This window comes from Vicugna pacos, chromosome 34 (genome assembly GCF_048564905.1).
Source record: "Vicugna pacos chromosome 34, VicPac4, whole genome shotgun sequence".
In the NCBI taxonomy this organism is placed as follows: Eukaryota; Metazoa; Chordata; class Mammalia; order Artiodactyla; family Camelidae; genus Vicugna; species Vicugna pacos.
The window spans coordinates 2,346,501-2,418,589 of NC_133020.1; the positions used below are offsets into that span (position 1 = coordinate 2,346,501).

The 72,089-nt window shown below is 39.8% G+C and overlaps 1 protein-coding gene and 1 long non-coding RNA gene across 9 annotated transcripts; one reads left to right on the plus strand and one right to left on the minus strand.

The window, feature by feature from the left end:
* Nucleotides 1-16,907: 16,907 nt before the first annotated feature.
* Nucleotides 16,908-44,159, minus strand: RESF1 (retroelement silencing factor 1). 8 transcript variants are annotated; one of them, XM_072954717.1, is made up of 8 exons: nt 44,062-44,157; nt 42,728-42,819; nt 34,579-34,627; nt 31,188-31,253; nt 29,304-29,386; nt 21,551-26,576; nt 20,256-20,339; nt 16,908-17,641 (listed from the first exon to the last, which is right to left on the minus strand). In XM_072954717.1, exons 6-8 carry the CDS (start codon nt 26,517-26,519, stop codon nt 17,475-17,477), a joined length of 5,220 nt encoding a protein of 1,739 aa, XP_072810818.1. In that variant the 5' UTR covers nt 26,520-26,576; nt 29,304-29,386; nt 31,188-31,253; nt 34,579-34,627; nt 42,728-42,819; nt 44,062-44,157; the 3' UTR covers nt 16,908-17,474. The 8 variants fall into 8 exon arrangements, with proteins under 8 accessions (XP_072810818.1, XP_072810816.1, XP_072810819.1 ...); XM_072954715.1 differs by having other exon boundaries at nt 34,518-34,627; XM_072954718.1 differs by lacking the exon at nt 34,579-34,627.
* Nucleotides 43,973-58,793, plus strand: LOC140691341 (uncharacterized). Its single transcript, XR_012066960.1, has 2 exons — nt 43,973-44,415; nt 58,528-58,793. It is a non-coding gene; the product is annotated as an uncharacterized lncRNA (long non-coding RNA).
* The last annotated feature ends 13,296 nt before the right edge of the window (nt 58,794-72,089 follow it).

The window sequence follows — 72,089 nt, forward strand, 5'->3', positions numbered from 1 at the left end:
GTTTATGCTAATGTGTTTGAATGACAGTGACTTTGTAAGAGTCACAAGATACAGGACAATTTCAAAAGGGAAAACTGATTTTTAATAAAGACGAAGAAAGACATAATGTTCACAGATTTACTAAAAAGTGGGGGTACACTCTGATTTAACTTAGCATGTTGGCAGTGACCTAAGAGTGACCAGGATCTCCTGAAATTCTTTTTCTTTTTCTTTTTTTTTTTGGAGGAGGGGAGGTAATCAGGTTTATTTATGTATTTTTTTTAATGGATGTACTGGGGTTTGAATCCAGGACCTCATGCATGCTAAGCACGTGCTCTACCACTCAGCTCTACCCTCCCCCTTGAAATTCTTTAAATCCCTATTGCAACAGTGTCTGCTCCTGCTCTTCCTTCCTCTTCCTCATCCTCCCTGCTCCTCCCTGGCGAGACACCTTCCTTTAATCACTTGTGATGCAATACATTTGTCTGTGCTTTTGTGGTGCTTTATCCTGAGCCAGACAGAGTGGAGGGCCAGGTAGGCAGAGCCCCAGAGCATGAATCTGTGAGTAGGCAGGGTTACCATGTATTTACATTTTCCTCCAAACAGTGCAATTTTGAGATTAAAAGGAGCTGCTAAAAAGAATCTATGATTATTTCTCTGATTTTTGAAATATTTTGTTTATTGACCAACAAATTGGTTTTATTATTTTGGTGGATCTACTCAAAAATTCAATTCCAAACCACTTTTGAAATAATATTCTTCCTAAGAAAAGAAAAACACAACATCTTCTGCATATAATACAGTAAAAATTAAAACCTTTGTGTTGATTATACAAATAATAAAAAATAGCATAAACAAAATCATTATTCACATACCTTAATCCATTTCTTTTATTTTTCAGCTTTATTGAGGTATAATAGACAAATAAAATTGTTTACATTTAAAGTGTACAACATGATGATTTGACATGTACTTTGTGAAATGATTACCACCATCAGGCTAATTAACACAGCCATCACCTCACATAGCTCTCTTTGGGAGGTGGGAGAGGGGTGAAAATGCTTCAGGTCTACTCTCAGCAAATTTCAAGCACACAACAAGGTATTATTTATACAGTCACCATGTGGAGCAGATTAGATGCCCAAAGCTTATTTATCTTCTAACTGAACCCTTTGACCAGCATCTCCCCGTCTCCGTCCCTCCCTCCACCTCCCCCCTCAACCCTCCAGCCCTGGTAACTACCATTCTATCCTATTTCTATAAAATCAACCTTTAAAAAACAATTTTTTTTAAAAAGATTCCACATATAAGTGAGACCATGTGGTAATTGTCTTTATCTGGCTAATTTCCCTTAGCATAATGCTCTCTAGTTTCATTCATATTGTTGCAAATGGTAGGATTTCCTTCTTTCAAATATCTGAATAATATTTCATAAATTTCCTTATCCATCTTTCTGTTGAAAAACACTTAGGTTAATTCTGTATCTTGACTACTGTGAACAATGTTGCAGTGAACATGGGCGTGCAGCTCTGTCTTTGAGATAAGGACTTGGTTTCCTTCAGATACAGGCGTACCTCAGAGATATTGTGAGCGCCACTCCGGACCACGAAAATAAAACTAATATTGCAGTAAAGCGAGTCACACAAATTTTTTGGTTTCCCAGTGCATATAAAAGTTATGTTAACATTATATATGTGACATACAGCATATGTCTAAAAAAATGTACATACCTTCCTTAAGAAATACTTTTTACTAAAAAAATGCCAACCACCATCTGAGCCTTCAAGAAGTCGTAACCTTTTGGCTGGTAGAGGGTCTTGCCTTGATGATCATGGCTGCCGACTGATCGTGGTGGTGGTTGCTGAAGGGTGGCTGTGGCAATTTCTTAAAATAAGATGACAATGAAGTTTGCCACATCAATTGACTCTTCCTTTCATTAATGATTTCTCTGTAGCGTGTAATGTTATTTGACAGCATTTTGCCTACAGTGGAAACTCTTTCAAAATTGGAGTCCATCCTCTCAAACCCTGCCACTGCTTTATCGACTAAGTGTATGTAATATTTTAAGCCCTTTGTTGTCAATTCAACAATCTTCACAACATTTTCACCAGGGATAGGTCCCATCTCAAGAAACCACTTTTTTTGCTCATCCATAAGGAACAACTCCTCATCCATTTGAGTTGTGTCACGAGATTGCAGCAATTCAGTCATACCTTCAGTTTCCACTCCTAATTCTAGAATCTAGAATGGTGAGTCCTTAAGGTTTCATTTTACTTTACCTAGATTCATCAGAGGAATTGCCATCTCTGACAGCTGTAGCCTTACAAAATGTGTTTCTTAAGTAGTAAGATTTGAAAGTTGAAATGACTCCTTGATCCGTGGGCTGCAGAATGGATGCTGTGTTAGCAGACATGAAAACAACATTAATCTCATGGTACAGCTCCATTAGAGCCCTTGGGTGACCAGGTCCACTCGACATGCCAGGAAGAAATTTGTGATTCATGAGAAGCAGTCAAAATATCAACATTAATAGGAGCTTGGAAGAAATTGATTCCAATCCTCATGAGGGGTTCAAGACTCCAACAGAAGAGGTAATTGCAGATGTGGTGGAAATAGCAAAGGAATTAGAATTAGAAGCATTTTTTAATTGAGGTATGTATTTTTTTAGATATAATGCTGTTGTGTACTTAATAGACTACAGTGTAGTACAACCATAACTTTTATATGCACTGGGCAACAAAAAAATTCATGTGCCTTGCTTTACTGCAATATTAGCTTGATTTCAGTGGTCTACAACCAAACCTGCACTCTCTCTAAGGTACGCCTGTACTGTTTAACCAGTTGAAAGAAGGTGCTCCCTTAAAAGACGATTCTTAGAAGTTGAGATATTTTAAATCAAAATCATAGGATCTCAAAACAAAAACAGACAAACAAACAAAACATAAATACAAAACAGAAACAGACTCATAGACAGAATACAAACTTGTGGTTGCCAAGGGGATGGGGGGTGGGAAGGGATAGATGGGATTTCAAAATGTAGAATAGATAAACAAGATTATGCTGTACAGCACAGGGAAATATATACAACATCTTGTGGTAGCTCACAGAGAAAAAAACGTGACAATGAATATATATATGTTCATGTATAACTGAAAAATTGTATTCAACACTGGAATTTGACACAACATTGTAAAATTATTGTAAATCAATAAAAAATGTTAAAAAAAATCATAGGATCTCAAAATTAAGTAGTTTAGCCCTCATTGTTAAAATCTTTCAGTTTTTCCTTGCTTTGGTAAAGATACATTTCAATAGCTTCTTTTTTTTTTTTTGCAAGTTTATTATTCAATAATTAAATTTGCCAAAAGCTTTGGAACTGGTTTTGCTTTTGGCACTCCATTTCTTATATATTTTGTTTAAAAGTTTCTATCTCATTTTAAACACAATGCACTTGAACAGGACTCCCTAACCAAAAGGTTCAATGCCTTTATAGGACATTTGGTTTTACTTAAAAAAGAGTTCTTGTGAAAAAGAATATATGTATGCATACGTAAGACTGAAACATTATGCTGCACACCAGAAACTGACACAAAACTGACACTGACTATACTTCAATAAAAAAAGAAAAAAAAAAGCGTTCTTGTGAGGCTCAGATATTTAATGTATTTTTTAAATTCAAGTATAGTTGACTTAAATGTTAGGTTAGTTTCAAGTGTATAGCAAAGTGATTCAGTTATATATATGTATATATATATTTTTATATATTCTTTTTCAGATTTTTTCCATTATAGGTTATTACAAGATACTGAATATAGTTCCCTGTGCTATACTGTAAGTAGGTCCTTACTGGTTACTTATTTTATATAGTAGTGTGTATCTGTTAATCCCAAACTCCTAATTTATCCCTCCCCCAATACATTTTTAAGTTAATAATAGTTCTTATTTGAATTCAAATTAGCTTCACCAAAATTTTGTACTTTAATTAATCTATGTATATAAAATTTTTATAAATTTTTTTACAATTATAGCTTCTATTGCTACTGGTAGATTACTAGTTTTTAAACCAATGATATGTGCATCTCAGTCACTTCCAAGAACATTTCTGATCCATGGGTTTCTTAATATAATGAGAGTATTGTTTTACCATAAAGCTGTACTTCCTCACAATTTACATTCCTATTATCAGTGAAAATGACTTTACTTCAGCGCTGAACTTTTTAACTAAAATAATAGTATTCATAATGAAGTTAAGTGCTTTAGCTTTGCCAAAATGAGCTTCTAAAAATTTGACTTGGCTCCGTGAATTGGGTAGAAGAACAAAAAAAGATTATTGGAATAATATAAGTATCTAGTGACACCAACATAAAATGGACATTATTGAATTGGCTGCAAAGTTCTCTTTCCACTAAGAGCACCAATACATTAACATAACACAAGATAAACATCAGTTTACTTTTCACATGTGCACAAGAAAACTTAAGACTTGAAACTGAGCAAAATTACTTGAAGAGCTGTCATTTGCTCTAAATGAGGTCATGCTTCAGAAATTGGTAAGTAAATACATCTCTGAGTCTGCATGTGTTACATAGTCACCTTCAGACACAATCTTCTTAAAATATATGCTAACGTCAGAAGAAGACGCTGACTTTTTTATTGTAATCATTTTCTTTATTAATATATTTTGATATTGATATTGATATCAACATTAATAAATATTGCCATCTCAATGATTTTAAAGGTTTTGATAAGGAGGTTAGATATATTGAGCCTCACATTCCGCAAGTAACTAATTCAGCAGGTAAACTGAACAGATTGTTAGGGCTTTGGTGAAGCACAGTTTATGTCCATTCATAACCCCAGCTTCACTAAATTGAATGAATCTGAAAAGAAACATATTTTCAACGACTAGGATAAATTGAAGCTTTTAGATAAAGTTGAATTGCATTGAAAAAGCCCATAAACCATTGTGGCTTTTTGGGCAGGGAGGAGGGTGGCAAATGTTTTTGCTTTATTTTAAAGGTAGACTTACATGCATTAAATAGGTCAATGCAATATTCATATCATGAATAATGAGTACTATCCCTCCATTGTTGAACTACTGAACATTATTTTTTAGATGTAAGTTTTAATATATTTTTTTTAAAAATCGAAGTATAGTTGATTTACAATGTTGTGTTAGCTTCAAGTGTACAGTAAAATGATTCAGTTCTTTTTCAGATTCTTTCCCATTATAGGTTACTGCAAGATATTGAATATAGTTCCCTGTGCTACAGAGTAGATCCTGTTGTTTATTTTATATATAGCAATGTGTGTCTGTGAATCCCCAACCCCTGATTTATCCCTCCCTGCCTTTTCCCCTCTGGTAACCATAAATTTATTTTTTATGGCTGGTGCTTTGTAAATAAGCTCATTTGTATCAGTTCTGGATTCCACATATAAGTGGTAGCATATGATATTTGTCTTCCTCTGTCTAACTTAATTTAGTATGATAATCTCTAGGTCCAACCATGTTGCTGCAAATGGCATTATTTCATTCTTTTTTATGGCTGAGTAATATTCCATTGTATATATATGACATCTTCTTTATCCATTCATCTGTCAGGACATTTAGGTTGCTTCCATGTCTTCGTTATTGTAAACAGTGCTGCTATGAACACTAGGGTGCATGTATTTTTTCAAATTAGAGTTTTCATCTTTTTTGGATATATGCCAGAATGGAATTGCTGGATCATATGACAGCTCTATTTTTAGTTTTTTAAGGAACTCCATAGTATACTCCATAGTGGCTGCACCAATTTACATTCCCACCAACAGTATAGGAGGGTTCTCTTTTCTCCACACCCTCTGCAGCATTTATTATTTGTAGACTTTTTGATGATGGCTATTCTGACTGGTGTGAGGTGATATCTCATTGTAGCTTTGATTTGCATTTCTCTAATAATTAGAAATGCTGAGCATCTTCTCAAGTACCCGTCGGCCATCTGTATGTATGCCTTCTTTGGAGAAACGTCTATTTAGGTCTTCTGCCTATTTTTTGATTGGGTGGTTTGTTTTTTTTAATATTGAGCTTTATGAGCTGTTTGTATAGTTTGGAAATTAATCTCTTTTCGGTCACATCCTCTGCAAATATTTTCTCCCATTCGGTAGTTGTCTTTTTGTTTTGTTTACGGGGTTTTTGCTGTGCAAAAGCTTTTAAGTTTAATTAGTTTCCATTTGTTTGTTTTTGCTTTTATTTCTAATACTCTAGGAGATGGATCAAAAAAAACAAAGAGTGTTCTGCCTATGTTTTCCTCTAGGAGTTTTATAGTACCCGGTCTTACATTTAGGTCTTTAATCCATTTTGACTCTTTTCGTATGTGGTGTTAGTGAATAAGCCAATTTCATTCTTTCACATGTAACTGTCCAGTTGTCTCAGTTCCACTTATTAAACAGAAATTCTTTTCTCCATTGTATATTCTAGATGCTGATTTTTCTTCAGCTAACGTGGGTCTTCTGCTTTTCATGCAGTCAACAAGGTTACCATAGCCACCACCGGCCATGGTAAATGTCAATAAATATTTTGTGCATCCATTATTCACTTTCTTAAGAAACCAAAACAGACTTAATTTTTCATTCCATAAGAACTTTTTAAGAGCTTATTCCAGCTGAAAGAGATTATGGAGGCAAATTAACATACAGTATAATAAATAAATGGTTGTAGATTTATACAATACACGTATATACCTACATACACATAATACACAAGTATTTATACAATATGTCATAAAACCACTAAAGCGGGAGTGATCAGACGACCCTGTACACAGGGTGGCAGGACTGCCCAGCCTACTCTGTCCACTTATTTCATAGACAACTCAGCTACATTGAGGCGGCCTGGGGGCTCTGTGCTGTTCTTTGATGGAAGCGTGGACCACGGCCCAGCTGGCAGGTGGATCAAGTTGGCGGCAGCAGCCTCCAGTCCTCCTGCCGCCAGCACCGGACCTGACTGAGTTAACTGTTCCCAGCCACCAGTGTTGGGGCACACTTTATTTGACAGCAAGTACTCTCTGCCTCTGCCTGTAGGCCTTGAAGAGGGAGGTGCTGGTGAAGTGATGTCTTGCGGGGGGCCACTCATGACCTGAGGACTGCCGAGCACAGAGACTGGGCCTAAACTCCCAAAGTGCAGGGCGTCAGGCTCTGAGGTTGATCTAACAAAGACAATCTCTGTCCCGCCACCCCTTTGAGGAATGCGCCAGGTGTGTTTGGAGCCGGAGGAACATCCTGAGTTACTAATACACAAGTCACACAAGTTAGTGATCTTAGTGACAATCACCTGAGTTACCAATACACAAGTCACGATGTTAGCCTAGAGGAACAATAACAGTAATCAATGATGTTAGCTCTTGGGGAACGGTTAGTCTTGATTGATGAGAACTATAAACAATAATGATGTATGTAACAATACACAAGTTAATGATTTTAGTACACATTGTTAATAGATCATAAAAACAATACCGTTGCCTACATGCAGGAATGCATGAAGTAATGGGTTAAAAGCATATAAATTAACTGCTGGAAATAAACTCGAGGTCCACTCTTGACCTAGCGTCTTGCGGGCTAGAGTGAGACCCTCTCAACCCCACCTTCTAGTCTTGTCTTTCTTTTCTCAGTTCTGCAGCACAGGTTTCTGGACCTGATCGATTGTCGGCTGGCTCCGACAATGTCTAGCAAGGCTCGGGGAAAGGCAGACAGGTCGTCTTTCCCACTGAAGACGAGAACCCTGCTCGTGGTGCAGGTGCCCATGCACTGCTAAGTGAGACCCAGGAGAAGGCAGGCGTGCAAAGTGCAAGGCTACCAAACCCACCCCAGCTTATTTAAATGATCTATTACTAACAACATTTTGTTTAAATATATTTTAAAAATGGGACTAGGGTGAGCTGTAGCAAACTTCCAGGCTCTGGAGTAGAAAGGATTTGTTCCATCAGCTGGAGAAGCAGTTAAAGGATTTTCTAGAGAGAGGACACATATAAAAGCAAAGACAGGCAGCTCCCGCCTGCCAGAGACAGGTATGTTTATTTGGGGAAAGTGAGAAGTTCAATAAGACTGGCACAAAGAAATGTAAGGTAGGAGCATGGGGGTGAGAATAAAAATAGTTTGGTTTCTGGAAATAAAGACTCACCGAATGAGAACTGGCAGAAGCCATTCAGAGCTGGCTATAGCAGGGGAGTCACTCACCATTACTGGTGTTTGCGCAGAGACTCAAAGGCAAGGCAGAGGAGTGGGAAAGATTTATAGTGGAAAATAGAGACGGCTTCAGGTATGCTCTGATGTCTGGGCTTTAGTCAGTAACCGCCAGCTTCCCTAATTTTTGTTCTGGACTCCAACTACAGACTAACCAGACAAAGCCAATTATGCTTCCCTAACCAATCACGTAAGATGGTCCATTTCTAGTTATGCTTCCTAACCAATCATGTAAGATGTTCCATTTCTAGTTATGCTTCCTAACCAATCATGTAAGATGTTCCATTTCTAGTTAGCTGGCCACAAGCGTCCCCATGCTAACAACTTCCCATCACAGCTTACCTGAGGCTTCCCCTTTTCCACCATAAAGCTTTCCCTCTCCTCTACCTGCCTTAAGTCTTTATTAAAATGCAGGTGACTGTGGCTGACTCCCTTGCTATTTGTAAGCTCTGAATAAACAGCCTTTGCTTGTTCTCATTTGGGTGGTGTTTATTTCCCCACAATCAAGTTTAAGCCACCATCTGGACCACCTCAAGTTTCCTCAGCAACTCTCGTCTTCTCCAATAATATAAGTTGACACCAATTATCTATACCTTCCAGAACACGCAAAATAATACTGTGTTTATGATGAAAAACTTTGCATTGTGCTTGTGGCTGCCACTGTTGGTGCTCCCATCCATGCTCCTGGCTCTCTAGTGTATGCCTGGCTGATTTCCAGCCATCTGAGGGTTTTCTCTGGTGACTTGCATTTAAACATCCCCCCAGAAGTTCATAAACAATTCCTGAAGGCAGCTGGTGTATAAATACCCCGGCTCCCTTATCCCTTCGGCGGGATAACTGGGAGAAATGCTTTCTACACCTGAGAAAGGAGGGGAAGAAGGGGACAGGGCACAACCACTAAAAGAATGATGCAGCCATTGAGGACAGGACAAACTGGCTAGAACCAAGGTGGCGGGAGATTTGACTCCCAGTAGACCTTGAGCTTCATTATGTGCTCACTGTCATCTATTAACATGCTCGATGGCACTCCCACAGGTGCTGTGACAAACTGAGGCTGACCATAAAAGGCCAAAAAGTGGTTGGGGGGACCCAATTCCTGAAAATCCCAGCCCCTCCTCTAAAATAGCTGGAATAATTCTCCCATCTGGTAGCACATGAATTTACCGAGCTCATAAAAACTAACAACCCCACACCTTGTGGCCTCTCTCTCTCTAGTCTTCTGAGATGGCACTGTGCTCTGTCTATGGAGTGTGTGTCTACCTGAATAAACGTGCTTTCACTTTACTGTGGCTCGCTCTTGAATTCTTTCCTGCGTGAAGCCAAGGACCCTCACGTGGGGGGCACGTTCAGGGACTCACCCAAGACCTGGGACATGAGCATCCTCTCGTGCCCCATTTTCCCACAACATACCGACTCTCAGAGTTCCCCAGCAGGACTGAGCTACGGTGGGCGCTGGCTTGATAGCTCATGCTTTCTTTCATTGCCTTCCTTGCTATCCTTTTCTCACTTCTCCATCCCCCTATCCAGTATTTCATAGGATCATCTTCCAAATAAGCTACTTGCTTTCAAATCCTTTCCTTAGGGTCTGCTTCAGTGGGACGCCAAGTGAATACAGTGTTAGAATTAGAAAGAACCCAAAGCACCTTTATTCTAATAACTAACAACTGCAGAAAGAAGAGGAGACCCTCCCCAACAAGTTTTCACTGCTATACTTGTCTTGGAAAAATTAAAAAGGAGAGAAAAGGGGAGAAAGTTGGTAATGCCATTTATGATTTAAAGAGTAACAGGCATCTGGTTATTAACAAACATTCTAATAATAAATAAGTTGTATCACGATGCAATTATTTAAGGCTCTTGGATTAACTCAAAGAGAGATATAAAAAATTTCAGTGCAAATGGTTTAGCAAAATATTGTTTTGGAAGAGTTTAATCTCTTCATGGAATAGAAGGAAACATGACCAGAAATCTGTCATTTATAGTAGATGGGGAAGTTTTGCCATTAGTTACACAAGTCAACGTTTTAGCAGTTCTCAAACGTTTTTGACTCAGGACACATTTATACTCTTAAATATTATTGAGGACTCCAATGAACTTTTATTTACATAGTTTATATTTATCAATATTTACTGTATTACAAGTTGAAACAAAGAACTAAAAAAGCCGTATGAATCCATTTTTAAATAGCAATAATAATCACGAAAAACACATTGAAAAATAGTGAACTCCCCCAAAACAATTTTCTCTGGAAACAGAGGCATTGTTTTACATTTTTGCAAATCTCTTTGATGTTTGGCCAAGCAGAAGACAGCTGGATTCTCGTATCTGCTATAGATTCAGTCTGTTATGATACCACATGCCATGTAGTCTCTGGAAAACTTCATTTTACATTCATGAGAGAATGAAAATGAAAAAAGGCAAAATAATGGCATAGCATTATTTTGAAAAAAAAAAAAAAAAAAAAAAAAAAGCTTTGACCTCACGGAACCCCTGAAAGGATGTGGGGGATCCGCAGGGTCTCTGGGCTACAGCGAAAGAACTGCTGAAGTTTAAGGAAACACAGGTCAGGAAAGCAGAGAGCACGCATTCCCTTGAGCTGTTACACCGTAGGAGCCGGACGTTGAGGCATCCGGTCTTTCTGGTCTTGGCCTTCGGCGTCTCTAACCTGGGGAGCCAGGTCATCACATCCTAATACGCAAGTAACACCCTCTTGCTAACTGGCAAGTCTCCAACATCTGTTGCTCACATTCCTCCTATTGCTATCTATTGCTGCTGCACACGCACCGCTTCTGCAGCACGGAGGCGTGGGGGGAGCGGGCGGGGGGACACGCCAGCAGCCGGCGGGGATCCGCCTTAAGCCCAGCCATCTCACCTGACTTAGGGGTGTGCCCCATCTCCCAGTTACTGTGGCAGGATAAACAGCCTAACTTGGGTGGGTGCCTTGGTCCAAATGGCAAAACTTCCTCCTCTCGGAAAGATAAGTCCATTTTCCCTTCATAAAGAGGCAATTAACACAAATGGAGGGGGTATAGCTCAGTGGTAGAGCGTAGGCTTAGCACGCACAGGTCTTGGGTTCAATCCTCAGTACCTCCATTAAAAAATAAATAAACAAACCTAATTACCCACGCCCCTACAAAAACAAAAACACCATACACAAACGGCCCCTCCAACTTCCACGTGAATTTAGGATGAACTATCTGTGACAAATTATGCTCTTACTTGAGGACTAGTTTATCTTCAAAGCATGTGTGTGTAGGGCTGTATCTGCCTGACTACACAAAAGAGTGAGATTTCTTTCTGTCTTTGCAATCTCTTAGGACTGGGGTACACATCACATTCCGGTTTAATGCTTACTCATTAAAAAAAAAACTGCTTTCTTTTTCTGCTACCTTTATGGAGAGGTGTATTGGGTTGGGGGAAGATTTTGTTTTTAAATATATTTCTCCAATGAGTGTTATGTTATTCTTTGTAATTTTGGTACTTTTTTTTTAATTAGGAAGAAAAAAGACATATTCATGGAGACTACTCAAAAATGTCTACATTCCTATACTGCTCTTTCCCAAAGCTTCCTTTTCTTTAGCAATTAAGCCATTTTCCCCCATGGTGTTAATTTATGAAAGGAGTTTTTGCATTTAAATGTCTGCAAAACTGTATTTAATACTTTTTTTTAATTAACAGGCTTTAGAAGAAAAGTCTTTTTTTTCCTCAAAATATTTTCTAGGATCTATCACCTGAAAGAAAATGCATAACCTAAAAGTTGAGAATTATGTTTTATTTGGGGCATTATTGAGGACTTAAGCCCATGATACAGCCAGGTATCATATATATGTCACATACATATATATGTCAGATAGCTCTGAGGGTCTGTCTTGGAGAGGTAAAGAAAGAGTCAAGATGTATAAGAAGTTTTGCAAAACCAAAACCAAAACCAAAAAAACCCTAAAAAAAAAAACAAAGGTAGCTGAACATCAAAAGATAACTGCTTATTAAAGAAAAACCAGACATCTCAAGTTAATGAATTTCGCACTTTTCTATATTGGGAAGGTGCAGGAGTCTAGGTTTAACGAAATCATTCCTTTGATATGCACCTTAACATCTAGGTCCAGTATCTTGTTTTTCTCCATCCTAAATCCCCTCAGGGTGCACAGTTGATGGTGGGGGGGGGGTGTTTGTGCTGCAGTGGCTGATGACTTGCTGGCTGCAAAATCCTTTGTTTTATTTATTATTTATTATTGAAGTATAGTTGACTTAAAATATTATACCACTTTCAGGAGTATAACATAGTAATTCAGTATTTTTATAGATTACATGCCATACAAAGTTATTATAAAACATTGACTATGTTCTGTGCTGTACATTACATCCTTGCAACTTTTTTATAACTACTAGCTTGTACCTCTTGATCCCCTTCACCTATTTTGCCCTTTCCCCCACCCCTCTTCCCTCTGATAACCAACAATTTGTTCTCTGATCTGTGAGTCTGTTTCTAGAAGTTTTAAATCTAAAACAGGAACATGGAATTCTTAGAGGATTTATCTTCCTGTAAAATATATTTTAAAAAATAACAAGATTTTTTTCTAGCTTTATTGAGATATAATTGACATAAAAATTGTACACATTTAAGGTGTACAATGTGAAAAACTTACAACAGAGTCACAAAAACTAAAAAGAAATCAAGATAATACAAAGGAAAGTTATCAAACCACAAAAAGAAAAAGAAAGGAACAAAGAGGAAATACCAAATCAACTGCAAAACTAAGTTCAAAATGGCAATAAACACACATTTATCAATAATTACTGTAAATGTCAATGGTCTAAATGCTCCAATCAAAAGACACAGAGTGGCAGACTGGATAATAAAACAAGAACCTATAATATGCTGCATACAAGAGACTCACTTTAGGGAGAAGGACACACAGATTGAGAGAGAGGATGGAAAAAGATATTCCATGCAAATGGAAATGACAAGAAAGCAGGAGTAGCAATATTGATTTCAGACAAAATAGGCTTTAAAACAAAGGCCATACAGAAAGATAAAGAAGGACACGACATAATGATTAAAGGATGAAGATATTACAACTCATTAACATACATGCACCCAATGTAAGAGCACCTAAATACAAAAAGCAAATGCTAACAAATATAAAGGGAGAAATTGGTGGGAACACAATCATAGTAGGAGACGTTAACACCCAAGCACCTCTATTAAAAAAAAATTAATAAATAAACATAACTGTCCCTCCCCCACAAAAAATCCACAAAAAATTTTAAAGTTGTGCAAAATCAGTAAGACAGCTCAAAAAAATAAGAAGAAGAAATTAAAATAAAGTTTGGACCCCAGGAAATTACAATATCACAAGGTAGGTGCCACATTTTGGAGATGTAGTTCAAAGCAGTGGGAGCAGGCAGATTCTCTCCCAGTAACCAATGGGATACAACATACCTAAAATGCCACCACGCTGACAGCAGTAGTTCGCGGATCACTGGGTCCTCACAATTACAACAGCCTGCAATCTCAAGCAAATTATCAACTTGGAGTTACAGAGAGATCAGAGAACAAAAGACTGGAAGGAAGCAACTGAAAGGACTTAAAAAAGGAAAGGCTAAATTTCCTCCCCTGCCCCTTCCAACTTAAATTCTGGTCAAGGAGTCTAGGTTTCTTGCTATTTAAAGGAAAATAAAATTCTATTATCTCATAGGCAAGTCCATTCTAACTAGGCAAAGCAAAAGTTAGGATAAATTATAAAGATCTTTTATTAAACCTCAGACATCATTTCATTAAAATTTACCCTGAGCGGGAGGGTACAGTGGTAGAGCATGTGCTTAGCACGCATGAGGTCCTGGGTTCAATCCTTAGTACCTCCATTAAAATAAATCTTGAAAACCTAATTATCTCCCCCAACCATGAGAACTTAAAAAAATAAAATAAAATTTATCCTGAAATACTAGCTATGAAAAAAAACAAAAAACAAAAAACTGCTCTGCCTGGGAAGCTGATGCCCTGTTCAAGACTCAGTTCCTCTCCAGAATCTATGCTGGGTGGACTCAACCACTATGAGATGTGGGTCAACTTGTTCAAGGCTCTGCCTTCCAGCCTGGCCTCCAGGACCAGAAGAAAAGGAGTTGGCCCTTGTAAAGCCCCACTGAACATGGCCACATGCTTAAGGCAATCAATCCCCAGTCCCAAGACGTCTTCTCCCTAATCACAGGCAAGGCAGGCCTCTCCCCACACTCAGTGGCACAGTCCAGAGTAAGATGCCGCCTTCTTCTCCCTTGTCCAATCCACCATCACGTCCTCTTGGCTCTCCCTCCAGAAGACGGCACCATTCAGATTTTTCACTATTTCCCCCCCAAAATTAGTCTTCATTTATTATTGCTTGCTTGCTTTTGTACGTCTTCAGATGTACATCTACTAAATTTCTTTGATCTTTCACTGTGGTATCTCAGTTCCTACCATTTTCGATTCCCTGCTTTTTGAAAAAACTTCTTTGGTCCTCTTTCATTGAGGCTCTGTCTTTCCCTAAATTATGCACAAAGAAATATTCTACACACTGTTGCCCTGAGCCTCAAACACTCAAAAGGCTGAACTTCTCTTTTTACTAATTCTTTTCTTGTTGTTTGGGGGAGAGGAAATTAGGCTTATTTATTTTAATGGAGGTACTCAGTATTGAACCCAGGAATTCCTGCATGCTAAGCAGGCATTCTGCCACTGAGCTAGCTATACCCTCCCCACCTCCTTTTTTTTTTAAACAAATCTTAAGTCAATGCAGCCATCTCTCATTCTTTCCTGAAATTAATCTTTGAAATTGAATGCCCTAAAATATTCATTGATACCGATAAGGTTCTAGCCTTAACATGTAAACGCCACACCTAAAATGAAAATGTTATTATTAAATAAAGAAGAGCAGCAGCCAGTTCAACTTTGTTAAGTGCACACATGCAACTTTATATGACTTAAGGGAAGTATTTGAAAGTTAAATGTTGAATTTTTGGTAATGATGCAAGACTGAACATATCCATCTAATTGTGCTTGTTCCTGAATTGCCACTATAACTAAGAGAGGTTTTTTTTTTAAACAATCTTAAAATCTGAGGAATCTCAAGAGATATTTATCACAGTTTGTTCCATGAGAAACTGGAACACATTTTAATGAGTACACACTTAAAATTAAACCCACTACACGGTTTATATAAATTACATTTTCATGAAAAATAATCATCAAAACAAAAACTTGAAAGAAGTCTGGCATTTTTACATTTTTGCAGATCTCTTTAATGTCTGGCTTTATAGGGGACAGCTGAATTCTCATATTTACTTGTGCCTTCTGTTCTTGAGCTATGTTGTCTTCAAGTATGTCAAGAAAATTTGATCTCACATTGCAGACGTAGCTTTTTATGTGACCAAAGAGTGTGTTCACAGCCTTTTCAGATAATCATGCATTCTACTTCTTCCATACTATGCCAACAGTTGACAAGCTGTTGTCTCCTAAAGATTAGTCACAATGTAGAAGCTGAAAGAAGGAAATTTTTGCACTGCTTTATTGAAACCCACTGGTCTACCTGAAATTGAGTGGATCTCTGATCACTTTACACTGGTCATCAGAAATATTGGCTCACTAAATTATGCAGATCTTCCAAATATCAACATTTAGGACACGTCAGAAGTACATTCATTAATATTATCACTGAGCCGATCAGAGGTCCAGGCAGTGGGATGCTGTCAAACTCAGGGTCTCCAATACGAAGTTCCTAAAATCCTCATTTTTCTTGGAGAGTTCAAATTTTATCGACAACGAATATTCTTTTTCTCCTTGAAATATAAGGATGATGTAGTTTGAGACAAACGTGTCAGTGATTCAAGTAAAACTGATGTTCCGCAGGACTAGTTCAGTTTATGAGTCAAACAATTACATGTGCTTCTTCTCACTGAGGGTCACACCACTGCTTCTGCATCCCTCTGGTTCAAAGTCTTTTGCAATGCACACAGCAGTTCCCTCAGTAACTTGCTATTCCATCGCTTAGGATATTTAAAAGATGGGTTAAATTGAGAAACCCCCATAGTAAGGAACACAATGACCAATATAACGACCACTAGTAAGCTTGGAACCATTGCTTTGCTCTGAGTGGCGCTATGGCACCAGTTTTACCGAATCCCGTTTTTCTAACCGAATCCTCTCATTTAAACCATCAAATACTCAGGGTGAGCATAGCTGCTTTCCCCATGGAAACACGGTGCTTAATATTTGAAAAGCCCCATCTTCTGAAGTCTTCAGAATGTATTTTTTAAATCTGTGATAAAATACACGTTAAGAGTTACCATCTTATGGATAGAAGCACACGGTTCAGTAGTGTTGAGAATAGTCACAAGAGCAAAACGCAAACTCTACACTCATTGAACAACTCCCTGTTTCTCCCTAACCCCCGAGATGTTTCTAAATGAACAGGAACTATGTGTGCAGCATTAAGACCAAGACAATTTCTACTTCTAGTAGTCATACAGTAAAACCCAGAGACATCTGAAGAGTTATACTTTGCCTTCTTTACTTTCTTGCAGTTTCCTAAACCTAGTGAAATTGCTGTTCTTCTGAATGCACCCTGGAAATACTTACTTGTGACAGCTTAATTAATGGCTCTCCTTTTAAAAACAGCTTTCTAAAATGTGCCCTGTTGTCAAGGGTAGGAAATCAAACACAAATCAAACCATTTCAAATATATTTTTTAAAAAATAAATGTTTATTTCAAGTATGAAATGTAATGTTTAAACATTATGCAAAAGTTGTGTTCAGTTTAACAAGTATAAAACAAGACCTCTGACAAAAAGTTTACAATTTGGTACAAAGTACTTAAGAATATACTTTGACAACATTCACAGCATTTTTGAAAAATAAGTTTTGCTAACATGTTTTAGAAACAAAAATATATTTACAGTCCCAGCTGAAATAAACAAGTCCCTAACTGAGGAACAGGTCTCCTTTAGTTAGCATTTCAAAATAAGATAAAAATGCCTTTCAAGATAATGGTAAACTTGGTTTAAGAACGTCCAAATTCAATCCCTTATGGCTTCCTTGACCAACACCGTCTATTTCTTACGTCTGCTACCCACAAATAAGGTTCTCAAGCCAATTAAGTGATTTCAATGATATGCATAGCCTAAGTGGTAACCAAAATCTCTGAGAAATTTTATCATGGCAAGTGTATTTCCAGAAAAACATTCTGAGCTTAAAGTGACAGATTTTCTGGTGGCAATTATGGAACCATCCGAAGAACTGAGTCTCAGAATTACTCTAACGGGCTGCTACCAAGACTCCTGCTTCGCTTCTCCATGTACATCTTTTTGTAGGTCTGAAACATTGCTTTTGAGTCTTTTACTGGGTTTTGTAGTGTCTCAAATCTATCCGCACTGAAGCTTCGCTTGGCGAGTCTTGAATGAGCCAAAACATTATCATCTGAGGAAACAAAAATTTTATCCATTATTCTTAGAGTTGGTGACCAGTATACAAGCAGTCTAAATTGAGAGGAAAAGTGTGTTTTTGTCTTGGATAAACTAGGGCCAAGAGCTCAATGTGACAAGCTATGGCTCTCTACCTATAGAATTATGCATGACGCGCACAGGACATCTTGCCTCTCCTCTGCGGCCCGTTTTACTACCCTCCCCCCGTCTTCCCTGCCCAGGGCTGCTTGTGCCCCTCCTTTATCCTTGACCAATAAACCTCTTATCATTTGCCCATCATAAAGGTGACTTTCCTAACAGCCATCTAAACGAGCAATATAAAAAGCCAGTTCCAAAGAGTGAGTGCAAAGGGCCGCCTGCAAGTCCTCTGGGCTCGCTATGCATCAGGCTCAGAAACAGCCGTCCCTTCCTGCTTTAGGCCACCGCGGTGCTGCCGTTAGCCTCGCTGTCCCTTTGTTCTCAAGGGCCTGGCCAACTTTCCTCTTTCTGTGCATTCCTGGATGTGCCTCTTGATTTCAGAAGCTGTTCCAATTACAAATTCCCACTTTTTCATTTCTGCTCAAGCCACTCCTTTCTGGGTAAGTCTTGTTTTACCTCTTCCTGCCTGGGTGGGCCAAGTACTCTGTCCTCTTAATTCTGTTTCAATGTCTTCTGCGTCCGCGTTAGCTCTCCTTCCCGCGTCAGTAATGCTGATGCCTGAGGTCGGGCTCTAAGTTGCTTCTCAGGGGCTTCTGTTCCTTCCTCTCCTCCCTCACCCTGACCGACAGTTCCACAACTTGCTCCATCTACACTCCAACCTCTGCCAAACGCAGGGTCTACTCATCTGAAATGCATTTCTCACAGCTGGTTGGGAGCTTGCGACATCTGTTTTTGTCTCACTCCACGCTGGTTCTGTCTCCAGCCTCTCCGTCCAGGATGTTTTGTCTTTCACGCTTTCCCTGAGTCTCCTTAGTTTTTGTTTTTGTTTTTGTTTTTGTTTTAATTGAAGTACAGTCAGTTACAATGTGTCAGTTTCTGGTGCACAGCACCATGTCCCGGTCATGCGTACACAGATTTGTTTTCATATTCTTTTTCATTAAGGTTATTTGCAAGATACTGGATATAGTTCCCTGTGCTATACACAAGAAATTGCTTTAAAATCTGTTCTTATGTATAGTGGCTAACATTTGCAAACCTCAGACTCCTGACATCTGACGGAGCTCCGCGCCTTGTTTCTTGGCTGGTCTCTCTCCCTGGTGCCGCTCTGTGTCTGGGCCCTGGCTGGTGCCTTTTTCACTGTGATCCTGAATTCTGACGTCCCACCCGGACTATTTCCTCATCCTGTTTGCAGCCGCCTTTATGTCCGTCGTTTAGCTCACGCATCTCCCTGAGCCTCCCGGCAATCTGCGCGGATGTCTGTCTTCTGAGTATTTTCTGATTCACACCCCAGTAATGCCTCTTTATCTCTGAGGTAATGCTTATGTCTCTCTCCCACCTCCAAGGACCATTTTGCCCCAATCCTGCACACCCATTTCCACCTTTCTCATTTTTGACTTCCTGTGTTCCACTTTAGAAGCGTTTTCTGCTCTCACTAATTCATTTCCCCATCTTTTGGTCGTCTTCCTGTTCTAATTAATAGCGCATTTCTTCCTTCTTGATTCTGATTCAGCTGAGCTTTTTCCCCTACATGCATCTTCAGGCTGCAAGACAATTCTACACGCCTGCTTAAGTACATTTATTTGTTTTAAGCTCTTCTCCCTCATCCTTTTTCACACTTCTTGTTTAAAATGTGCTTTATTGTTGCTCATGGTGAAGTTCTGCTTCTTTCTGTTTCTAAGAGACTCCATATAAACTCGTCTTTGTGTACATTCACTTAACCAGAATTGAAACAAAACTCCTGAACCCTAGCTTCTAATTCTCAATGCAAAACTCTAAATCAAAAATATATTTATTCCACTAATTAAATCAGATGCTGGAGGCTCTGGTTGGCTCTCAGGCCAAATCCCTCCCCAGCCAACAAATAAATAAGTAAATAAACAATTAGGAGCAGCAGACTTTCACGATCAAAATGAAAGACCGGATTCAAGTCCCCGTTCAGCCACTGACTATGTAACTCCAGTCAAATGATCTAACCTCTCACTGATAAACAGAAACATCTCTGTCCACCTGGTTTTGAGAATTGAATTAACTTACCTATCATCCCATCTAGGGGTATGACCTGTAGTCCACACCCAGCCTCTTTCAAGTACTGGTAAAGTTTAATTTGAACATAGCCCACACTCATTCATTCATTCCTCTACAGCCATTTTCTCACTACAGTGTCAGAACTGAGTATTCGGGAGGGAACTTCTGATCTGCAAAACCAAGTATATACTGTCCACAGTCAACACAGGAAAAAGTATTGTGATGAGAATTACTTTTCTTGCTAAAAGGAAACATCACTGCTTCCCTCTCCACAGCATGACAGAAAAAAACAGAAGAATGTCTTCCTACCACTCACACATACACACCGAGTTATTTTTTAAAAGAATATGGATAAAAATTAAATCTCATGAAAGTTTCTTAATCAGCATTCAGCTTATATATGACAGAGCACCCAATAAATAAAATCAAAACGTAGATGATTTTACCTATTTCTTGGTTGGCTTCTGGCATCCTTTTCTCCTCAGTCACACATTTTAACCAGTCTTCTTTTGTACTTTTTATTCCTGAAACTATTTAAATATTCATTTCAGACCTCTAGATACTGCTAATCACCTATTTTAGTACTATAATGAAGGAAAATCATGTAAGCCTAAAATAGATTTTAGAAGACATTAGATACATTCACAGATAACTCTAGAAAGGGCCTGGAAAAATGCTTTCTCCCATATGAAGTGCCTGAGTATCTCACAATTTAAAAGCTTATCTTCACCATTCAATTATGTTTCTCCCAGACAGGCTGAACACCAACTCGCCCCAAGGTGTTTAAGAGCACACAAGATAGAGAATGTGTCTCGTGTTGGTCCACCCATTTCCAACATTTCTATCACACCCAGCCCCTCAGGGAGGGTCCAGTTAGAAGAACCAAGTGTCATCACCAATACCTTACAAAATGAACTTTATACTCTTATTTAATCATCTATCCTACCACCTTCCAAGAAAACGTGCCTGAAGGTAAGATTTCCACCCAAATCCTTTAGTTTCCCAGTCTGGGTTTCTCAACACAATGTTTTATATATGATATCCACAAACCCTAAATGTGTCCTTACTACCAGAAATAATTAGTTCTCTGCTCTCTCCTCCCACCCTGCACTACACTGAGGAGTCTATCATCCGGCTAACCAAAAGTCATGACTGCCCTTCTGGGTGTGGTAACAACATGGAACGGTACAGCTTCGTCCGTGTTCCCACCGTGTATTTCATGAGTGGACTAGACATCACCACTTCAGTGACAGCACAGTCATCACCTGCTTCAAAGATGACAGTGAGCTGGACCACTTCCATACGTATAAAAACAATCCTTACGTATTTCCTACTATTCAGACCAAAATTTCAAATTCAGAGGGCTTTCAAATTGCAAGCCCAAAGAACGGACAAAAGCAAGACTTGAAACAACGTATATGTAATGCTCTTCTAACTTAGAAGAATGTTTTTCACCTCTTGGCACAAAAGGAAATCTCTGTACTTGGCAGACTTTACAATTTGATACCCCTCTTATCACTAGTATGACTCTGGTATCATTTACAGTAAGGGAGAAATAAACTTAAAACATTGCCCAACGAACCATCAACTTACTGAGAAAACCGAATACTAAGAAAAGCAAAGAGCATTCAAGTTGGTCCTAGCTACTCAGATGGCAGGAGAGGTGCTCCCCCGCTTGCAGGACCTACAATGAAAATGTGTTACGACGTTGCAGACACCATCAAAAAAAATTAAACTGGACCTTGCACAGGGGCTTGCTCCTTCCTAGGACAAGGCTGCAGATCCTTTTGGTCTTCAACGGGGTTTGTATTCTTACTGAACAGTCCTTCTGGACATAACTTAAACTCCAGCATGCTCAGTTTCTCCGCAGCATCTTTCACAGGTACAAGGCTCTTAGGTCTACCTTCTGGTTTCTTCTCTTTATTAAGCTTCCTGGGTGAATTATCTAATTTTGTGAGACAAATGCGCTCACGTTCGGTGCATTTAAATGCAACTCTGTTCAGATACAGTTTCCTTTGATCCTTTGCCTGGGAGGACATCTGGCTGAATTCAACGTCACTATTTACATTGTTTAAATTCTTGTCTAATTTGGTTTTATCAATCCACATTTTATCAGGTTGTTTTCCACCAACCGTTCCTTTACTATTCCTTGAAACGTATGTTTTAGACTCCTTGGAATGATGGATTTTGAGGGTTTTGCCATGGCTGCTACAGATATTAAACGATTCTTTGGCGGTCTGAAGGCTGCTGTTTGATTTCTCACAACCTCCAGCTCGCACAGAAAGCTTACCGGGCCTCACGTACTGGGAGTCACACGTTGCGTTTTTTGCGTAATTCTTCTTTAATGCTTTGCTGCTAGTCCCTGCTTCTATAAGCTTCTGCCTTGATAAATACTCCTTCGGGGCCAGGACTCTATGAATTTTAGATGAGCTATCCTTGGAGCCTGGGGACGTAACGTTCGGTACCGTCTTTTCTTTAATCCTGGCTCTTTCACTGGGGGTGGAGAAGAGAGTACAGAATTTAAAGGAACCGCCTCCCACGTGTTTACCCTGCTCGGGTCTATCGTATTTCTTCCTCTTCATCTCCGAGTCAAGTACGTTCCCTTCATCCAGCTTCCTTTTTTCCAAAACTTTTTGTTTGGAGCCACCTGCTTTCAATTTTCTCTTTTCTGGGGACACTGATGGCACCAGGGAGCCATTTTTCATATGCAGATCTTTATTTTTACTTGTCAAAAAACCCATCTTTGGCTTTAACGGGTGTAGGCTTTGGGCCATGAGCTTCCTCTGCAGGCCCTCTTGAGAAAATTTTGTAATTTTGCTCGTGGAGTGAAACGTTATCTCATGAAATTGCAGTCTTTTTTTTCTTTTGTGACTCTGGAAGGAGGAATCTAGTTTCTTATCAGCTTTGGATAGAAGTGGACCAGACAACTCTTGTTCTGTCCTTAGGGAGCTGTTAGGTTTTGCTTTGGATTTATCTTCTACATTCTTGCCTTGCTCTGTTTCAGGAACATGCTTTTTCTCAACTGGGAAATTCATAGGAGTCTCTGGATTGTTACTTGGAGGCTTATTAAATACAACAGGGTCACATCTATCAGTTCTCTGTCCTTGTTTGTAACTGCTGGTCTCCAAGGGAGAACACGGCCCTTTCCCTTCTTCCTTGGAGGCTGGGTTCTCACTAGAACTACACTGGCACTGAGGAACTCCTTCGTAAACCATAGAGAGCCACCCCAGTGCACAACAACGCACATCATCTTTTTCTGAATCCACTGCTGCAGACTCGCAACTTTCTTCAACTGTACGTGCCTGTGGGTCACACTGCTTCCTGTCTTTTGGGACAGGCTTTTCTTCCTGAGGTTCTGTCAGTTGGTCGTCCTGCTCAGGAAATAATTCTTTCATTTGCTCCAAGTTCAATATCGTAATTTGGATTTGGTCTGTGGAGTCTTTGGAGTTACAACCGGTTTTGTCACAAGCTTGAGCTTTTGAGATCTGGTCTGTCGTTTGCTGGACAACAGAACCTTCATGCAAGTTCACAGGTTCAATACCGTAGGGAAACTCTTTCAAAAGTTCTGACAGCTGATCGTGCAGGTATAAGATGGGTGTCTTGTCACTGAGAATCTCGTTTCTTGTAGGATCCTGGTCAGTGTAAGTGCAGGACACATCACCTTCCTGAGGGCAACTGTCCTGCTGAACAGCAGCCGATGAACGCGTATCGTCAGCCATGCCTTCATTTTTAGCAACATGCTCCAAACTGCTTTCCTCCAGAATGCCACTCTTTGCTTCAACGTACTTCAAAGATGACGATTCTGAAGGTTGCAGTGACTGTGACTGGTCAGTTATCTTATGTGACACATCCGTGCACGGCACAATATCCTGAAAACCAAAGTCTTTATTTTCAGTGATGTTATCCAACTGTTCATTTTGTTGGCTACTATTCATCCCTTGGGGGTTGGGCAGAGAGGGCTTCTGTGGCTCAGCTTTGTTTAAAGGGGACAAACTGAATATCTTTGCTATTTGGGAATTGTAAGAGGTATCGCCTTCAAGAAGAGAACAAATATCGCCAATCTGTAATACATCGCTGCTCACAGCGTCGCTGTCCTTTGATACACACGAAGCTTGCTGGCCCCTCACAGGATACTGGGTATCTGGCTCTGATCTGTGCTGCTTCCCTTGACTGGCATGAGCCGTGCCTTCTGAATTAGCATTCATTGGCTCATGCTTTTCCTTCTGCATCAGTGGGAAAACCGTGATGCTTGTAGTACTTGTTACTGGCTCATTAACAGTAAACTTCGAAGCAGTATCTTCTACCAACTTATTCTGTAAGCTACAGACACTGCCTTCTTCAATAACTGGATACACTGCTTCAGGTAAGGCTTCAGGTGTTGCACCTCTGACAGGCAGTGTTTTGACATCTGAAAGAATTAAGGGTGACACTACAGCAATTCCCTTCGTAGTCGCTGCACCTGAAGACTCATAATTCTGTGCCACCATCGACAGAATTGTTTCTTGTGAGCTGTTTACAATCTTATTCTGACAATTTCCAACAGCTGGAAATGGACTCTTCTCGCAGGTTTCCACAGGCTTTGAAATTCCAACTGCAGTTCTGTTCGCTTTTGACTCATTACATGGTTTTCCTTCTGTAAGTTCTGAAGGTTGCTTTTTCCACAAAGAAAGACATGTTGCTAGCAATTCCGTGGAAAAGTGATGGTCACTTTTAGAAGACAGTTCATTTAAGGATTTAAGCTCAATGCAAGAACTGTCTGAAATCTTGGCATTTATATTATATGTACTTGGAGTTTCCATGGTTTTCAAATTCAGTTGGTTACCAGTGTTTGGGGCATTTGGATTTATTTCAAAACTATGCAGCTTTGAATCTTGAATAGTTTCATTAGTATCTTTTAATAATGTCTTCAGAGTTTTATCTCCAGGTGCAAGTAAACTGAGAATTAGCCTATTTTTATTTGGATATTTTGAAGCATATTCCTCAAAAGACGTAGACTGAGGAAGAGAAGCTGTTTCAGAATTTGTTGGCCCATTTTGTGCAACGTTGACAAAATTTCCTGATGAAAACTGGGTGTTATTTAGTGTTGCCTGGGTAATTTCAACAGCTGATGTCTTTAAAGAACTCACAACTTTCAAATCATGTAACCCTTCTGGTATTGGCAACTTTTCCGAACAGGCAGAATTTAGTAAAACAGCACTGACTTGGTTAAAATTTCTGTCCTGAAGGTTGGAATTCAATGTACTGTGTATTCTATTTGTTTCTCCTGCAGATCCCATTACTGTTGCTGGTTTATTCTCTGCAGTCTCTGGAGTGACCAGGGTTACCTGTGTCCCAGGCTGGATTTTGACAGTTTGTTTCAGAGACAGCTCAGAATTTTGAGCCGATTCACCGTAAGAGGTATTCGTTGTTTTAATACAGCCTGCTGCCATCAAAAGATTTTTGTTAATTTTAATTTTCCTTGCAAGGTCTGAAAACTTCTTTTTTATTTCTACCAATGTTTTAATATCCCTCACTAACTTTTCTTTTGTGGCACTTGTGTCAAGTACTTGATTTGAAGTTAGATTTCGGGAATCCACTCTTTTCTCTTGATTATTTTGAGCAAGAGCCTGAACACCATCCACAGACGATCTAATAGGTTCATCAAAAGGCTGACTGACATTGCTATTTACTCTCAAGTTACAGGAATTTCCCATCATGCTGAAACTTTCGTTAACGTTTTGCCATTGCTGTTGAAAACCTCTATAAAATTCTTTCCTCATTTGAGGTAAGTGCACGTCTTGACTCTGAGGAACTTCCACAGAAGGGTGTTTAACAACGTGCTGAGTCCTCTGCAGAGGATGGCTTGTATACCGACAGTCATAAGGAGGTGGGGGTGGCCTTTTGTCAGTTTGAGTAACTGCGTATTGGTAGGACGGTACGGTTGCAGTCTGCTTTGACTGTAAAGTCAGTGCAGGATTTGGAGGGTGACTTTTTTTAACTTGTAGTGATACAGATGACATAGGGTTTTGTTCCTGAAAAGGAGGATCTTGCAAAAAGCTTCGTGGTGAATAGCTGTATTGCTTTGGAAGTGGCCTGTAATCTGGGTAAGGCAGTCCACTGGATGCACACTGCTGTGACCAGTCAACCTGCTGCTCTGGTAAAGGTGGGTTAAGTCTTGGGTTTCCTTGGTAAGTTACAGGAACTCTTCCAGAATTAGGAGGGATCATATGTATTTGCATAGAATAGGTATCTGATGTTACAAATTGATTCTGTAGTGCATGTACATTGGGCATGTTCGTTCCAAAACCAGTTTGATGAGATACAGTTGTCCCTGTATGAGAAAGCATAGAATTCCTCATCGGTGAGTTCAACCACACATCCTGTGTAACTCCTGAAGGCATTTGCAAATCATGATTTAGTTGTTTGGGTCCTTTAACATTGGCATATGTTATTCTCTCCACGGACGTCTGTGAGGTCACAATTGTCCCACCATGCGTATCAGAAATAGGCATTTGTTGAGATTTATAATTTCTGATGTTGAGCAGTGGCTGTGAAACTGGATTTGAATTACTGAGAAATGGGCATCCTTCTTGGTTACTTCCAGGATGGTTTAAAGAACTTTGAGACGTCATGCTAAGTGTGTTAACTAAAGCCTGCTCCAAAAAAGATGCCTGGTTTTTAGGATACTGTGGTGGTAAGGCGACACTCTCTGGTTTTGCATTCCAGTTCATCGTAGATTTGATGCAGTATCAGTGTTTTAAAAGCCAGTTGTTTTGAACGTCAGAAATCTGCAGGAAATAAAATAATCTTTTATTAAAAAGCTCTTTTGCCTGGATAGAATTTCAAAGAGAATTAGTTCACCTTATCACCAATGCTGAATATGGCTGGCTATCAAAATTCCTGAAGCCTCAGAGTAGACAAAGTCTCATCTTTAAATTGGGTAAGAAGAACAGCAAAGAAAGATGCAATAAATATGGCAAATGTCAATACAATTTCTGGGGTGTTTAAGGAATTCATTCTCACATTACAGGTAGTATTTTGTTTGCTGCACTTTTAAGTGGCAATTACTTACTGCTTCATTTATTTAACTAGCTTTTTTACTCTGAGTAACGCATGTTCACTGTTAAAAAAAAAAAATCAAACATATACTAAAAAGTTCTTACTACTGACCATCCCCAATGTCTAACTCTCTAGAGGCATCTATTGTTCCTCTTCAGAAAACTTGTGTGTGTGAAAAATACTAACAGATAACTAAAACCTCATTTTTTAAGACAAATGGAATCTTACCAAACATGCTGCCCACAGTTTGCATAATTTCCTTACTACACTGAGGATATCATTTCAGTGCACAAACACCTATCTCAGTGTCTGTATACCGTTCCACTTTATAGTCATATCACCATTTAACCAGTCCTCTAGTGATGGGTATTTGGTTCTCAAAACGATCCTACACTGCACTTTCTTGTATTTATGCTTTTATAGGTGTGCTAAATGTTTCTGGAAATTCCTGCAAGTGAAATCAGTGTGTCAAAGGACATTACAATTATTTTCATGAGCAGTGACAAACTGCTTTCCAAAAAGACTGAAATAATTTACACTCTCACCAGCAGTACATTGACATTATCTACAAATGGACAATAATAATATAACCATAACATAGGACAGGAGAAAGACAGATTAAAATAACAAAATTAAACAAATTTGACCTACACATATTAATAGTACACCCAACAAATGCAAAATACACATTCTTTCCAAGTAGACCTGGAATTTTTACCAGCACTGACCATATGGCTAGGCCATAAGCAAACCTCATTTTTGAAGGATTAAAGTAACTCAGATTAATTCACAGTGGAATTAATATAGAAATCACAGGAAAAAAATAACTAGAAATTTGCCAGGTAAATAAAATGCAATGATCTCTGCTGTCTCTTCCTCTGATCGTAACACCTGTCCTACTGGGTTAAGCCCTTCCCTCACGGCTTTGCTTAACCATAATTAGCTCCCTAAAGGCCCCACCTCCAAACACAGTCACACTGGAGGTTAGAGCAGCAACATATGCATGGGGGGGGGGGACACTCGGAGACAAGCCAGGACAGATATTTACTGCATATAGAATTTGGGGGTGACAATTCTTTTCCTTAAAGCACTTTAAAAATGTGCCACTTCCTTCTGGCTTTTCTCCGTAACAGGCTTCTATCCAAATGTTCACATAAGACTTGAGGCTCATTTATAGCATTAAATAGACTCATTTAAAAAAAAGATGACTGGGAAACAATGTCTGCATTTATCCAAGTTAAGAATAACAAGTTAATCCAAGGAAAAGAAGTGAAGGAGTTAAATAAACAAAGTAATGAACAAAAATACAGAGATTCAACATGTCACAAGTTGGTGAAGAATGAAAATCAGTCAGCCTCTGACAACACTGATCATAAACACACACACACACACACACACACAATATTGGGAAAAGAGGCTATCACTAAACCCTACAGACACTAAAATGATAATGTGTATTACTTTGAGTAACTATTTGGATACATTTAAAATTTAGGTGGAATGGAGAAATTCCTTGAGAAACACACTCAACCAATGCTAACATAGTAAAAATACTATACCTCTTCAAAGAAATTACACCAGTAGTTAAATATCTTTTCACAGGGAAAACACCAGGCCCATATGGGTTTACTGGAGTGTTCTACCATTTACGGAATAACCCAACATAACCTCTTTAAGGATAAAAGAGGGGATACTTCAGTTTATGTACTGAGGTTCTCATACCAAAAACTGTAAAGGACATTCAAGAAGCCAATCTCTTCTGGAAACAAATGCAAAAAAGTCCTAAATAATATGTGAGTAAACCCAATGGGGTGATAAATGGAAAGGATAACATCATGATAAAACTGAGTTTATCTTAGGAATAAAAGGTTTGTCATTTGAAAATTACTCAAAGTAATTACATTATAATTTCTTTAATTGTATGATCATTTCAATAGATAAGAATTTTTGATTAAATTCAATTAAAATTCACTAAAAGGACTTTTACTTTCTACTCTTGGTTTGGTATTAAGCCAAGAGTAGAAAATTTCCTTAATTTTGATAAATGGTAACTTCAAAAATTCAGACTAATAGTAAGAATAAAACAAAGATGCCACTACCATCCCCTTCTATTCATGGTTGCACTGGAGATCCTAGAAAGTGTAAGAACTGGGAAGGAAAATACAAATCTGGCTATTCATAGAGGTTATGCAGAAAATACACAATCTGTAGATCCTTTAGATCTATTAAGTTATGGGTCATAGTGCAGTCAACTAAGATTGTTACCATGTGTGTGACTTCTTGATGCGGTCCTTGTGGCTTTTAGATATATACATATATACACACATTTACTTACGTATTTGCTCATAAATAATACAATAGGAAGGAGCCTCTGAGGTCTGGTGTCAAGCATGAAACAACGTCTTGACAGGAAACTGACTCCATGACTCAGGTTTCACTTTTAGCCACTGCTGTACCTTGGCCAGGATGGACCCATGCGTGCTGGCAGGCAAAGGCAGACACTGTGGGGCTCTCCTACCAAGCTGACCTGCGATGACGCCTAAAGGGAGAAAGCTGGCACTGAAGATCTCTCTCTCCAAATACAGACATTTTGGGGATCTTCTGTCAAGCTGACCTGAGGTGACACAGTTGGCATTGGAAACTCTCCCCCTCCCAAACCGAACATCTGGTCTTGGAGATAATGTGTTCCACGGGCTATAAACATAGGTGAGCTGGACTGTCAGTTTGAGACAAGTCTTGCTGTAACTCCATCTCTTTGAGGATCCAGTTGCCAAGGCATCGGCCACCAGCCCCTGCCCAAGTGGACCATCTTCACCTCATTGTTTGCGACCCAGCAGTAATCCACACCTGCTCGGGTGCCTCCTGGAGGCTGGTCTCCTGGACCAGCTGGACTTTCCTACTATGGATGCACGGACTTGGTTCATTACAAGGAGTTTGGTCTCAAGGGGTTTAACTTTCATTCTGCATCCTTGCTGTCTGTTTCTCTGCTCGGTTCTTCTTGCTTACGTGAAAGTCAAAGTCACTGGTGAGCTCTAAGTCCTGACCTGCCATCTTATCAAAGCAGCAAAGAAACCACCCTCTCTGAGAGCTTTCATCTGTCAGGGAGCCAGATCACCCGTGGCTGGTCCAGCCTGACAGCACGCCCATTTCAGTTAAAAACCAGGTCCCAAGGAAAAGATCTGTATATTCCTTACGTCCCTTCTCCCAGGAAAGCTCCTTAATAAGACAACTGATCAGACAGAAGCATAACACAAAGTGAACAGCAGTACTACAAGAGTTAATGATGAATTTCCAGTAATTCCCCCTAATTCTTACGTGAGTTTGGGCATGAGTAGCTGTTACACAGACTGAAGTCTCTGTCCCCTGCAAAATTCACACTGAAGCCCTAACCTCCAGTGTGACTATATTTGGATAGAGGGCCTTTAAGGAGGCAATTAAGGTTAAATGAGGTCATCAGGGTGGGGCCTTGATCCAACAGCATTAGTGTCCCTGTAAGACACCAGTGTGCACACAGGAAAGGCCATGTGAGCTGACATGGAGAAGGTAGCTGTTGGCAAGGATAGACCTCGGGAGAAACCAAACACCTTGATCTAAGACTTCCAGACTCTAGAAATGGAAGAAATTGCTGTGGTTATTTCCCTAGGGCAGGCCTGGCAGACTCACACAGAGCCCATGGGTAGGAAGGAGATATGCTTTTTAGGAATAATTTGAGGGTTTTTTTCCCCTCTCCCTCTCCTGTGCTGGCACAGAAGAGAACTGAAGCCTAGAAAACCAACCTTGAACTATCTAAATTAAATGGAGGGAGTTAGAAGTTTTCTGAAGCTTTTCCTGACTACAGAGTCTCTACTTTTGTATACAATATATTCTCAGATTTTTCTGAAGAAATACTGTAATGGAGATTACCGCAGGCAGGGTTTCCATAGTCTATCATTTAAGCTTTTCTTGGAAAAATAAACTCCCTTGCCCCCAAATTCCAGCTTCCAGTATCTCTTATCTTCTCTATATTTTTTGTTTCTGTTCTATTACATGTCCTTTTTCTTTTTTTTTTTTTCTTTTTGAAACACCTTTTCTGAAATTTTGGTGGAATCCTGGTAGAAGGGACATTAGATACTTGAATCTAACCCATCTTGTCAGCCTGGGAAAGGACACTGTGTGCTCACTTGCCTATGGAGCACCTTCCCACTGGGATGCAGGTTCCCCAACGGCAGGGATCCATTTCACTCATTTCTGACTTTCAACAACTGGACAGTGACTGGAACAAAATAAATGACTGACCTTGAATGAAGGACCTCCACCCTACCCTCTTATCACCCCTCACCTGCAACAGTCATGACACTTACCTGACAAACTCCAACTGTGGCTGAATTTCAGAATTTCCTTCTCTGCACAGGAGTGATGAACGTCTTCTGGGGGAATAAAATCACACAAGCCAATGAACTGAGTTTAATTTATTAACACATATATCAAACTCAAGTACCCAACAATTCTACCTCATTTTATTGAAAATTATATTTATATTAATTTTATTCTTCTATTCTCTGAGACCTCGTCTCTCTTCCCTGGTCCCCAGCCACTCTAACCCACACACATCGTCCCCCTACTCAGCTGCTTATATCTCAGAGAGGAAAGAAAGACACTGTCATCCTACGATCACCGAATCTATAAATAGTCTTGTAGATGTAACCTTCATTTGCAGCGCCAAAGCTGACACCCCTCCTATCAAATCTCTATGTTTAAAATCCTACTTCCCTTCCCTTTACTCCTAAGGATCAACCTGTCTCCACGGGGCTAAGTCAATTACATGTACGCAGGCACACCAATGCACGTCCTCCAGGACTGCTGGCACTCAGAGAAACACAACACAACCTCCCTGGGCCCCAGTCTTTAGCTCTCCACCCTCCACACCAGTGAGAATCTTTTAACTTGGTTAAAAATCACAAATACAACAAATCCTATTTTAAATGCTGAACACCTTTAAAGGTAGAAATAAAAATAATTTTTAAAAGTAACTTGTGCTTCCATAAAATGACTTAAAATATAGTGAAAAAATATTAAAAGCAAAAATGTCACATTAGAAAATATTCATTTAATGCAAAAGAGTGAGGAACAAAAAGACACGAGACAGAAGATAAATAATACAAATAGCACATGTCTCTCTATATCAGCAACATGAAAAGTGAGTCTGTTAAACAATCCAAATGATGGAATGTCGGGTGGTATTTTAAAAAGGTTAGCTAACTATATGCTGTCTCCAATAGGCACACCTTCGATCAAAGATAAAAACATACTGAAAATAAAAGGACAGAAAAAGATACTATGCAAATAGCAGCCACAAGAAAGGCAGAGTGACTGTACATTTTATAACCACAAAAGGGTTGGCCCACCAAGATATAACAATTATAAACATATATGCACTTAACAGAGCATTAAAATACAAGAAGCAAAACAGACAAGTGAAATAGGCAATTCACCAAGAGTCAAAGACTTCAATTCTCCACTTTCAATAATGAACAGAATTGGCAGGAAAAAAAAATCAACAAGGAAATAGGAGTTTTAAAGACATTATACACACCCACATTCATTTCCAGTGGAGGTAAAAAGGAAAACAAAACCACAGGAGCTCAGGCTGCAGGTTAGTGCATAACTGTCCACTGGTTTCCTTGTTTTTAAGGCTCTCTCCTCTCTAGCAGTTCCTCTGGATTGGATCCAAGAGTCCATGTACTCTCGTCAAGTGGCGAAAGGGTCAGCAAGCAGCCCAGAGACGGGCACAGGTGGCAGCAAACCAAAAAGCACCGGATGCGTGTATTCTGCCGTGGGGAGTTCTCCAAGGAACCTCCCTGCCATGAACAGCTACAGGTAAATCGGCAAACCCTAAGTGATGATCCTGACGCAGCTGGCACAGAGGTTAGCTCTGCTAACCCACCCACCTGGCTGTTATGGTTTGGGGAACAGGCAATACTAGTATGTTGATGCCGAGAAGCGGTGGTGGCCCTCGCCACGAGACAAGCACCCCTGATGTGTCAACTCTCATAAAGTGCTATGGCCCACCTGGGGGATTCAGAGTCACCATTCACACCCTCCTGTTCCACAGACAGCATCCATGGAGGCTTGTTGTGTGTCATCACAGAAGTCTTTTAAAATTTTTAATTAAAAAAAAAAACAAAACCCTACATCCTGAAAACAAAGTCAGTTTTTAGGTTTGACAGTTTCATGATTTAAATCTTAATATTACTATTACTTCCTGTGAGAAAAGTGGAAAGACAGCAAGTCACTGAAATCCATGGCAGAGGAAGCTGTGAATGTCAAGTTTTGACCAGCAAAATCAAGACGAATTTCTGATGCGGGGAAAAAAAGGGAAGTGAGTGGCTGCAGTAGACTACAAATTTAACAATCTATGTGGATTTTCACATAAAATTTTCATGAAGACCTCACCAGCGTTAAGAAAAAGATGTGTGATTTTTTTTCACTTTAAAATATTCTGTATCCATACAATGCAGAGAACGTGGCTTAACTGAAAAATCATCAACCCAGCAGCTTCCTTTATTTGTAAGCCAGCCTTATTACAGAAAATTACAAAGAAAAAATGACCTAAAAAATCATACCTTTGAGGAATAATCATAGTCATTATCTTACACACAAATGCACAAGCACACACAACCAGCAACAGAAACTATGAAAATGGACTTATTATGTATTGGTTTGCCCAGGCTTGCTTTAGGTTCAATGAAATAGAAACAGAACACGAAAGAAAAAACTTGAGCCACATCAAGAATTATTTTATATACAAGAGTGACCATTAATTTATCAAAGAAACTGAAACATTATTGTAGTGTAAGATGATTCTATTAAAAGCCAAGATGACAAGCATAAAAAAGACTGTCTCAGGGCACCCAGAAGATGCACATCCAGACAACTGTCTAGCAGCCTTTGATAAAGGTTGGTCCAATGAACAAACATTATCTGTAATCGTTAAACACCAAGTTAAAGAGAAGTCCCTATTTAAACCTGTAGCTGGGAAGACGTCTCCACCTCTCCCTTCACATCGGTGTCAACCATCAACAGCACGATGTCACCTATAAGCACTTCAGTACCTCAAGAGTATAGGACCTTCTTTAAAAAAGTATGTAACTCGCCACATATCTGGAAAAAAAACACATATATCCATTCTGGTATTTTAAATCGGAACTTTCCATTATGGTTTCAGTTCCACTTCTAATGTGTTTATCTGGAGAGTCCACTGATGTAGTCAAATTGAGGAAAGCCAGTATTTTTCACTGAAAAACTGACTTGCAGTGGATCCACAAAACCACAGATACCAACACTTAAGTCTAAAACCCACTTCTGAGGAATCCCAGAAGTAGCGAGATTTACTCAATCTGTGCCAGCTCTGGCTTTTTGTGGCCTTAAGTCATAGGAGAAATTTGGCTTATCAGCCCTTAATTTAGGTTTTCAAGAATAGATTATCCTAAATTTTATAGTAACAGCTAACATTTGAGAACTGACTTTATGTCCAGAACTGTGCTGAATGCTTGAAACACATGATCACATTCAAGGGTCACAACAGTGAGCGCAGCCCAGCAGTCCTAAGCAGCTGAGAACCTCAGCTGCGGTCCCTTCACAGCCTGCAGACACGCCCCAAGGGGCGGGGAGGCTGGCAAGTCCGTGCGCACCTGCAACCAGGGAGGCGGAGGAGAAGCCGCCTCGGCGTTTCTCAGGAGGCTGCTTACCAACCTTCGTAGGGGCGCCCTGCCAAGGTGTGGGTCAGAGTGAGATGAAGGCCCTGTAAGAAGAGAAAGCTCATCAGAGTCCCATGGAGAAGCTGTTCACCCACATCTCTGCCCCCCAGTCTTTCATGTATCCAGCTCCAAAGCTGACTCAGAAGCACAGGCCACCGCAGTCAGATACCCTAATGATTACACTTCCTCTTAGGTAGCACTGGGTAACAGTGACCAGACAGTGACTCCTGGCAGGATGACCAGGCCAGACTCCATTATGTCCCACATGCCATCAAGGTTCACAGCTCTCAGAGCCACGTGGCTTTCTCCCTGGGAGAGCGGGGAAGTGGGAATAAATTGCTCTACCCCTTCTGACTGGTTAATCCAGGTACGCCTCAGGGTGCTGGCAACCACATATACACCCATCATGACTGGGCAGCAGGAAGTTCAGAGCGGCAACGGGACCATCGTTGGGGCTCGAAAGTTTACACCTAGTTTGCTGTGTCTTCACAGCAGAGGTCAGACAAATTTCAGACCACCTTTCCTCGTATTATTCCCTAAGTTGGAATGAGAGACCACAGAGCACACAGGAAGCAGGCAGTTACCCTACTTTGGTGTTCTGTCTAGGAACTCATTTCAGCGCCTCAGGGAAGCCCGACCCTTTAGAGGGGCAGTGGTCTCCAGCACCTCGAAATCCCTGCCAACTACCTCCAAGCGCACGGGATTAACGTTTGCTAGGCAGGTATCAGCTACGTGAGCTGCAGCGTTCTGGAGGCACAAACTGCATCAGGAGAGAAGTACCACTTACCACAATAGGACTGAGCCAATTCTATGCCTCTTGAGGTAGACAGACTCCTTGAATAGAACTGCACGGTTCCCCTAAAGCAGGCGGCAATGCTGCTGAGAAAGCCTGATAAAACCTGTTGCTCCCTGCTAATCACCCCCGTCGTTATAGGCACACTACATTGCTTACTCTGGTAGCCCCAGGTTCTGCTGACAAGATTCCAAGAACCTCAACAGCGGCATTTTTAACTGTCATGGGGTTCAGATTCAGATTTTACAAAACTGAAGGTTGAGGACTGATTCAAGACTTCAGGTACCAGAAGAGGCATAAGACAGAATCTCCCTTCTTGTCAGCAAGTTTAGGTAAAGCATGACAGATTCAGCAGGCAGTTAAATTCAGAGCCGTAACTACGGTCTAGAAAACACACCCAAGAGAGTTCTGCTTTCCCTTAATCAGGAAACCATGAGGAATCATGACTAATGGGATGAAGTATTCAGGCCTCAGCCCAAGGACACAGCTCCAAGGACATCCACTCCCAAAGTCAGCAGCTGTTCCCTCAACTGTCCTTAGATTCAGATCTTCCATCGGCCAGCAGCATCCCCTGGTGCAGATGGTGGCAAGAATCCGGGGTGAACTAGCTGAAAGGTTTCTGTGTGCCCCCTACCCCCATGATCAGCACTGTCTTCCTTCCCTAACAAGCAAAGGGGAGCCATTCAAGTTTTGCAGGATGAGAAAGAATGGCAACCACTGCTGTACACTGACCAGCCCCAGGCTCTAAGCCACCCAAGCCACGACACTTTGCCCAATGACATGAGCACGTAGAAGGAAAACGTGAAAGCGGGTAGGAACTGTGGCAGTGAATGTTTAGGGGCATAATGCAGCAGTGACCTACCAGAAACGAATTTCTGTCATCCAATAAACACCCTTCAACAACTTCTAACTAAAATAACAAGTAGCAAAACATTACATGCAGAAGCAGATAGGAGAATCCAACTATTTCCTACCAAGAAAGATACTAAAGAGCTTTGCAAAAACACAAAACAACACCACTCTTGTTACTATGGTTTCCTACTGTTTTGGACAACATTTACATTAATATGTAAGAATTTTTTGTTACTTTTCAATGAAATGATTTTTTAGAAGTGTCTCAGCTTTGGTTTCTAATGAAGGAAATACTGATATAACCTACATAAACAAACGTTCTTTGGGATCTTCAAGAATTTGTTACTGTGTTTATCAATGCCTCCAGAGACCATGTGCGCCTGCCGTGTCCAGCTGCAGAGGAAGCATGAAGCAGCTCTCCTGGAGCAGGACCTGGAAGCCTGCACTGACTTCTGTGGACTTTGCCTATGCATTATCTTTTTCCTCTTTCCATATTGCATCCTCTGCTGTCAAACTTTAGCCACGAGAATACAAAAATAGAGAAAATGAACAAAACTACAAGATGGGTCTTTGAAAAGATCAACAGAATTGATAAGTTTTTAGCTAGACTGATCAAGAAAAAAGGCTCAAAATGAAAAAATTCCTACAATCAGGAATAAGGGCATTATTACCAACCTTATATTAAAAAAAAAGTGATACCAGGGGGGAGGATATAGCTCAGTGGTAGAGCACATGCTTAGTGTGCACAGGTCCTGGGTTCAATCCCCAGTACCTCCTCTAAAAATAAATAAGTAAACCTAATTACCTCCCCCTTCAAGAAGTAAGTAAAATAAATTTTAAAATTTTTAAAAATGAGATACTATTAACTGTATGCTAATATACTCGACCATTTGGATGAACAGGACAAACACCTGCGACAGTGTAATTTATAATAAGAAATGTATTATTTGGTCTTCATGCTCATTTCTGGCACCAGAACTCCTAAAACCCTCAGATTGTCAAGTAGTGAGTGATAAAGGTGTCTTTTGTTGCATCAGTGAGGTGACTTCTAGACAGCACCTAAGGATGGGGGCTAGGTGCCAGGAGGACCAACCAGACAATTAGAGGGTTCCCATCCCCTCCCCTCCAGCTTCCTCCCCCTACACAGCTCCAGGGAGGGGAGAGAAGCTGGAGGTCCACTCAGTCACCAATGGCCACTGATTTCATGAATCTTGACTGTAAAGAGGTCTCCATAAAAACCCAAAAAGGACAAGATCAGGGAGCTTCAGGGTTGGTGAACACAAGATCTGGAGAATGACACAGATGCTCCCACACCCTCTCCCACATACCTCATCACCCTACACATCCGGTCCATCTGGGTGCTAATTCCTATTGTTAAAAAAAAGAAAAAGGAAACAACAGGCCCCAGGTTGGAACCACTTGCCCCCAGGACAGCAAACCATGACTTAATTATAGTTTCAACATCTCCCAGGAATTAAATTTCTGGAATTTCCTGGTCAGCACTAGTGAGGTAACCTTGCCTGAAACAATACTTTCTTTTCTCTTGCTAATAACCTCCTTGTCCCGCCCCTGCTCCTAAAAGAGCCTTCCGTTTTGTGCAGCTCCTCGGGAGTTCCTATTTACTAGAGGCGATGCTGCCCCGATTCATGAAATGCTGAATAAAGCCCATTAGATTTTCAGTTTTTTATTCGGTTGAATACTGTGTAACAATACTCTTTTAACATCCTTTGCAATAAACCAGTAAGTAAAATGTTCCGGAGTTCTGTGAGCCACTCTAGCAAATTAATTGAAGAGGGGGGTCTTGGAAACCTCAAATCAGTCAATCAGAAGTACAGTAACAACCTGGGCTTGGGGCCTGGGAACCTCCAACCTGTAACCAGTCAGAAGCACAGGTGACCATGTGGGCCTGTGTGTCTGAGGTGCGGGGTGAGGCGACTTGTGGCGCTGAGCCCTCAGTGTGTGGAATCTGATACCATTTCCAGGTAGTGTCAGAATTCAGCTGAACTGCAAACACCCAACTAGTGTCCCCAGACAACTGCCTGTTGGTGATGTGAGGGGAACCCCCCCCTTTATATCCACTGGAATTGGGTGCAGAATTCCCAAATTGACCAAAACCAACTCAAGCCACATGGAATCTGAAGAAACCTATAAAGAAACTGAATTAGTAACCAAAAACAACCCTAAAAGAAATGGCTAGGTCCTGATGGCTTTCTGGTGATCCACACCAAAAATTTAAGGATGTAAAATCCGTTCTATAAAACCTTTCAAAACATAAAAGAGGAGGGAATACTTCCCAAATCAACTTGGAGGCCAATGTTACCTTAATGCCAAAATCAGAAAGAAAGAAAAAAAATCACAATAAAACTACAGACCAACCTGCTATGAATACAGATGCAAATATCCTCAACAAGATACTAGCAAACGAAACACAACAGCATATAAAAATAATTATATGCCATGACCAAGTGGGACTTTTCCCAGAAATGCAAGACTGTTTATACTGAATCGATGCCATATAACACATCAGTAGAATAAAGGACACAAACCACATGGTCATTGCAAGCAGATGTAGAAAAAGCATCTAATATGAGTGAAGTTAAATGCATCCTAAAATCCAGCACTCTTTCAGATAAAATTACTAAAATGACTAAAACTAGAAATTGAGGGGAATTTCCTCCAATTGACAAAAGGTATCTACAAAAAAACCCCCATAGCTTTAAAGACTGGACAGTCTCCCTCTGCAAGATCAGAAACCAGACAAGGATATCTGCCCCTGTCTATTCAACACTGTACTGGAGGTTCTAGCCATGGCAGCTGGCAAAAAGAAAAAAGGAATAAGGCATCCAGATTGGAAATGGATAAGTTAATCTATCTCTACTTGCAGATAACATTTTGTATACAGAAAATTTCAAGGAATCCACTAAAAAACTAATAGAACTAGATTGGTTAGGTTGCCCAATAAAAGCTGAATACACGAAACCCAAAAGTATATAGTAACAATCTAGAAAAGAAAACAATTCTGCTGACAGTAACAGCAAAAAGAATGGAACACTTGGGGATACATTTATCAAAAGGGAAAAACTTGCACTCTGAACATTATAAAACATTGCCAAAAGAAATTACAGACCTAAATAAATGGAAAAACATCCCACATTCACAGACTGGAAGATTTAATTCTCTCAAGGTGGCAATACTCCCCAAATTGATCTACAGATTCAGTATAACCCTTACCAAAGTCCAGATGTCTCCTTCACAGAAATTGAGAATCTGACACTAAAATTCATTTTGAAAAAGAGTATGAAGTTGGAGGACTCACACTTTCAATTTCAAAACTTACAAAACTACAGTAAACAAGACCATGTGGGACTGGCTTAGGATGAACACTGATCAATGGAGTAGAATCCAAAAATAAACCCTCACATATACAATCACTAGAGAGAAACCAGAATCCAGAATATTTTAAGAACTCTCACACCTTGATAATTTTTATGAAGACAACTCGAGTTTAAAGTCAACACGGTTTTGAATAGACACTTTCCCCAAAGATATAACAACAGCCAAGATGCACACAAAAAGATGCTCAACATCATTAATCACCAAAAGAAGGCAATTTAAGAAAAATCACAGGATACCACTTAATGCTCACCACGATAGCTTATCAAAAAGACAAGTGTTAGTAAGTATGTGGACAAAGTAACTCCTATGCATTGCTGTCGAGAATGTCTATGGTTCATCAAAAACAGTCAGTCTGGCAATTTCTGAAAAGGTCAAATATCGTTCTCACATGACACGACAGCAACTTCACTAGGTATACCTAAGAGAACCGAAAATGTATGTCCATGCTAACACTTGTACATGAATGAATGCTCATGACAGCATTATTCAGAGTAGCCACAAAAAGTGGAAACAATCCAAATGTCTGTTAACTGGTGAAAGGATAAACAAAATGTGGCCTATCCATACAAAGGGATTAGCACTTGGCGATAAAAAGGAATAAAGTTCATATGTGCTTCAAGATGAATGAACCTTGAAAACATCACGCCAGGTGAGAGGAGTCACAAAAGACCACACATTATGATATTACAAGTAATGTTCAGAATTCACAAATCCAGAGGTAGAACTAGATGAATGGTTGCCTGCAGATGGGTGGTTTGGGGGAGAATGGAGAGCAACTGTTAATGAGTATGGAGATTCTTTTTAGGGGCCAGAAAATGTTCCACAGTGACTGTGGTAATGGTTTGTATACTCTGAACATTTGCAAAACCACTGTACACTGTAAATGGGTAAAGTGAATTATATAAAAGTGATATATGAATTACATCTGTAAACTGTAGTTTAACAAAACATTTCCCGGTTGTTAGCACACACTGGGGCACGTGATGCAAAGGGCATCAATGAATCTGATTACAGACTTCTGGGGGAGCAACCAGACAAAAGGAAGCTGACTGACTGTATACCTGGATGCTAGTGCCACCCAGTGAAGGGAGGTAGCCTGAGAATGAAGTCAATGCTGAAGACAGCAGAGCTCAAAGAGTGTCTCAAGTTTTTAACACTTTCTTTCAGATTCAGATGCTGGATCCAGCAAAACCTGAAAGTCAAGCTACATGAACTTTTAAGTTATGTGACCCAATGAATTCTCTTTGTGGGCTTAAAAAAATAATAATTTGCTTATAATTTCTGTCTCTTAAAACAATGGACAATATAACTTCTTATAACATACTCTGCAATTTCAACCACAAGTGAGTATTTTATTTACAAATGAAGTCTTGTAATTTAATACATCTCAAGAGAATCTTAGTGATTGTCATTAAATCTTTGCACTCATTATAACTATGAGCAAATGCCCCACTGGAGACATGTACCTCAACGGGCCAGCCTGTAACACTGCCCTTCAATTCACAAGCACTCTTCGGAATTAAGGAGAGACACTACATAGCTGCCTCCCAACAAAGCATCACTTCTTTTTTTCTTTTCTTTTTTTAAGGATGGGAAATATAGCTTTCTTTCTTTCTTTTTTTTTTTTTTTTAGGGAAAGAGGTAACTAGGTTTATTTATTTACTTATTTTTTAAGTGGAGGTGCTGGGGATTGAACCCAGGACCTTGTACTCGCTAGGCAGGCACTCTACCACTGAGCTACCTCTTCCCCCCATTTTTAAAAATTGAAGTATTTGTTGATCTACAATATCCACTTCAGGTGAACGACACCATGCTTTGTTTGGTACTTTTACAGGTTACACGCCATTAAAAGTTATTACAAGACAATGGCTACAATTCCATTGAAAGCATCACTTCTTTACAAGGCTTATTACAAAGTAAAATTTAACTTGCTTTACAGAGACAGGGTTGGTAAATTGTAGTCTCGTTATCTTAAATTCAATGTTTTCCAAGTTTATTCCAAACAAAGAATGACTTCATGGGGGGAGGAGGGGGTTGGTGAAGACCTGATTGAAAAAAAATTTTTCGTGGAATTTATCTTTATAAATACCCTTTTTAAACATCAAATTGGATCAATTCTTTAAACACGTGCCTTCCTTCCAAGACACTGATAATCCAAATGGGAAGAGATTCCTGTATATCACAGAATATGGAAAATAAGGTTTTTGGAAAAATCTGCCCTGGCTGGAAAATTTAATAGAGACATAGGTTCAAATTTGCCTGCAGGCAAAAACTAGAGTTGTGTCTTGTACTTCCTTACAAAAAACAGAAGCTACAACATGATCTACAGTGGAGGGTCTAGTCCGCACATAGTTGATGATTTAGAGCTTAAATGAGCAAACTGAATCTTCTATAAGACATAGTGTTAATTTACATAGGCCATAAAATATATTTCCTCTAACATGACAAAAGCTAAAGTTTACTGAGCACTTACCATATACCAGGAGCTCTTCCAAGTGTATCTATGAGGTTCATTAACTTATCACAATAATCCTCTGAAGTAGGTACTACTGTTACCCCCTTTTCACAGGTGAAACTGAGGCAGAGAAGTTAAATGACTTTCCCAAGGTTGCACAGATGGCAAGTGAGAGCCAAGATCTGCCGCTCAGCAGTCAGATTGCAGGGACTATGGCCTTAATCACTGTTGAAGGTCTCCTAACGTTACTTGGTGATTACAGGCCAGAAGCCCTGGAAAGAATCACTCTGGCTTTCTAGGTTGATATTTTATGGACTGGCTCTTCCAGACTTGTGCTCTGGGCTGCCTTTCCCCCATGTGCCAGAAATCATAAACTTAAAAAATAAACAAGCAGACCACGTAGAGAACAATTTTAAGTGGACCTCTTCCTCAGTTACTTAAGACCAGTCACCTCACCATAATCTCCTATTCCTTATCTTGCAAAGATAAACTGATTTCTCCATGATATGCCAACCATACAGTTTTTCCTAAAGCTTTGTCACCAAATCCATTGTCCTATAGTTTAATATTCAACCAATACTGATTCAAATTAATAATTTTATTCCATAACATAAATTAGAGTAGGCTACTTCGAGATGACACACTTACCTTTAAATATGTTTTTCTTTCATTACTGTGTATGTCCCCATTTCCCTCCCAACACCTCAGGTCCGCTCCATACAGTGTTTACGTCTTTGGTCCTACCGACAGCAATAAACATTTTATAATTAACAGTAATTTAATGTAAAATGTATAATTATATTTTTATTTATATGAAATTCATATTAAAGTCATAATTAGAATACATACTAATCTGATTACTTGATGTGGCAACCATAAGGAACAAATCTGTGTTCCTTAAGGTTGCACCAAAAGCACACTAAGTTTACAGAATTCTTATTAAGACCGCAAAGTAACAAACTGCGTCTGCCTTAAAATACCATTCATTCACTTTTTAAGTGAGAATTCATGTGCGCTTCTCCTGGACCACTGTTAACCTAACAGCAGCTTAACTTACCAATTTTCTTTACTGGATCAGTAAAAGATAATCCGATTGTTTACAGGAAAAAAAAAAAGCCAGTAAAATCTTAAGGGATTCATGCACGTTAACGCTGAATAAAACTTATATATGATTCACAGCTAACACAATCATCAGAAAAATCCCCAAACAAGCTCTGCCGACCTGCCTATTAAAATGCACCCACCAAGTTCATTCTCATCACCTGCTGTTCTCTTTATTTTGACGGTACAGGTACTGAAAGTATTACAAACAAAACGTTTTCACTGAAACGATTCCACGAAAGCTTGTGGCTTAACTCAGGACCCTGCTTAGAGAATTCGCGTCCCTCGGGAACACCTAAAACCGGTAGGCATTCGTGCACTTAAAAATGCCTCCAGGAACTAACTATTGCTGAGGATCAGAAAGCGTGTCCGACACAAGCGTGTTGGCGGGCCACCTGGAGATGCAAGGGGAGCAACACTGCTCCGGGAGGTTCAGCATAATGGGGGCGGGGAGGAAGGGAACACTTGAGAAACAAATGCAAAACAAAGATTTTTTTTCTTTCCACACCAGCGACAGGAAGCAATTAAAAACACAGGCTAGTCTGACACTCGCCAGCCTAACCAACCGCCTTAGAGTTTAGCAAAACGCATCTCCGCTGTCCTACCGCAAGGAGCGGGGCGAGCGGCAGAGGACGCCCGGCGAGGCGCCGCCCTCCCGGCGGGGCTGGGCGGCCCCGCGCCGCGGGGCGGGCAGGGCGGGCTCTGGGCGGCGGCCCGAGGCCCGAACCCCCCGCGCCCGCGGCCGCCGCGGAACAAAAACGCTCGGCCCGGCCCGGCCCGGCCCGCCCCGCCCGCGGGCACCCGGGCTCCCGGCGCCCCCCGCCCCGCCGCGGACCCGAGAAGACCCGTGAGCGGCGGCCGCGAACTGGTCTCTCACTTACCGACCGGCGCACAGCCCAGCCTGGACGAGCGGGGAGGACGCGCCGGCCCCGCGGCCCCGGAGTTTTAAGTCAGCTCGGGTCCGCCCTCAGGGGCGGGCCGCGCAGGAGGCCCCGCTACCGGAACAGCTGGGCCCCGCCCCGGGAGCGCGTCAGGCCGACGCGGGCCGCGGTCCCGGCCCCCGGGTCCTAGTGCCGCTCGGATGACCAGCGTCTGGGGCCGGCCCCGCCCTCCACTCATCCACCGAATTCGCAAGGCAGGTTCGCGTATCTGACGGAGAAAACGGTCTTTAACGTGCGTCAGAATCTCTTCTTAAAGAGGGACTGAACAGCACCACCTAGGAAATTGCTGACTCAGTAAGTCTAAGTCAGGGATGAAAACACGTATTTCTAACAAGGGGAAACATCTGTTAATGCAGGGGAACCTTTTCAAATAAAAGGAAGTAAACTGTTTTTGTAGGAGGGTTTTTATAGGGAGAAAGTTGTGAAAATTAATCGAGGGAGATGTCTCCAAAATGAACGTGGGAGGCCAGAAGGGGGAGCCCTCTGGCAGTATAGTGCCACTCCATGTCCATAACAGGAAGAACTGTCAATTACAGGCCCCAACAGGAAAAGCTGTACATTGCATCTCCTCTAAGAAATTGACTACCCCAGCAACTTAGCCAATGAGAGACTATCATCGGCTTTCCTTCAGAAGAACTCACCCCAAATTCCTCCTTTTTCTCTGTAAAGTAACTCTCCTTTGTGGGACTTGCCTATGGCTTTTGCTATAGCTCGCTTGTCCTGAATTGCAATTTGGTTACTGAGTCCAAATTTATGCTGCTCACCCCATGACAGAACAATAAAATAAAGAAGAAGAGGTGTTGGGGCAAGGAACAGGGACTTTATTCAGAAAGCCAGCAAACAGACAACATGGTGGAACACTATCCCAAAGAACCATCTTATCCAAGTTAGAATTCAGACTTTTCTTATCCTAAAAGGGAAAAGGGTGTGGCTAGTTACTGCAGACTTCTTGGTGCCGGCCAGACCCAGGAGGGGATATGATAATCCTCTGTTCTTGCAGCTATCCATGTTGGTTTGGTCAGGATGTTCCTGTAAACCTCCAATAAGACAAATGTTATTTTCTGTTCTGCAACTTTTTATCTCTATGTGAATGAGAAGTGTTATGGCTTTAAAGGTCAAGCCTGGGAGGCAGAGCCTTGAAAAACAGGGTGATCATGTATATTTCATACTATAGGCAACATTCTTTTACTGATTGATGAGGCAAAGGTGCAGAGCCAGCATGACTAAGCACAGGCAACAGAGCACAAAAGTTGGAGCTAAAAGAATAGACCCAGTGTGGAGTCAGGTTTGTTCTTCTCTGTTACAGTTCCTCTGCTGTTCCCAAATAAACCCATTTCTGCTGGTAAAATAACTTTTATTTTTAAAGTCAACAGAGAAAAGAAGGGAATCCTATCCGAGTGAGTATGAATGAGAAAGGACAAGGTGGTTAGTTCTTGCAGTGTGGGGTACAGGGTATTCCTTTGCCCTCTTAAGGTTCAGATCAAGGTTCTGCCACTCACTAGACATGGAACTGAGCAGGACCCTGTGGGGCCTTTCTGGGTCAGACCCCCTCCCCCATATCCTCTGCTGTAGCTTCTCTCTGAAGTCCCCAGATACAGTATCTCATGCGTATTTCCTGAGTTTTTCAGATGCTAAAAACCACCACCAAATGGAAGAAATTAACTACTGGGTGATCTTGAGCACGTGATCCCCCAGACCTTCTGGCGCCTAGGGGTTGATAGTGTTGACTGACTGTTACCCCACTATCAACCAATCAGAAGATTGTGCACAAGTTGATCATGTAACCTGTGACCCCCACCCCCAGTCTGGCCTTTAAAAATACTTAGCTGAAACCCTTCAAGGAGTTCAGGGTTTTCTTGGGCATGGGCTCCCTGTCCTCTTAGCTCGACCCGCAATAAACTTTTGTCTGCTCCAAACTCCAGTGTTTTGATTTGTTTGGGCTGTGTGTGTTGGGCACATGAACTTGTGTTCAGTAACAGACATACAACTTTGGGAAGATCACTTAACCTGTGTCCGTTCAGTTTTCTCATTTGTAAAGTAAGAATGATGCTAATACTTACCCAAAGGATTGTTGAGATAGTAATATGAATCAATATATAATTAAAAGCAGCTCCTAGAACATGGAGTGGTATAATTGCCTCAGATAATGTGTTTTCCAGAGCCTAAGCCACACAGGTCAGCAAACAGAAGTGAACCCAAGAAAAAAAGGAGTTTTGGTGCAAGGAAATCTGATATGGACCCCACTCCTATATAGCCTATGGAGGGCTTAATGCTGATAAAAGAAAATTACACATGTGGAGATACAGGGAAATCATTCTGGCTTGTACATGAGTTAACTTGAATTTTATGTTAACTAAAATAGCCTGTTTGTGGCCTATCAAACATGCCTTGTACATCTGCTTTAATTATTAAAGTAAAGGGCACGGTGACCAGAAGTAAAGAATGCCCATGTTAAAAATAAAGATTAAATACCCCTTTTCCTGGGACACCAAGCTGGTCCTCCTTTGATGATAAGACACCCTTCCCAGGTGCCAAGGCCACACTGTACATGCGGTATGTGTACATGCTGGACTGGTTTTGTTGTCATTGTTTTAAACTGTGAAGAAACGTTTCTCTGATTTTAATATTCTTTGTTCTGATAAGATATAAAACTGTGCTGGAAACCATGCTTCTCTGGAGCAGTTTCTCAGAATAATCTGGGAAGCAGGCTTTCAGGCTAATCCTTCCAGGCTAATCTCCTCCATTCTTATTGTTTATTGATTATTTTCATTGACACTGCCCAGCAAGATGTAGTGCCCAGGAAGCTACAACGCTATTTGGGGTGAAGTTGCTGGTCTCTCTGCTGTGTATCCTTGCCCCATGTGTGTGCTTTCTTCTGTCTCCTTTAGATAAATAAAGCTTGTCTGATTTTCCAGAAGTGTGATCTTCCCACAAGTCCTAAAGTGCAGCTGACATTTGTCAATATAGCAGCCCTGAAAGGTCACCAGCAAGGAGACTTGCAAGGGGAGTACACCGTCTCCAGGACCTGAAAGTTGTTCACTCCAGGGCTGGAGGTGGAGGTGCCTTCTTTTTAAGATATTTATAACTCTGGATGCCAAACAAAGAACCTTGTTATCCAACTGGTCAGGCTAAGGAAAGATCCCCCAAAAGATTAGCTGGTTCTATGCCATTATGTGTAATTATAAATTACACATCCTCTCCTTGTGTTTCACAACAGTCAAAAGCAAAGTCTGTCTCAGGTCAAATTATTTTCGCTATAAATGATATCTCAATGTTCAAGAGCATAATACTTAACCACAAGGGTTGTTAACTCCTAAACTTATAAAACGTGTTTTAGAAAAGTGCATGACATCATTAGCGTGTCAGTATATACTAAGAATTTTGTACAAAAGATGCTTAATATCCATTTAAGAGGTAAATGAGGTCATTTTTTCTTTTTCTTTTCTCAGTTGCCCCCTATATTCTGTTTTTCCTTCCAATGAGTAATATTTAGCTAGGTACAAGGTCACTTAACTGGAGAACACAGTCCCCAAGCCTCCCTTGCAGCTAAGTATTGCCACATTTCAATTCTCATAATGCCATAAGAGCAGAAACGTTGTATGTAACTTCTGCCTAAGGGATGGCTTACCCTGAAATTCCTTTCCCTTTGTTTGCTTGGATTGGAATGTGGAAGTTGCAGTAACCTAATTTCAGCCTCACAAAGGAAAACTATTCCTGAAAGCTGGAGTAGTTCTCCTTTCTTGTGCCATAAATCTCTTCGGCAGTTTGTTGGAACCTATAGGCCCTTCTTAGAATAACGTTTTGTAAAGTTTAAAATAAGATATGTAAGATTACAAAGTAAATGGGGCAGGGTATAGCTCAGTGGTACAGTGCATGCTTAGCATGCACTAGGTCATGGGTTCAATCTCCAGTACCTTCACTAAAAAATAAAATAAAAAATTTAAAAGGTTACAAAGTAAATTAATTCAACATGAAAGCAAAATGTTTTAAACAACAAATGTGTAATACGATAGGTGTTTATTAACACGGTAAATACGATGTAGTAGCAAATCTAGTAACTGTGACTTTGAAAATGACCATAAATGATATTTCAAGACTATCTGCATTAACTCTAATAAGAATACCTATGATTTTATGGTGAAAAGTTTACTGTTAATACTGCTGTATTTCTGTGGCTTTGTTGCCAACATTTATAATTGAAGGAAATGATACATTTCAGTAAATTTTTAGTGAAAATAGAGTTAATCATTTTGCCATCCATTTATGGTATTCCTGAATTCTACCCATGAATGTGGCAAGTGTAAGTCTGGTCCTTGTTACCGAGTACAAACTTGTTCTGCCCGCCACATGACAGGCCAATAAATAAGGAGACAAGGTGTTGGGGCAAGGAATAGCGACTTTATTCGGAAAGCCGGCAGACCGAGAGGCTGGCAGACTAATGTCTTGGAGAACCATCCTGCTCCAGTCAGAATGCAGGCTCCTTTTATACAAAAAAACAAGGGAGGGGGTGTGGCTGTTGTTGCAAACTTCTTGCTGCAGGCGTTCTTTGTTCTTGCTGCCGTCCATGTGGGTCAGGTCATGGTGTCCCTGTAGCCCTCCCACAAAACAAAGGTTATTCTCTACTTTGCAACTTGCCATCTCTACTAAGTGCAGAAGTGCTGACGTCCTTAAAGTTCAGAGCCTCGAGTACAGGCTCTCCTGTCTGTTTCAGGCTAAAGGCAACATTCATTTACAAAAGGAGCAGAGCCAGCAAGACTAAGCCTGGAAGACAGGGCACCGTGGTCAATCTAAAGGAACAGATCCAATATAGAGTCAGATTTGTTCCCCTCTATTACACCGTGACCTTCACCTCCTGGTGTTACTCCATGGTTATGTTACTTCACGAACAAAGGGACTTTGTGGATATAACAAAGATCACCTTAAAATACGGAGATTAGCCTACATTTTCTAGGTCTGGGTGGCATAGCATAATCATATGACCCTTTAAACCCAGAAGAGGAAGATGGGAGAGGAAGCCAGAGAGATGAGGGTACATAGGGAAGTCTGAGACTGGACGCATGAGAAAGGCTCAGCTCACTGTTGCTGGCTTAAATGTGGAGAGGCCCACGTGGAAAGCACGAGAAGGAAATCAATTCTGCCAACAATGAGCTTGGAAATGAAACTCTGTGCGATAAGTAGATACTATGTAAGCAGCTCGGTTTGTGGTGATTTGTTGTGTCGGCAACAGAAAACTCAATATAATGGACTCCAGGTTATAACCCAAGGAAATAGTTAAGGAACGAAGAAGAAGAAAACTAGATACAAAAAGTTCTGCAAAGAAGAGCTCTCCACCAGCCAGGACTGGCCAAACTATTAATGAGAGAGAAGAAAATTTCTTTTATAAGTTGAGTAAAGCTCTGGTTATGAAAGAGTATTAGTTTATCTGAAGTGTACAATGAGGAAAGATCCAGAACCAAGTCTTGAAAGACTCTTATGTTTAATGCAAAAGGGGAAAGATACACCTTAAAGAGACATGGGAATAGCCAGAAAGGCAGAAGGAAAACTCGGGGACTGATATCACAGAGCAGTACACATGAGGTTATAGTGCTCAGTCCTGTTAAAAATCAAGTAAGAAGAAACTGGAAAATACCCTTTGGATTTGACAAGAAGAGGAATACTTGCAGACCTGAGCTTGGAAATGCAAAGGACCAAAATGTTCAAAATAATCTTGAAAAAGAAAGGACTTTCACAACCTGATTTAAAGACTTATTATATAATAATCAAAAAGTGTGGTATTGGTGTACAGATAAACCACTAATTCTCCCTAATCCAGGGGGACTTCAGTACTTTTCTTCGTGCTCATTTAACCATTTATTAATATAGAGAGAGATTTTACTCACTTTTTTATTAAGTAGAATATGGTTCACACTGCTCTCATTCTTACTTTATTCAGCAAGCCATAGCAGACCCTCCAGGTCACAGTAGTAGTGAGAAGGAAAAGCCAGGCTGGGCTAACTGATAAATCTAAGTTTAATTAGTGTCGGTTTACTGATCTGTTGCTGCCAGATAAGTTCCGGTTATGGATTCCCTGCTTCTGCTTTTGTGCCACTGCTGAGCTGTTCGCGCCCCATTGGCCTTTAAACCCCAAGGTTGTAACCAACCCTATAAAAGCTCACGCACACGTCCTAGAGGCGCTCAGAGCTGCGGAGCGTAAGCCCCTCTGAGCCCGCCGGTGTAGTACACCTGACGACTGCAACCCTCTGAGTGGTGCTTGTTTCTTGGCTGGCCTGTCATTTCCGTAACATTTCCTCTAAGTCATTTTTAATAATTACCTGAAATTCATCATGATCCTAATGAAACTCACTTTATTTCCCATTTTTGCCACTTGTGAATAATCCGTATGTGTTGGAAGGATTCCCAGGAGGAAAACTGCTGGGTTGAACTGTAATTTGACATAACAGATACTGCCAGATAACTTCCTTTTAAGTCCATCACAAGTTTCAGTAATGCCAAGAAAGTTATTCTTTCTCTGTCATTAACAATGAGTATTAACTTCTCAATCTATGTAAAGTGATCTCATTGTTATGTTTATTTGAACAGTCAAAAAGATCTGATGAGTTGAATTACCAACTGGAGAACAAAATGCAAGGTCAATTTGGAAAACAAAGAACAAAAATTGAGGGTGTAGCCACAGGGTTCAGCATTCAAGAAGAAAAATACTCCAGCAATTCAAATGCTAAAGCCTCTGATGTTTGGAGACCGATGCTGCTAACTAATCGATTCATTCTTTGTTGAAGCTACTATTCTGTTCAGATTCAAGGTTAAGGAGGCTAAATTCTACCCCTACAGGCAACTGTTTGCTAAAGGGTGCATTTCAGCCCAGTTGCTTTAGGTCTGTTCATTCCCCTCGGATGTTGATATCCAAGTGATATCCAAGGTGATGCTGAATGTGGTGAGGGACACTGAAGAAGCAAGAATTTTCCACAGTGGTGTTAGCAGAGAGGGGGGCCCTAAATTAGGAGGCCTGCCAAAGCATGGGTCCTTGCCACCAGCTGTGAAAGATTTTACAGCAGAGGCAGAGGGACAACGTGAAGAAGCTGCTTTATTTTCTCACAAGAGGAAAAGGAAGGAAAGTGCTCAAATGAGGAGAAGGGAAGAAAGTGCTCAAGCCGGGAAAGAAAGCTCTCAAGGGGGAAGTTAGCCAAGATGGCCGGTGGAGAGAGCTCCAGCACTGGGTAGGGCCATGTGGATTTTTATGAGCGGCTTCTGCCATCACGTCTTCCCTTCCAGGTGTGATGGAACCAATCAGTCCTTGTATGAGTTTTTCTGGTTGTTGTCATGGCCATTGTCAACTGTCATGGTGCTGGTGGGTGTGTCATTTAGCATGCTAATACATCACCGGGAGTGCAGAATGGGATCAAGGTCCACTGGAAGTCAGCTCCTCCACCATCTCAGGCTCCATTGTTTCTAATCAGTGCTTGTTTCTTCTCTTTGCAGCTGCCTCCTGAGACTTAGATAAGAGTAATTGGCTTCTATTTGAGAGAAGGGCAGGGGATCTGGGGTGGGCAACTGCCTTGGTAACTTGGTAAAAGGAAAGTTGGTCTTCATCATAAAGCCTGTAACCTGGTGGACACAGCATTCCCCCCTTCCCCACCAAAATCTCCAGAGATTCTGTTCAGCCATGAAAGTTTTAAAGGAAAATGGAGGCGTAATCTCAGTCAATCGTTGAAATATGTGGTCAGAGTCACTGCCATCCCCCAATGCCTGCAGGCTTGTCCTAATCAACGGCTTGAGCTGCTCTTCTATGACTCAGGGAGGCCTGGGAGACTTCAAATTTTCTATAAACAAGAGGCAGGGGTCAGGAGGGACACAGGGTCCTGCTCGGTATCAGTGGTTCTTTCATGTCCTTGTCCCCATGTTACTGGGAAAAGTGAAATAAGAATTACCTTGGTTCTTAGTCACCTGTAAAAAAAAAAAAAAAAGAATTTTTACCAAGAGACAGAAAGCATCATATAAGTAAGACTTTCATTAGTGAAGTAAAAAATAATAAAAGATAGTACACTCCCGAGAGTGGGGAGTGGGCCAACCCAAGAGTGAAAATGGCGCTGCTCCTTTGTTTTTCTGTCTGATAGCCTGGCTTGGGGGCATTTCTGTGATTGATTGATTGATTAACGACTCAGGATCTCTGAGTGATCAGGCTGACTGGCAGCTCCGGGTCCTTGTGCTCAGGTTGATTGACAGCTCAGGCTCATTGTGCTCTGGCATGCCCATCCCCTTTTGGGCAGGTCCACTGGGTCCTTCTCTTACGTGCAGCTGTAGCATTTTGATTTTAACTGGCTTCTTTTGCTGGCCCTCATTTAGAGAAAATACAATTTTCTGGAGTCCCTTTTCCCCAGTGCAGAGATGCTGTTATTTCCTGGGTTGTTCCTTTCCCCTCCCTCTCCCCCTAACCAGTGCTCATTTCTATCTAAAGTGCCTGACACCCACAGTGGTCCCCCTCATGCCTTCTTGCACGTGACCATAGCCCTTGCCTATCACCCCCAGCCCCGTTCCTCTTGACAATGGCTACCAACCGACAAGAATTATTCCTCTCTTTCCCAAGGACCCATCTTTGGCCATCTGTTCCTTAAATGGGCCAAACTTCAACAGACCCTTCCTGCTAAGGTGCCATCCCTTCACATGTCATGCCCAGCACTCGCTAATAAAGGCCTAGGCTAACCATGTTTTGACCCATTTTCTAAAATTGTGCCTTAGTTCCAGTCAGGACTGGACCCTCTGGGGCCCTCCGCCACATCAAGGAGAACAGAACATGCCTGAGGCCCCTTTTCATGTCCCCTCAAGTTGCAAGAACTGACTGGTTGAGTCAGCCTGCTTCTGACCTGCTCTCTCTGTTGAAGAGCCGCATAAACCTTTTTTCTTTTTAATTGTCTGTGGTACAAGGCTCTTGATTTGATTTTTTTCGCTTTTCCAGGTTCTCACAGATGAACCGGGCTCATAGTTCCAAGACGCTTTCCTGGCCCACTTATTCTTGTTTTCTCTTGTCACTTGAATATGGGCTCAAAGTTGTGGGGGCAAATAGCACTAAATATTGGACGCTCTGGAAGGACACATTAGAATTTGAGTGGTTATTTTGGGGAACTTGGAATATGAATAAAATAATCCATTTGCTTTCTACAGTAGACACAAATGGCTGAAAAATTCCAAAAATTCAATCATCAACATTTTTAAATGGGCATTGTTAGTGAGACAGTAGTAAGGAAGGGATGGGTTTAAAATAGACTATATCATATCCTGCAGAAGTAGAAAACCAGGCAATAAAAGAACCTATAACATGCGCTGTGCAAGATTAAGTTAAAAACCAGAGCGTGATGATTGGGCGAAAGGTAAACTATGCCTTCCTAGGTCTTCCTGTGGGACAAAGAATAGTTCTTAGTAATTCATGATTTTAAAAAGAACAAATGGGCAGAAGAACTAAACAAGCAATTCTCCAGTGAAGACACAAATGGCCAATAGGCACAAGAAAAAAATGCTCAATATCACTAATTATCAGAGAAATGCAAATCAAAACTATAATGAGGTATCACCTCACACCTGTCAGAATGGCCATCATTCAAAAGTTCACAAACAATAAATGCTGGAGAGGCTGTGGAGAAAAGGGTACACTCCTTCGCTGTTGGTGGGAATGCAGTTTGGTGCAGCCATTGTGGAAAACAGTATGGCGATTCCTCAAAAGACTAAAAATAGACTTATCATAGGATCCAGCAATCCCAGTCCTGGGCATATATCCAGAGGGAACCCTAATTCAAAAAGACACCCTCACCCCAATGTTCATAGCAGCACTATTTGCAATAGCCAAGACATGGAAACAACCTAGATATCCATCAACAGATGACTGGATTAAGTAGCTGAGGTATAGTTATACAATGGAATACTACTCAGCCATAAAAAAGAAAAATCATGTCATTTGCAGCAACATGACTGGCCCTGGAGAATGTCATTCTAAGTGAAGTAAGCCAGAAAGAGAAAGAAAAATACCATATGATATCACCCATATGTGGAATCTAAAATAATAATAATAATAATAAAAGACAAAAGAACTTATTTATAAAACAGAAACAGACTCACAGACATAGAAAACAAACTTATGGTTACCATAGGGGAAGGTAGTGAGAAGGGATAAATTGGGAGTTTGAGATTTGCGGATACTGCCTAATATATACAAGATAAACAAGTTTATACTCTATAGCACAGGAAACTATATTCTACACCTTGTAGTAACCCATAATGAAAAAGAATATGAAAAGGAATATATGTATATTCATGTATGACTGAAGCATTTTGCTGTACACCAGAAATTGACACAATGTTGTAAACTGACTATATTTCAATTTTAAAAAAAGTTAAAAAAAAAAAAAAAGAATGCTATTATCAGGCAGGAGCATTAACCATAGTGGATACAGTAAATTAGCTACAAAGACTCCTAGTTCTGTTTCAAAGGTAAAGATCAGCCTGAAGTACATTCCAGAGCTGTTTTGCAGGCCCCAACCCCCCTGGAGCACTCAACCACCAGACTAAGTGGAGCCTAAGGACTGATGATGCTGACCTGGGCTGACCCTCATGACTTCACTCAATTATGTGCCTGGATTTCGTCAACCTAGAGTAACCTTTGCCCCATTTTAAGGCGGAAACCTCTGCCCTAAGGGTGGGGGTTGCCACCATTTTTTGAATATGCAAGGTATATCTGAGCATGCTGTTGCACTGCGGAAGCACAGCTGGAAATCCATCTCCATGTGAAAGATCACACTCACTCTTTCATGAAGATGCATGTGCCCTTAGCTTAAAAATTCCCTGATCTTGCTGTTCAGAGAGACAATGCTTTGAGAGATAGCTCCCTGTCTCCTTACTTGTCACAAGTGATAAATGCTTCTGCTTTGATCCAAAGTACTTGGCATATCCGTTGGCTATGCACCCCAAGCAATGGGCCCATTGAGTCCAGCAGTAGCATGAAGAGCCCTCTAAAAGAAAAATTCTAAAATTCCTGCCATTAATGATTCCCCACGAAAGGCTAATAAAAATGTGGAGGATCTAAAATCCAACCTTAGAATCTCTTCTCTCTCTCCTGATCCAACACTAGCTTGACTTCCCTTCATGACCCCAGTACCTCGACTTCCTCCTTCCCCTTACTCTGCTCAGCCTCTTTTTCCTGTACCATCTCCCTTTCTTCCACTGCACCTTCTTAAATATATCCCTTTCACAAGAAAAAATAATACTAAAACCAGACCAAAACAAACATATCCATTTCACCCAATAATGTCCCTCATCAATGTCGTGTAGCATAGGTAAAGATGATTGCCAAGCTTACTGGCTTGATGGCTTTAAACCTTGGTCAAGATCAGGTTTGCATAGTGTAGTTAAGAACTTTCTAAATCCTCCCAAGTAAAGAGAAGAATTCATTGAAGAATTTAGTCATCTTAGAAATTTATAGTATGGAATCTCTGATCTCTACCAACTAGTTCATCTTTTAAGACTCAGAGATGGGGAAACTCCAGTATAACGTGTGGGTCTTCTGTTACGCTCTCCAGATGGAAAGTCTTGAAGAATTGATTCCCTCCACTTACTGACAGCATTAGCAAATGAGGGACATAACTTCTCAAAGGATAAACTCCACTTTTGTTAGACCAAAGTGCAATACGTTCATTATGACATCAACATAAAAAATGGAAAGTCTCTTTCCCTTCAGAGAATGGACGCTCTTCATCACTTTAACCGGCTAATTGCCAAAGCGTAACTTAGAAGGGTTCTTGGACTCTCGGGATATTGTAGACAATGGATTGCTAACTTTCTGTGCTGGCTGCCCCTTTGAATGATCTTAACTAGTTGACACATCTGAATCCTTGCCCTAATTAGATTCACTACCCTTGGACTGCCTAATTATCATAAACTTTTCTTTCTATTTGTATATAGAAAATCAGGAGAAACTCCAGGAGTCTTAACAACAGCATAATGGACATCAGAGACCTATTGATTATATCCCCTCATTTGACCCCATACCAACAGCCCATCCACCTTGTTTGGGTAATGGTAGCAGTGGTTGACTTAACCTTAGTACTTACATTTAACCTCACAGTCTCGGGTGCTGTTCAGACCTTATTTTTGATGAAATTAGCTAGCATTTTTCTACCTCCAGATTGACTTCTTAAAAATCATCTCCCACACGTGCACATATTTTACCCATTGCAGGAGCACTCCAGACCCTATCACTGTTCTGCTGTATTCAGTGGAAGCAAACCTCATAAATGTGATGGGTTTGTTTGGGAATTTAACCTGCCTCACTCTGACTTCTTTGAAACTCCTTTAGGTGTCCATAATTAAAGCCATCTGTGGGTAGGGGCTAGTTGAGAACCAAACAAAGAGGCAATCAAGCTAGACAAGCTGACACAACCCAGTCAGATTTCCTGGACCTAACCCTCTTCCAGAGGCCAAATCTGCATAAGTCTGACAGTCCTTTGCTAAACAAATTGTGTGATGTGATACATCATTCATTCAAAACTACATGTTTTGAAGTAAATGATCTTTGTTTTCTTAACTACAATTTCATTAAATAGAACAGAGAAGATAACCGTTTTTGCTGTTAGAAGTCCCCGAATTTCAAAATAAAAGTTAGAATGCTGAATGCTACAGTGTATTTTTCCCTCCAAGTTTTCAGTTTCAGATTAAAGTAGGCAGGATCATTAACAAGACAAGTAGTATCATGTCTTTGCACCATGTCAGCTTAGCCAAGTTCAAACTCACTTTCCCAGAATTTCTTTCCCTGCAAGGTTCTGGGTTACAGTTGGCCACAGAAGTAGGAGCAAGTTTTGGGAGGCCTAAGTGAAGCAGCTCTCATTTTTTTTCATACTGAAAGTCAGTACAGGATGCCAGGCATTTTCATAGTGAGCACATCTTACCACTGATCTGCTAACACATCTTGTAGGGGTATAGTGGTACCCAATCCATAGTTCCTCAAGCACACATTGTATCTCCTTCAGCGTTTCCTAGTCCTGGGCCAGATGCTTGGGGAGTTTCCTGGTGAAGGGCACCAACCTCTCCTGCAGTTCACCCAACGTCATGGCTTATCCTTGTGGTTTCTAGTTTATGTCATGGATTCTGGTTCTTGCCCTTCCCTTCTTTACATCCAGCTTCCCTGATTACCAGCCTGGATGACTTCAGGATCTACACACCACGGAGCCAACGGCCTTGTGTTGACTTCTCAGCCGGCTACCATAATTGTCTAAGGTCTAATGCCTATAATAAATTCCTTATTCAATTATTCATAGTGTTTCTGCTTCTCTCGTCAAAAACTCTGCCTGATGCAAGGAGTCAGTACACTCAGTGAATAAGCATCCTCTAAAGAGAACATGAAATTATAGTTGCAGTATTCATGGTTTGCGCTGTGCCAGACATTTTTCTAAATGTGGGTTTATCTCTTTTGATCTTTACTACAACACTATTTAACGAAAAAATTAAAATTAAATTAAATTGAAAAAATTAAAATTAAATTGAAAAACCAATTAAATTTGCCCAAGGGCACACTGCTAGAAGATGAAAAGCTGGGCAAATGAGACTTACTGTTTGTTTATTTATTTATTTAATTTTATTTATCTATTTATTTTTAAACATTTTTTATTGATTTATAATCATTTTACAATGTTGTGTCAAATTCCAGTGTAGAGCACAACTTTTCAGTGATACATGAACATGTGTATATTCATTGTCACATTTTTTTCTCTGTGAGCTACCATAAGTATTTTTTTCTTTATCATTCAGCAAGTTTATTCTCTTCCTTAACTTATGTTTTTATAATTTCTGTATATTGACACATGTAGGCCTGAATCTCTCTGTCTAGTTTTTGTATTATATTCCATTATATGAAAAACACATTCATCTATATATGGATATGTCTATCTTGAACAAACTTTCTAAAAGCTTGCCTAGTTTACTAGCTTTCAAAGGAAAAGCTTTTTAAAATTTTCTCCATTAATATTTTCCCTAGATTTTTAATTTGTGTGTTTTTATAATTTTGTTGCTTCAACTTTCTTTCTTTTTTTTTTTTTAATTGTGGTATGGTCAGTTTACAATGTCGTGTCAGTTTCTGGTGTACAGCACAACCCATCAGCCACACATGAACATACATAAATTCATTCTCATATTCCCCTTCACCATAAGCTACTATAAGATATTGAATATATTTCTCTGTGCTATACAGTATAAACCTTTTCATCTATTTTATACATACCAGTCAGCATCTGCAAATGAGAGTTACTGTTTATAACCTCTGTGTCAGAGCAGAAACTCTGCACAGCAATGAATTTTGTGTACAGAATGGTGATTTTTTTTTTTTTACACCATGCGTATTTTGACTTTACTTATTTTTGTCTTGTGGAACAGAATAAAGGAAACCTCATTTAAAATGGAGTGAAGAGGCCAGAATGGGGAGCCCTGGACCACTACCCCTTGTCATCAGTAACAAACGCCAACAGGAAGTGTTGACTACAGACCTCAACAGGAAGATGTCTGCTTGCCCAGCAACAAGCCCAGCCCACGGGCAACGCTGGGCCACTCTGACTCTCTCTTTCCTCCAATGGACTTTTGTTCAAAACAGTCCCTCCCAACTGCCTCTTTTTTTTCTCTATAAAGTAACTTTCCTTTGCTAATTGGTCTTGCCTATGGTTTTTGCTGTAGCTTGCTTGTCTCAAATTGTTTTTCTCGGGCCCATTATGCTGGCAAAATAACTGGCCGTTGTATTTTGTAGGACAACACTCTGAAAGGGATTAGGTAACGCCGCCCCAAAACATGCCACGTCGGAGTAAGTGTTGCTTTGAGCCAAAGGCATTAAGAATCACTCCCACCCACCAAACCAGCAGGGAGAGAAGAGTGACTCTTGCCAAACACCGGGAGCCAACTCCAAGATGAATTTGCATAAGCGAATTCTTGCTAAAATAGCCCATATCTTCCATTAGTTGCACTTCCCTACAATTTTGTGTCCTTTGAAGCCCCAAACCCCTCGGTTTCATTGAAAGGGTATATAAGGTGAGTTTCTTTGAGCGCCTATGCACATAAAAAAAAAAAATTGAGTGCCTTCCCTCCTGTTAATCTGTCTTCTGTTAGTTTAATTAGCACACCTCCAAGCAATAAACCTAAGAGGGTGAGGGGCTTTTCTCTCCCAATATTTGATTTAAAACAGATTGTTTCCCAAATAAGCCTTCTAAATAAGTCGCTTTGATTAACCACACAGTACAGAAAAGTTGTCTTCCTGGCCAAAACTTGTGAATTACTCTGTATGTAATTCATCAGTTTTAAGTGTTAACTTGCCCTCCTGTAAAAAAGACAAGGATCAAATATTCATTACATGAGGTAAAACTCTTAGGTGTTGGGAGGAACACAACCTACAAGTTTCTGTAAAAGCCACAAGAGGCCAACCTGTTGCATCACACATCTTAAAAGGAGAGTCAGGGCATGCTGAAACATGCGTGTTTTGTTTGAATCAACATTTTCCTCATTAAAAAAAAATAATAAATGCTCATTAGACAATGAGGAAAATCCTGAAAAATAAAATGAAATATTATTAATAACATACTATGCAATGATAATCACTAATATATTGGTTGATGGCATATGTTTTAAGCCAGGAAAAGAAAATTCAAGCAGAATGTATTCTCTGCCTGTATCGGGCCCTCCCTAATGTGTGATGGGCACATGCATTATACATTAACCAGACCTCCTCAAAGGTGGGAACGTCTGCTCTACCATCAAGATCATTTTCCCCCCTTCTTCTGACTGCAGCAACATACCTCCTTAGAAGATAGCATTCTTTTCCTAATACTGTGGAGTCATGGTGACCTGCTGCTCACCTTGTAGATGTGGCTCTAGATTATGTATCTTTGGTGAACTTTACATAAAATGTCAGTGTTGTCATTTTGATGGACAATCCTTTGTGTCCAAAATGTATATAATTGTGCCTTTAACTTCCAACAAGTGGAACAGTCCTCAGAGTTTTCTGAAAGACTGTCTCCTGGGTTATAATCCTCAGGTTGGCTTGAATAAAAATCCTCAATTTCTCCCATAGATTGACTATTGATTAATTTTTCTTCAATGTGATGTTTTTCTCCTCTCATGCTTTCTTTTCTATGCATAGCTTTTATTTTCTTTAAAAAAATAGTTTTATGTTATGCTACAATCTTCACAGTCATAATTTTGATGATTGAATATTTTTTCAGGGAAAACAGGCACCATAATTTGCTCTCCTTGGTAAGTTGATGTCAAATATATAGTATTTCCCAAGAGTGCCACATTAAAGCAAATGGACTTAGTAAATATTCTGTCATGCATAAAAAAGGTCAAGTTAGTATCATTCAGTTTCTTTTCGGATTTGGGAAAATTTTTCTTTAAATGTATATATTTATATATAATGCATTATATACATTTATATATAATGTGTCAATATAATGTACAGGTGATGCATATTTGAGGTATACATTTATACACATACAAACACAAATACTTGTCACTTCAAAATTATAAAGGAATTTCCCTAAATTTTTTTCTGGTCATCTTATATCTTTTAAAAAATATTTATTTTATTTTTTGTGCAATTTATTTTGTTTGGGGGGGGAATTAGGTTTATTTATTTATTTATTTATAAAATAGAAGTACTGAGAATTGAACCCAGGACCTCCTGCATGCTCCGCCCTCTGCCACTGAGCTATACCCTCACCCCCTTTATCTTTGTTTATCTTTAACATTTTAAGTCCCCCCCATCCAAAGTTTTATTATTTGATGTAATGTAAATGTCTTTTTTCATCAAAACAGACAACACACCACTTATTGAATAGTATACCTTTTCCTACTGATTTGAAATGAATCTTTAGATTATTATATATATATATGCTATATACATGTCTTCTTGCATATATTTCTGAACTTTCTTCTCTTTCAGTGGCTAATTTCTCTGTAAGTGCTTTAGACAATGTTTTAATAACTTTATATTTTGATACCTGGGAGACCATGTCCCTTACGTTTATTTTTCTATTCAAAATATGTTACTTACGTGAATCTACTCCAGATGGTCTTTTTTTATTAATAAATTATATTCTTTTTAAATTAATAGGAGTAGACTTTTGGAGTCATTGGGTATGTTCAATATCAAACTTGTTTTCAAAGAATCTGTAGCAGCTTACAATAGCAGGGCGTGAAGGTTCCTGGTACTCACTTTCTCACCAGTATGTGGTTCTGTCAAACTTCTAAAACTCAGCCATTCTGGTGGGTACATAGACATAACGTACTGTGGTTTTACTGATTATTATGGGAATTGGTCAGCACCTTCCCTTTACCTATTTCCCATTCGGACTTTCTGTTTGATGTGATGCCTGCTTAAGATTTTAGTACATTTAGAGAAGAGAAGCTTTTCTTTGTCTTTATTGTGGTTTTAAGTTAACAGTTTTTGATCCACCTGGAATTAATTTGGGTGTAAGATAAGCTGTAGGAGTTCAACTAACACTGTCCAGAGGGCTAGTCACTTTTCACAATGCTCCTCAGTGAATAATTCATTCCAAATAACTGATAACATAGAATCAATTTTTGTGCATGTGTAGGTGTGTCTATGATACATGTGTGTATAAATTCTATTAAGAATTCCTTTGCATTGTATAGAATGCATAGATAAATTAGAGGAGGTCTTTCTTGGATTTTTTACATTGAGTCCTCCACTCCAGGAGCACAGCTAGTCACTCCATTTATCCAGGTGTTCTTTTATGCCTTTTTATACCGTCCTATTGTTACTGAGTCCAAACTCATTCTGCTCACCTCACGACAGGCCAATTAATCAAGAGATGAGGTGATGTGACAAGGAATAATGACTTTATTTGGAAAGCCAGCAGACCAAGAAGATGACAGACTCACGTCATGGAGAACCATCTTCCCCAAGTCAGAATTCAGGCTTTTTTTATACTAAAAAGGGGAAAGGGTGTGGTTGGTTGTTGCAAACTTCTTGGTGTTGGAATCCTTTGCTCTTGCAGCTGTCCATGTAGGTCAGCTCGTGGTGTTCCTGCAAACCTCCAACAAGGCAAATGTTATTTTCTATTCTGCAATTTTTTTTAATCTTTATACTAATGAGAAAGTGTTACACCCTTAAAGATCAGAGCCTTGAGAATGGGCTGTCCTGTATATTTCAGGCTATAGGCAACATTCTTTTACAAAAGTTGCAGAATCTGCATGGGAAATGGATCACAGGGTTAGATCCAAAGGAACAAATCTAATATGGAGTCAGATTTGTTCTTCCCAATTACACTATAATTTTCTTCCTAAATAGTTTAATTTCTCTTGCTATTGCAAAGATTTTTCCATTACGTTTTCTGATTTCTTCTTTTTTCTATACACCTTAAAAATTGTGGTAAAATATACATAACAAAAATAAACCATTGCAAGTGTAAAATTTAGTGTCTAAGTACATTCACAATGTTGTACAACAGTCACTACTATTTATTTCTCGGATTTATTTCTATACTGCGTTTATCTTTTCCTGGCTATCCCTTCTGAGAGCTCTTAGTAGACAACTTCAATTGCAAAAACATTGATAACTAAAAGTTTGAAAGCATTTACAACCAACTTATATTTGCCATAAATAATTTTGTAACTAAGAGCTTTCCATTGAGCCCAGAGCAAGGCAACAGAGGATTTGATTACTTGGGTGGGGGGAGGTCTAGTTTAATTAAGAAATAATGACTGATTCAGTGATTATTGATTGGGAAAAGGCTGTGACAAGGCCAGACACGGCCTCTTCCCCTTTGCCTGAACCTGCTTTGTACTTAGCTAACTTCCCATTCTTTCTCTCCTGATTTTCGGCTAAGATTAGAACTACTTGTCCCCTTGCTATTAGTTACCTAGAGAGAAAAACATTTGTTCCACTAACTGACTAAACTTACCCTGCTTATAAAACAACTTCAACTGTAAACCACCCCAAATGCACTTGTTTACCCCTGCCTGTGAAAGTCTAAGGCAAACCCACTCTGCTGAGATACTCTGATTTGAATCAGTGTAAAATCAATCTCCTTTTCTGAATATTTCTGTCTTTTACTGCTGGAAATTAATTCTTTTTTGGGGGGTGGGGGGGCAATTAGGTTTATTTACTTATTTTAATGGAAGTACTGGGGGTTGAACCCAGGACCTTGTGCATGCTAAACACATAATCTACCACTGAGCTATATCCTCCCCCTGGAAATGAATTCTTAACAGGGGCAGTCATGCTTAACCAGATAAAGCCATCTTTTCTTTAAAACTTTATATGCCATACCCATTTATTATTGTGCAAGAGGTAGGAAGCAAAAGATATATTTATCAGAGCCATCCATAAATGATTTATCTTCTTCCTAGGGCTTAACAAATTTTGATCACATGACACACATAAGGAATTGAAAATTTGACTTTAGTACTCCTGGGTAATATCAATTACATCCTCAAGAATTCACCCAGAGTGATCATCTTACACAGAGTCATGAAGATGTAGCTAAAGATCTTTGTTTAGCTGAGTTTGTGTCTCTCACCCATTTGTTGTTGAGGCTGGGATGTGCAATGAACCATATTGTAAAGTACATACCATTAGTTTATGAATTAAAAGATTTCAATTATAGTTCCATCTCTGGTACTATCCTTAGGAAGTAATTCAATCTTTGAACATTTGGGTTTTTTTTTCTTTAAACATTCAAGGAGTTGAACTAGGTGGCTTCCAGATATTTTTGCCAAAACTACAGCATTATACAATTAGTCCATTACTGGTATCACTTTTCTCAAGGAGACACAGACTCTGGGCCTCTCTCCTTCATATCAGTCAAGGAACTAAGCTACTTGCATTTTCCTTTTTTCTTCTGTTATCTTCCTTTGCTTTTTCTCATCCTTCTTTCTTTCCATCCACCTTCCCTCCTTCTCTTCCTTTCTTCTCTTCCCCTCCTGCCGGGGTCCTGCCCCAGTGGGTTCAGGAACCTGAGGGAGGAGTAGCGTCGGCGTAAGGAAAGACACAGACAAGACACACTTCAGCAGCTCGGTGGCAGCAGCTTCTGCCAGTTTACTCATGTTGTAGTATTTATACTTATGCTTACAAGCACTTGCGGCTTCAAAGTACAGGGGAGGTTAGTACAGTATTAACAATATCAGTCCTTGTTATGCTTCTGTGGTCAGCACTTCCGGAACAGTTCAAACAATCAGTGCCTTCATTGTCCTTTTACTTGTTCCATTCCACTGCTTCACTGCTCAATGAATCTTGATCTAATCTTGTCCTCTTTCCATTAACTCTGCTGTACCAGAACGTTCAGGCCGACCAATTTCTCTTTCCATATTTCATCACGTCCTCGTCTGATTCTTTCCCACTCTGAAACCAAGTCATGCATGCAGTAGGAACTTGTTGCATACCCTTAGTTTTTCTACCTGGGGGCGGCCTAAAAAATCTAGTATAAGAACAGAATCCATGCCAACAATATCTCTTCTACCACCATCCTGCTGCAAAATACATTGCAGGCTTTCCCCCAGAGAACCTCTTAAACCTTTTAGGAATTTTAGTTTCATTCCCTTCTAATTCCCCGGGATCGAAAGCAGAAGCATTAAGGGAAACATTATTAGAGAGCATTTGCTGTTTCGATTCTGCACAAATTTCTTGGGACACATTTATATGGAATTGCCCCTTAGTCATATTTGTTCCAGTCTTCCCCTGAATATCCCCATCTTGTCCCCGTGGGGACTCCCTAGAATCATAATTCTCAATATATCCACACGGCAAAGCGAATATTAAGCAAAATCCTAAGAAGATGCAGAGAACCCTGCCACATCTTTTCTTACCACTGCCGTGCAGTGGGCCTCCTGTAGGCCTCGCCGTGCGTACAGCCTCAGGGTCTGGTGGCATGGCTCCCAACACCCTCCCTTTTCCTTTCCTTTCTTTCATCATTATGAGGAAATTTATTATCTCACGTGAGAGGTCCAGATGCAGGCTTTTCTGCCTTTTAACTTAATATGACATTCACAAATTTTTTTTAAAGAATTTTTTGGGGAAAGGAAAACACCTTGTGACTTTTGATTACCCTTAAGATATCATAGGTATGGCTTGGGGATTTATGGGGTCCCTCTAGGGACCACCCTAGAGTAAGCACACTAATTATGGTTACTTTTGTCCGCTAAGTTCAGAAGTAGACATTTACATAAAGCTGCCACCTGAGTCCTCAGCCTTCTAATCCTCCCTGGGGACTTATTAAGTTTAGTTCTTACGGGAAATTTTTACAAGACCAGTTTTAGGCTTAACCATCTCACCTTACTAAGATCCCACAAGAAAACTCCACTTTTTCTCATCTACTGAACTAATGCCAAATAAAGGGCAGAATTATTATTTTTTAATATGATAATATGATTTGTGTTACCCAAGAGAATAAGTTTTATCAACAAGTTGAGTTTTATCAAATTTGGATCCTCAGTTACCTCGTCTTGAATTTTTTCTCACATCCAACTTGTCCTTGGTTTACATCGACCCTTACTAACTCTTACCCTACTAGATAGTTTATTATCTCTCAGTTTTAATTACATATTCCTATTCCACCCCAGGCTTTGCACTGCAGTCTCACACAACTCGCATACACCATAATACGTGCCATGGGAGGAAACAATGATATAAACCCTGACCTTGTGGAGCTTGGAATTTTAGAGGAAGCAAAATATGTGGACATGAAGCTATTGTTGCCAAAACATGGCCTCTATACCCCATTTACTGAATTGAGACAGAGTTTTGGATGAAGTAGAAAAGGCAGCTTTCTCTCTTTGCTAGGCAAAGGAGGTCACAGTGGGCTAATGCCTCTACACTGTGAGCCTGCTGGGGAGAGGAGGCAGGGGTTTATAGTAAAAGTTCAAGAGTTCAAGGGGCAGAGCTAGCTTCCATAGAAATCTCACACAGGGTAACAAATTGTTGCAAAATTGTTCTTGTTTTTGCAGATGCAGCATTCCCCTTCTCTCTGCTGGGCATGAAGTTCAACTCCAGCTTTGTGACTCTTTTAATATTCTTGTACCTAGATCAAAGGTTGCATAGGAAGGATCTCCATGGAAAATAGCTCTAGAGAAAAACTTATTCAATTTAAAGTCAGGTTGATAAATACTTTTAACCTTTTAAGCAGGCTGAGCCCTGAGTCCTCCTGCTGCAGGCTGAGGCCTGCAGCTCGAACAACAGGATACAAGGAAACCACAAGGGGTCAAGAGGAGGGCACTGGAGTCAGAAGCAGGGCACTGGGGGCAAAGCAGGGCACTGAGCATGATCCCTGTATGTAGTACCAGCACCACAAGGGAGGTGGGCAGACCACTCAGGCCTCCCTCCTTTCTAGCCTAACCCTGGTCAGCAAGTGCATGAGAAAAACCCTTTAAACCATTATACACTTAAGCAGTTACAAACATCATTAAAGATATCAGATGGTCAACAATGACAATAGGGTCCTGCTCAGTTGCACTATTACAAATCAATATAAAGAGTTGCTTTGGGGGAAAAAAAAAAGAGTTGCTTTGAAAATGATTAAAAGTGGAAATGATTAATGATTAAAATGATTTAATCATTAATGATTGAAAGTGGAAAGTTCCTATTATATGTCATGAGTAGTGAAAGATTTTAAACTGAAAAGATAGGAATTGTAAAGAAGACACAGCATTTTGACAAACTATAGAGTTTTATAGATTTAGAAAAATTTCCAAATTAAAACACAAAATGGAAAAAAAATTTAAACAACACGACAAAAGCTTAATATCTTCAGTATGGTGAGCTGAGTATTAAAAAGTCTTTATGCTCCTAAGAGAAAGATTGACAGTTCCATAGCCATGGTAACAATTAATCCCCTTAAATCAATTTGATTTTGTGAGAAGACCTTTGAAAAGTGACCAGTCAGAGACAGCCCAATGTTCCTGAAAAATCAGCAAGTTTTGCCAGAATAGCCCATTCTCACCTCTGCAATGAGCACAAGCCACATTTCTAAAGTTGAGGTAGACCCACTTTTGTCTCTATAATCAATACAACTACTAGAAAACCACTTCTCAAGAAACTCATAAGACTCAAAGCTTGCTTTTCTCAAGGATTTTGTGACTGATCAGTGTAGTTTCCCCTTAGTTAATTCATAAATTTGGAATAGAGAAGATCAAATCTGACTCCATGTAGGATCTGTCCCTCTAGTTCTAACCCTGTGCTCTGTTGTTTATACTTAGCTACGCTGGTTCCGCACCTTTTGTAAAAGAATGTTGCCTACAGCCTGAAATATACAAGGTAGTCCATTCTCAAGGCTCTGACCTGTAAGGATATAACACTTTTTCATTCATACAGAGATAAAAAGTTGCAGAACAGAGAAAAACATTTGTCTTGTTGGAGGTTTACAGGAACATCATGACCTGACCTCCACAGACAGCTCCAAGAACAAAGGATTCCAACACCAAGAAGTTTGCAACAACCAAACACACCCTTTCCCCTTTTTAGTATAAAAAGAGCCTGAATTCTGACTTGGGGAAGATTGTTCTCTAGGACATTAGTCCCCCATCTTCTTGATCTGATTTCCCAAATAAAGTTGTTATTCTTTGTTCCAACACCTCATCTCCCAAGTTATTGGTCTGTAGTGCAGTGAGCACGAGTTTGGACTCAGTAACAAATTCACCTGTTTAGATACAGATATTGAGAGTTAGTTTCCCCCTTTGACCAAGCCAGGTATAAATACGTAAAGATACCATTAGATAAATATGCAAAGGTTTTGAGACAATTATACATAAAGGAAGAAATTCAAATACCAAAAAAAAAGAGGATATGTTCAACCTTACAAGTTGTCACAGAAATTCAAAATAGAATAGTGAGATACTTTTTTTTCTCATAAGATCAAAGCTGGTAAGAGTTTACTGAAATAAAAGAAGAAGGAGGATGAGGAGAAGGAGGGGGAGGAGAGGGAGACGAAAAAATTTGAAGAAGAAAGAAAAAGCAGGAGGGATGGTATAGCTCAGTGATAGAGTGCATGCCCAACGTGGATGAGGTCCTGCGTTCAATTCCTAGTACCTCCACTAAATGAATGAATGAATGAATAAACAAACAAACAAACAAACCCAGTTCCCCCCCACACACACACAAAAGAAAGAAAAACCTTTATGAAAAAAATCTTTGCTGTGATAATGGAAGATATAAGACATACCATCATATTTTGATGATCAAATTATGAAATAATAAGAGTGAATGAGCCAATAACAGTCATGTTTTTATCGTGGTCACTGCTAGCACCTGTTCATTTCTAATAATGCTATTTGTATTGAACTCTATTGTTTTCTCATTTAATGTAAACATGCTGGCTTTTCTTTTAGCTGGCACAGCTTTTCCATCTATTTACTTTCTATTCTATTCTTTCCTAATACTATTTGCTTTCAACCTTTCTAAAATCTTGCAGGCAGCCTATGGAAGAGATTTGAAAATCCAATATTTTTCTTTTAGCTATTAAAGCATCAATTTCATTTACCTTTAATGAAATAAGTTTGCACAAAAATCTACCATTCTAGTTTATGCTGTCTTTTACTTTCTATTCTTTTTTGCCTTCGTTTGGATTAATTTTATTATTTTTCCTACTAGTTTGGAAATGCACCCTATTTGTATTTGGGATGTGGTTTTTGTTTTTTGATGGTGGTCACTCCATAAAATGCAATGTGATTACTTAAATTACAATGTCTCAAGTTAATCAATATCTTTATCTCCTTCAAAAGATGAACCTGTTTTATATTTTAACATTATTTGGGATTTTTCTTTTAAATTTAAGTATTATTACCATCATTATTATTTTATGGTTGATATTTAGATTTACCCAACACTTAGTATTTTTTTTTATGCTTTTTATGCTTTTTTCTTCTTGTATCTTGAACTTCTCATCTAGGATCACTTTCCTTCTGGCTAAGCTTTCCCTATCTTAGAGACTTAGTTTTATTTGTCTGAAAATGATTTTATTTTGCCTTCATTCTTGAAAGATGTTTTCACTGGGTTTAAAATTCCAAGTTGTCAGGTATTTACTCTCAGCACAGAGCTGATAACATTTCATTGTCTGTGAATTATGCTGTCCCTCAACCAGGCTGCTCCTTTCAACCCTGCTTTTTTGAAGATCATCTTTTTTCCCTCCTGCTGTTTTATGATATTCTCTTTGCCATTGTTGTTGTGCAATTTCATTATTTTGGGCTCATGTTTAAATTTCTTTTCTATGTACTCAAAATCATAGCCTGAAAAATTATATATAAAGCAAAGACTGATAGAATAACCAGAAGAAACAAACAAATCTATAATCATAGACAGTGGAAGAATTTAGTAACTGAAAGAAAATGTTCAGCAAGAACACAGAAGATTTTTGTACAGCATAAGGAAATTCAGCCATTTTAAAATAAAGTATAATCTATTAAAAATATTGAATCACTATGTTGTAAACCTGAAACTAATGTTGTAAATCAACAATTCTTTCCATCAGTCAATCAGTCAATAAAATATTCATATCAACCAAAAAAAAAAACCCACAAACAATTTGATTTCTATGATTTACAAAATTTGACATAATAGAAAAAGAACACTGCAGTGCACTGCAAAAACAAAAACAAAAACAAAAACAAAAACAAACAAAAAACCCTCCACATTCTCCTTAAGCACATATGAAACTTTTAACTGAATATGTATTTGGCCATAAGGCAAATCTCAACAAAATTCACAGAATTGAAATCACATATATGATATTTTCTGACCATAATGCTATTAAATTATAGTTAGATAATAAAATAATAAATAGAAAATCTCCTCTATGTAGTAGAAAATTAAGACAGACAAAAAATAAAAATTCAGAATGGAAACCCAGACTGTAGCTCTGTCTCCTTGACATCTGTCACGTCACTGACGGTGAGTGGTAGGCGGTGAGAGCTCTCTCTACAAGCCTTCCCAACAATTTTAGTTGAGTTTTCCTTTGATTAATTTTCACAGTCTTGGTCCACTGTTCCTGGCTAAATCCTTGTAATTCCTGATGTTACGGAAGCGACAGGCCAGCCAAGAAAGAAGCACCACTCGGAGGGTTGGAGTACTCAGTTCAGTACGCCGGTGGGCTCAGAGGGGCTTCTGCTCCGGAGCTCTGAGCACCTTCAAGACGTGTATGTGAGGTTTTATAGGGTTAATTATAAGTTTGGGATTTTTTTTAGCCAATAGGGCGCAAGCAGCTCAGCAATAGCACAAAAGGGAAGCAGTAAATCAGTAAACTAGAGCTTTTCTAATAAGAACAGATCAGTTACAAACACTAATTAAACTTAGACTTACGAGTTAGGCCCGCAGAACTCAGATCAGTAATCTGACACTTGTTATGCTTAGAGTTAAGAGTTAGGCCCAGCCCGGCTTTTCCTTCTCACTGACATAAGAGCCACAGGGGCATCTTTGGTCCAGGTCCTGAAATAGCTCCAGGGGAATTAAGGTAAAATGGATGTCTTTTAAAATTCATATTACAAGCTCCTTTCAACCACACCTGAGTTTATGTTAATTAAACAACATTTGGAAAGTGCCTAAAGATTGAGGCAGGTTGCCAGGGAAACCAACAGGTGATAAAGGGTTGGATCTTTCAGTCTTACCCCACCAACCGCTACTTGAGAGGGGTGAGGGGCTGAATGTTGAACCAGTTACCAATGACTGATGATTTGATCAGTCATTTCTATGTAATAAAGCCTAAATTACAGGACTTGGAGAGCTTCCAGGTTGGATATGTGGATGTGTTGGGAGAGTGACACACCTAGAGAAGGCCTGGAAGCTCCACACACTTTCCCACCTTCCCCACACACCTTGCCCTACATATCTCTTCTTCTGGCTATTCATCCATATCCTTTAATATCCTTTGTAATAAACTGATAATCTAGTAAGTAAACTGTTTCCCTGAGTTCTGTGAGCCAGTCTAGCAAATTAATCAAACCCAAGTAGAGGGTGATGAGAAACTCCCAATTTACAGCCTGTTATTTGAAGCACAGGTGACAATCTGGACTTGCGACTGGAGTCTGAATTGGAGGTGAGGGGAGGGTCTTGTAGGATTGAGCCCTTAACCTGTGGGATCTGATGTTAAGTCCAGGTAGATATTGTCAGAAGTGAGTTAAATTGTATGACACCCAGCTGGTGTCACAGAATTCCTCAGTATGTGTATAAAATTTTTTAAATTGTTATAAAATAATATATATTAAAAATAATAATAATTGGGAGTTTGGGATTGGCAGATACAAACTACTATCTACAGAATAGATAAACAACAAGGTCTTACTGTATAGCACACGGAACTATATTTAATGGCTTGTAGTAACCTGTAATGAAAAAGAATATATATATATATATTCTTATATAAATGTATATATAACTGAATCACTATGTTGTACGCCAGAAACTAATATACCATTGTAAATCAACTATACTTCAATTTTAAAAAATGGGAAAAATGAATAAACAGAAACCTCCAGTAAATAGAGTTGGAAGACCAGGAGGACCTTTCATGCCCTGGGATGATAGCAGAGCCCAACAGGAAGAAGAAATACTTCTCTTTATTACCCTCAATCTTCTGATTTCGTCGAAGACACTAATGGCAACATTTGTAGAAGCCCTCCAGATAGCTTGGCAAAAAAATTGCTGTTGGTTCTTTTAAATCTGAGCTCAAGCCCTTTGGGAACTCAGACTCTCTTTGAGATAGCCACAGGATATCCAATGCACTTGGCCCCTGCTTCTTTTGACTCACAATTGATAAAAGGAGAGATATTCCAATATTGCAAAAGCCTAATTTCTTCTATTAAAAAGAAGCACATTTTGGCAGAGCAATCTTTCCACGGTGTGCCCTTGGGAGATGAAGATATTAAGCCTCATACTTTGCAGCCTGGGGACTTTGTCTATTGGAAAAGACACTTCAAAAAGAAGTCTCTTCAACCTCACTGGAGAGGTCCCT

What these genes read in the sequence shown, in the direction of transcription:
- RESF1 (XM_072954716.1), bottom strand. Translation starts at nt 26,519, where the DNA reads ATGAACTGGAATGCAAAACCAGAGAGTGTCGCCTTACCACCACAGTAT. An exon ending in GGAGCAAGCCCCTGTGCAAG is followed by an intron (nt 20,340 to 21,550) that starts GTCCAGTTTAAT and finishes ATATTTAAATAG; the next exon opens with TTTCAGGAATAAAAAGTACA. An exon ending in AGAAGCCAACCAAGAAATAG is followed by an intron (nt 17,642 to 20,255) that starts GTAAAATCATCT and finishes TTGTTTCCTCAG; the next exon opens with ATGATAATGTTTTGGCTCAT.